This window comes from Hemiscyllium ocellatum, unplaced genomic scaffold, assembly GCF_020745735.1.
Source record: "Hemiscyllium ocellatum isolate sHemOce1 unplaced genomic scaffold, sHemOce1.pat.X.cur. scaffold_169_pat_ctg1, whole genome shotgun sequence".
NCBI lineage: Eukaryota > Metazoa > Chordata > Chondrichthyes > Orectolobiformes > Hemiscylliidae > Hemiscyllium > Hemiscyllium ocellatum.
The window spans coordinates 1,394,090-1,454,762 of NW_026867852.1; the positions used below are offsets into that span (position 1 = coordinate 1,394,090).

Sequence of the window (60,673 nt, forward strand, 5' to 3'; positions counted from 1 at the left end):
ATATATTTTTGATAGAGCTGTATAAGATTATAACAGACCTAGATATAGCAGACAAAAATATCTGTATTCGATAGGCGATGGTACAAGAATTAAGATCAGATGTAAGGTTTTGAGACAGAGGGACATGAACAAGTGTTTCTGCTGTCTGTATTGGCTAGAAATATGCAGAACATTACCTATTATGGTGGTGCAGGCAGAGGAGAAGATGAATGATTGATAAAAACAATTATATCAGATCTGAGGGAAATAAACTTGCAAAGTTTGTGGGACATATGAGGAGGGAGAATATGGGATTCTGCTACAGAGAGCCAGCTTGGATTTGATGGGCCTCTCTCTGTGCAATAATGCATTTTATTTGGACTTGCTTAACTTGCTGTGGTCACCGATTAAGTTGTCATTTAGGTAAATCTGTTCAGTGTTCCTACTCAGACCAATACAGTCTGTCCTTCCACAGCAGGAGATAATGTTTACTGCTTTATACTGGGTTCTGTGTGTGTGTGTGTGTGTGTGTGTGTATATATATATATATATGGAGGGGGTGGTGAGGGTGTGTATAGCAGTCTGCCAGCATTTATCTGAAATGGCAAAACACTAGTGCAGCCACACTAGGGACAGACTCTGGAAATGTGGGGAATGTCAAAAGGGAATTCTTTGCCTATCCCACCTGGAAACTGGCCAAACCAGTCAGACGGGGGAGAAGCTGTTCACCTGCTCTGTGTGTGTGTGTGGGGGGGGGGGGGGGGGGGGGGGGAAGGGATTCACTCAGGCATCCATCCTGCTGAGATACCAGTCAATTTACTCATAACCACAGTTGGATGATTTTTTTTCTCTTTTTCACACCAAGTAATGAGCAACGGTTTTGGCAGTTCATAAAGTTTTGCATATCGAGAACTTCGTTTTGGAAATGTTCACAACATTTCTGAACTGTCGACCACATTGCTGTGGGTCTGAAGTCACAATGTAGGCCAGACCAGGTAAGGATGGCAGCTTCCTTCCTGAACGGGCATTAGTGATCCAGATGGGCTTTTCTGGCAATCGATTAATGGTCATCATTAGATTCTTAAATTTTCAAGTTTTTTAAAAATTAATTCAAATTCCCCCATCTGCTGCAGTAGGCTTTGAACTCAGGTCTCCAGAACTTTATCTGGGGCTTTGGATTAACTGTCCAGCGACAATATCACTCGGCCAATACTTCCCCACATCACTGTCCATCTGCACCGAGTAAACAGCGATTTTCTGGTACATCAGGACTGACATCAGGACTGGTTAATCACACATACATTTGCTGAATAATTGCAGGAGTTGGATGTTGATGGGCTATTGACATTCATCTATGAACCATGTATTCTGAGGTTTGTTTCTGATCATGATTGTAAACACCATCAGTCTTGTTATCTTTTGGGGATAAGAACAGTTTCAATTACCTTTCTGTTAAATACCTAGCAATCAAGTCGATCCCATAACTCTCAGGCAGATTAGTTTCCTTTGAAGAGCTCCTCATCTCCCCAACCTCCTCCATCCTCACCTCCAACAGGACAATAATCTCACAGAGTCTCTTTGTGACTATGAATGAGACAATCTGATCAGCTGCTTCTTTCCCTACTCCTATGTCAAGTTGGATCTTAATCTCCCCTTGCTGCAGTTGTGATCCTGCATCATTGTACAGCGTTGCTCGTACTTCATCTCTTGGCCTATCAGTGTTCAGGATACTGCATGTAGCTTCTTGTACATCGGGTTTACAGTGCAAGAGTTTAGCTCTTGCCTTCCAACAACAGTAGAGTCGTACTCCAACAAAGCTTACAGAATCACGGCCCAGCATATTCCCCAACCTCCCTCCTTCCATCAAACCAGAGGATCAGCCCTCATTCAACTGAGAGAATTCAGGAGGGCATGTCAGTAATAGCAGCATGAATACCTAAAAATGAGGTGTTCACCTGATGAAGTTACCAAACAGCATAAGCAGCAAGTGATAGACAGAGCGAAACAATCCAGTAAACAACGGAACAGATCTAAGATCTGCAGTCCACCACAACCAGTTGTGATTGAAGTCAGAGCACAGCTGGAGTTCTGAGGACAGTTCTCTCCAAGATATTAATCAACAAGAATGTCAGACTGGATGAATCATCATAAAACTGAAGTCCATTTGATATTAATATGTTTACAATCAGTGTTCAATTCGCCACATGTAGCTGAAGGTAAAGATAATCTTCAAGTGATTGTACCAGTGAAGACACCGGAATACTTATTCAGCAAATTAAAACCTGTTGTGTTAGTAATAATTTTAAAGAGATATTAAAAGTAAGGTGACTTGAGTATAATGGACGAAATTTATTGGTGGGTATCTGAAATGTGAAGTTAATTTAGGATTAGTTAACAAACAAACACATGGTAGGGAATCCCAGCCCCATGTAGTGCACATTCAGTTCCATGTGGGAAAACCAGGACACTTCTTGTATCAGCAACAACCACAAGAACACGGAGGTGACACTGGAACACTAGTTTGACCACGGCTAAAGTACTGCACTCACTCTTAGTCCCCACATTCCAGGATTGATGTGATCACACCAGAGAGGGGACAGAGAAGATTGATCAGAATGTTTCTCTGATTGGAGAATTTCTGCTCTGAGGAAAGATTGGATAGGTTGGGGGGGGGGGGGGGGGTTCCCAAGGAAGATGAACTGAGATTTAATTGATGTGATGAAATGCTGAGGAATCCAGGTAGAATGGATAGGAAGCAGCTATTCATTAACAGAGCCATCAGGAACTAGAGGTTTTAGATTGAAGATAATTCTCAGAAAAAAAGAGGAAAGGAGAATTTATTTCCCTCAGAGATGGTGGAGAGCAGGATCTCACTGATGGGGTGACAGAGGCAGTTACCAGCATTACATTTGAATAAAAGTACGTGGATGGAACTGAAATGTTGGAACGTGCAGGGCAATGGACTAAGTTCTGCAGAATGGGATAAATGTGATTTATTTGACATTTCTCCAGAATATTAAACTCCAGTCCAATTTGAGAAGTTAAACATCATTAGACTTGAGCTCCAAATGTCAGAATAAAATTATCAGAAAGTTACAGCACAGATCAAAGCCACTTGGCCCATCCTCCATGTGTTGGCTGTGATAGAATGACTCAGGCTTTACAGCGTTCTGTACTCACCAATGAGAGCAACAATTTCAGACTGTAGACGCTGTCCTCTATGTTGTTATAACCTATTTTCTCAAAGTATTTCTTTGGCAGCTGCATATCTTGTTTCCTTGTTTCTTTCCCAGCCCTAAATCTATTCCCCTTGGCCTTGAGGGACTACCATTTCTGCTGTTTAATCTCTCCTGCCTTCGCCTATGTGACAGACTGCCTTTCTGTCCTTGTCTGACACCTACCTACTCACAACCTGTTACATTTCTGATAGTTCCCTGACCACTGTAACTTTCACTCCCCCCCGGGTCAATGGCACAAATTTTGAATTCTGTTCCTCCAGAGATAATGGGAAATCTTTCTGGCTGCAGTTTCCCCCAGATTTTATTTTGGAAACAGAGAATTTGCGTCAGTCAAGTATTTGTGAGCTTTCATCCACAATTCCGAGCATTTGGATGTAATTTGTGACCCTCCCACAGATGTGCAGGTTTGCTTTATTGGCCGTGCTAACATGGCCTGGAGAGTGCAGGTTTGGCGCGTTGGGTTGGCCATGGTAAATGTGGGGTTACGGGGATAGGGTAGGAGAGCAGGTAATTACCGACTTGATGGGCCGAATAGCCTCTGTCTACACCTGCAGAATTATGCGATTATAAATGGTTGCGATTGCTGTCACATTTTCCTAATGCTTGGTTCGTTCAGCTCAGGTACACATGCTGCCTGTGTGTTTCTGTGGGTTCTCACTCACTCCTATCCTTCTGTTTTTACCTCAATTTCACACTGTATGTGAGGGTGAGAACGAATTTGTAAATATCAATATTCCAACTGAAACTCCTCACAGGTCAGGACTGTTTCTGCTGCTGCCATCACTCACAAGGGACAGGAAAACAATAAAGGTTTCATTACAAATCTTACAGGAACATAGAGGTTATAATTACAAGAAAAGGCTGAACGGCTCCAAATGTTTTTCTCAAGAAAACAGGAGGCTGAGAGACAACCTGGTACAAATGGGAAGCTTTGTGTTTGTATTTTCAGAGATTTGAGGTTGAAATCATCAGGTCGGAAGCATGTTTCATTGCCCCAGATCATCAAAGTTGCAATCTAATGTGTATCTTTCATTCTCTCTGTCTGAGTTAACACCAGATGGACAGGTCAGTGTCTGAGTGTTTCCCCAAATCCCTGATTGAATCTGGCTCCCCCACAGTCTTAGGTGTTGCAGCACTCACTGGGTCATGGAGAAACTCTGCCGTTACAATGAGAACTGTCTTTGCTGTCACCTCTCCTCATGCTTCCGCCTAATTCCCATTTCCCTTCATTAAATCCCAGCTGCCTCTAGTCCACCCACATGGGCATGTTGAAGAGCATGACAAGAGAATGGATTGAAACTGAGAGTTCAATAGCCAGAATGAGAGAGGAAGGAGGAAATAAATGGGGTTCGTGGATCCCAGGGGATACAGACTCCAGGCTGAGTCCTTGTGGGCATTCCCGCAGTAATACAAGACAGCATTCCATGATGAGAGTTAAACCCAGGAGGCAGGAGGAGCCACTGAACATTAGCAGGTTTAGTTCAAACACAGGAGGTTTGTTCAGTCAGTAACAGTGTGTTAGACATGGAGGGTGAAGTGAGCAGTGAGGGGAAATGTTACCACAAGCTGCCGATGGATAACTTTCATTGGAACAGAAGGAGGCCATTCAGCCCCACAACCCTTCTCTGCCATTCATGATGATCATAGCTGATGTGTGACCTAACGTACAACTTGCAAAACCCTCTAATTTCATCAATAAACTCCTCTGCAACAGACCAGATGAATATGAAAAACTACACATCTGCAAATGCTGGGAAATCAGAAATAAAAACAGAAATTGCTGGAAAAAGTCAGCAGATCTGGCAGCATCTGTGGAGAGTGAACCTTTGGGTCCAGTGACCGGTCAGGTGACCAGCTGCAGCTGACCATTCTGCTATTTCTGTAACACTCTCTGGAACAGGTTCTGGTGCGAGGGGAATGAGACTGTCAATAACAACTGAGAGACACAGGAGGACGGGCTCAATCAGAATAAAACACATTTTCGTCTTTCTCTTTTAATTCAAAGGCAAACATTATTCATTATCGTTTCAGAAATAAGATAGTAGGCCAGAAATCAACTCTTCATATCATTGGGTCTGGGAGACTGTGTTACTCCTGACCTGGTCCAGCCGACATGTCAATCCAGACCCTGAATAATGGGGTTGACTCTGAACCATTTCTTGTGCAGTCAGAATGGATGACAAATGCTGCCCCAGCAAGTGATGCCGTGATCCCATGAACAAACAAAATAAATCTGATCGCTGTGGTTAGTTGTGAACTCGCCGGTGTTACTGGAAGAGGATGAATGGGAAGGTTTATGGGGTAAAGGGAGAAGAATAGCTTTCCGTGAGGTGATGCTTTGGAGAGCTGATCAGCCAATCAGCCTCCTTTTGTACAGTAACAATTCTGTGAATAATTAATTCTGAGCCCTCTAAGGAAATATCAGAGCAGGGTTTACAAAGAGGTCAGATTGAATGAGTGTCTCGGTGAACACAAGTGAGGCTCAGGTACAGAGAGGCTTTGGGATGGATTAAATTAAATTTTATATATTTGCACAGTCATCAACATTACAGCAGTGAAAAATGGGAGTGATGGAGAGAGCAGCAAATAAATCTTCAACATTTATGCAGCTAAAGGGGATGCTGGGTAAAGATACCGTAGTTAGTGTTTATTTCATTCCAGGCACACCAGCCTAGGAGCACTTCCTTCCTGTATACATTCTCTCGAACTCTTGAAGATTTTTGTTCATTTGAAGTGTTTCATGTTTAGATACTCCAGAGAAGACAGCTTCAAGCTCCTCAATCTCTCCTGCCAGGGCAATGCTGCTGTTAGAATTCAATTCACTGGGGCGTGTTACTGGCTGCTTCATGGACTGGAACTGGCAATTGAGACTGAAAGACTCCTGTATAAAATACATTCAATGGTATTGCCAGACGCGAGTGGTTTTAGGAAAATGACCTTGCCTTACATGCATTGAGTGTCAGTGCACTTCCTGTTGTGGGGCATCCTGTTTAGATACAATCTATTGATAACTATGAGAACTGACAAGCACTGGCTCTGTCAAAGTGGTCAGAGCATTATGGCTGTCATCGAGCTGGTAACAAACTTCCCATGGGTTAAAAATCGTAAATGATAGAGTAGGTACGAGGTCTGATGATACTGTTGGAGTATTGATGTTGTTGTTAATCACATTAACTCGGCAGGAGTTGACTGAATTCATATTGTCTCTTTCTGAATCTCAGGATGTCTCTCTGGGCAATGAGTCTCCACAAACATCAATGAGCAGGGGTCATCTGTTTTGATTTAAATTGCTCTATAGCACTGCTGCTTCACAGCACCAGGTACAAGGTTAGAGTCCAGCCTTGGTCAACAGCCTGTGTGGAGTCTGCACATTCTCCCCAGGATAGTGTGGGTCCACTCCAGGTGATCTGGTTTCCTCCCACAGTCCAAAGATTTGTGGGTTAGGTGGATCAGTCATGCTAAATTGTCCACAGTGTCCAGGATTGTTCAGACTCTGTGGATCAGCCATATGAAATGCAGTGTTACAGGGGTGGAATGCTCCAGATGGGATGCTCTTTGGATAGTTGGTGGGATTTGATGGGCCAATGCTCTCCTTCCACACTGTCGGGATTCCATTCTATGATTGAGGATAAAGGCGATACAACAGGGTGTCCTTGGAGAAGGAGCACGTAGTTTTTATCAATTCTCCCGCTGCCTTTAGATAGAGATGGGTACCGCAGTGGATACAGTGCTTTATCTCCATCGCTGCCTCCTCACTCCCAACTCTACTTTGATTTGATCCCTTCCCACTTTGTCATTTATAATGGTTTGCTTTGCCTGTAAGGGGCGTTGTTTATAAATATTCAATTGGATACATGGGTGGTTTACTGCTGGTGATTATATGTGAACCAAAATGGGGTAATAGGGGGTGATGATGTTGATGGTGGGAAGGTTGATCAGCTGTGTGAGATACCACGTCCGGGTCAGAGAAATGGGGAATAAAGAACACTTCACAGCTCACAGAACCAGAACTGAAAAACAGTTAAATCAAACCAAAGGTTCAGACAGGGAGGGAATATTTCCCTGGAGCTTGAGTAACTGGAAACTGATGGTGTCCGGGAGTAGACAGGATTTGTTTTACAGGGCGTTTGAAATTTTAAAAACTGGTATATTAAGATAGTTTCATTTATTTTCTTTTAGTTTTATTTATTGTGGAATAAATAGCTACAATATTTTAAAACCAAATTCACAAACCTTGTGTTAAAGACAAATGTTAAATAAAATCCATCAAACCATCCCTCACTGAAACTGGGTGTGGAAGTGCATTCGCCTGGAGAATCCCTGCCCTGCCTACTTCTTCCTAGCCGGGCTCCATGGCTATATACATACAGGAGAGATAGTAGAAGGAGGCCATTCGGCCTTTCGATCCCGCTCCACCATTCAATGGGAAACAGCTGACCATCCAGCTCAGTCTCCTGTTCCTGCTGTGTTCCAATCCCCTTTCATGACTTTACCTCGAAGAACTATATCTAAGTCCTCCTTTGGCTTCACTGCCTTTTGTTCCAGTGACGTTGCGGTGTTACTGTGTGGGTGTAGGCAGGGGTAATGTGATGGTGCTGCCTCCTGGAGGATGCACTCAGCATCCCTCACCATCCTGCAGTAACATCAACCGGGTTTCAGCAACTAGAAATAGAAACCATTTCCAGGATATGGGCATCACTGGCTCAGCCAGCATTTATTCCCCATCTCTAGTTACCCTTGAGAAGATGGTAGTGAGCTGCTGTCTTGAAACATTCACAGTCCATTTGGCGCAGAGAGACCGACAATGCTGGGAAGGAGAGTGTACAGGATTTTGGCCAAGTTATTCTCCATCTTTGGTTCTTCAAATGCTGGTTAACTTAATCACGATCTGCACATGAGTTTGAGATTTCAGTCTGCAAATCTTCACCATTAAGCACCCTGAATAAACAAATATGTACAGGTTAGAAATTCAGAGCAGACAATTCTAGCTTCTCTGGAAATCTTCTTTCCCTTTCTTCTGCAAAAGCTGTAACCCTCCAGCCCACTTACTCTCTCCCACCATTCTGCCTCTGCTGTCCCTAATGTACCCGCCCCCATTCTCATGGAGTTACTGATAAACAGATCCATGCCACCACTTCCCGTCCCTGGTTAGACTCTGCACCCTTTCTGGGTTCACTTCCTTTCCCTTCAGTTGCTGCAAGTCAATAATGTAACAGCAGAATGAAACAAAAGGAAACAGAAAGGGAGGTGGCAGATCCTGGACAGAAGAGGAACCTTCAGTCTGGGAGAATGGGTCAGATCCTTCTTTGTTTCCCATTGGTCGATTCCCAGCATTATGACAAGTTGGGGATGGAACTTGGGCCCATGTGGGTGTGGTGACCCTTTGACCCCCCCAACCCGTTAATCCTACAAGCTGATTGGTTCCTCCTCCAGCCAATCACAGTGTCAAATGCTTTCCGCTAATTACCCCAAAGCACATGCTCCAAAATCCGCCCATATTCTGTACATGTGCAGTTCTGGGCTTCCCCGCACATGTGTGGTCCCTGCCTCAGGGATTGTGGGAGTTGTAGCCCCCATGAAGCCACTGGAGACATGTTTCTGGATAGTGAATGAAAGGTGTGGGCTGGAGGGTGTTGTGTATAGGATCCCCATTCAGACACACAGGACATGTGGGCTGTCACGGGATTTTACTGAGACATCTGCTTCCACAACCTGATTTCTGACGTAAGGAACATAGATTGCGGGGTGGGGAGGTTAATAAAGGGTAGCAGATTTTAAGCAGATGTAGCTGAGTGGTGAGCACCACTGCCTCACAGCGTCAGGAACCCGGGTTTTATTTCAGCCAGAGGCGACTGTGAGGAGTTTACACGGTCTCACCATGTCTGCGTGAGTTTCCTAGGGTGCTCGAGCTTCCTCCCACAGTCCAAAGATGTGTAGGTTATGTGAATTGCCCATGCTAAATTTCCCACAGTGTCCATGTATGTGCCGGTTAGGCCATTAGCCAAGGGAAATGCAGGGTTACAGGGACAGGGTGGGTCTGAATGGGATGCTCATCATAGGCTGGTGTGGACTCGATGGATGAATACCCTGTTTCTGCACAATAGGGACTCTATTCTCATGAAGAAGAATGTACCTATCTCAATGTGTTGCAAATCTGTGGCATTCCCTCTTCAAAATGTGGTGGATGCCAGGACAATGAGCAGATTTAATGAAGAGATACAGATGTTGAATTTACAATGAGATGAAGGGTGAGAGAGAGCAGGTGGGAAAACCCAGCTGAGACCGAGGTGAGCTCAATCATCACCGTATTAAATGGTGGGGCTGGTTCGAAGGGCTGCATTGCCTCTCCTGTGCCCAGTGCTTATCTTCTTACGGTAATAACTGGAAAGCTGAATCCAAAACTCACCACCTTCACCAAAGGAGATTTTGGAAAAAGCAGGATAGTCAGGTGGATTAGCGTTCCAAACTTAGATAGTGAGGAAGCGTGTAGGAGATAATGATTTTGCAATTTTAAACTGAGGGGAGACAGTGATTTATGGTTTTAGACTGTGAGGACATTCACACCGTCCAGAATACTCTGTTGTGAATATCTATCCTATACTTTGTCAAAGACCTTGGCTTTGTATTAATGAAACGCAAAACACCCAGGAAACTTCGCCTCACCTCGTAATCTGATAAAAGACTTCTGATAAATCTGGTTGAACTTAGAACACAGCTGGAAAGCGGGAAGATTAGATCCAATCCAAGATCCAATGCTTAAACAAAGGAGACTACAATAGGATGAGGCAGGAGTTGGCTAATGTAAACTGGAAGCAAAGACTTTACCGTGGGAAAGTTGACGGACAACAGGGGAATATTTCAAAGTGCTCAGCAAAAGTATATATCAGGGAAAAGGAAGGACTGTAGGAAAAGGAGTAATCTGCCATGAGTGGCTCAGGAAATAAGGGAGTCTATCAAATTTAAATAGAAGGCATACAAATTGGCAAAGACCACGGAGAAACTAGGAGATTAGAGAAACTTTAAAGATCAACAGAAAGCTAGATGGGATTGGGAGAGAAAAGTGATGAGTAGCTGTCCCCAGGGCCGGAATAGCAGTTTACACTGCTCAAGGGGAAATATATGGTCTCTGTAATTGTTGAAGCACTTAACTGTTACCATAGAGATAATCCTGATCAAGTTAAAAAATCACAGCACACTCCAAAAGCTTGTACTTCCAAATAAACCTGTTGGACTATAACCTGGTGTTGTGTGATTCATAGGTTTGCCCACCCCACCCCAACACCGGCTCCTCCATATCAGAATCCTGATAGACAGCCCCACTGAAACTGAAGTGCCTGTCAGATACTTGAGGGAGCCACAGGGGTGTATGTTTTAACCACAAAGTGCGAAACTGAAGTAGACTTTCTAACTGACCGTTGTCATGGAGATAATACTGAGAGAGAGTCTCTATTCAAAGTACCAAACCACAAAAGGTATAAGAATGGGAGCTTTACATTGGACAGGTGGGGCTTTACCTGATATTGCCTGGAGGTGTTTTGCATGTACACTATCCAGGTAACTGCCATGTCTCATCAATAAAGACTCAAAGAAGACCTCTCAGAGTTCTGCTAATGTAGTTGTTGCTATCCAGCATGGTTTAGGAATATGAGTACACAGCAGTCAGTCTTCACAGTGGAGGATACGAAGAACATGCCAGTAATTGATAAGGAGACTGAGGAAGGTGAGGAACTAGAAACAACCATTATCACGAAAGAGGTAGAGCTGGGCAAGCTAATGGAGCTAAAGATAGATAAGTCTCTTTGCCCTGATGGAATACATCCCAGGATATCAACAGAGTTAGTGGGAGAAATAGCAGATGCACTTAGAGTTATAACATCCTGCAGCAGAGACAGGCCCTTTGGCCCAAACTGGCCCATGCCGACCAGAATGTCCATCCACACTAACCCCATTTCCCTGCACTTGGCCCATCTGCTTCTGACCCTTTCCTATCCATGTATTTGTCCAAATGTCTTTTACCTGTTGTGAGAGTGTACCCACCTCAACCACTTCCACTGGCAGCTCATTCCATATACATACCACCCTCTGTGTAAAACAGTTGCCCCTCAACTTCCCTTTTATTCTTTCCCCTCTAACCTTCAACTGATGCCCTCCAGTCCTTGATTTCCTGGGAAAAAGACTGAATGCATTCACCTTATCCATGCCCCTCATGGTCTTACACACTTCTAGAACAGTACCCACTCAGTTTCCTCTGCTCTAAACAAAAAAAAATCCTCGCTTGTCCAACCTCTCCCTATAACTCAGACCCCTGAGCCCTGACAACATCCTTGTAAATTGTTCTGCACTTTTTACAGTTTAATAACTGAAACCTACACTGCATTCATCATATTTCCAGTGTTTCCCCACGGCGCTGGAACCAACGTGACAACGCCAATGGATTACAGTCCATGATCGAGAATGAACTCCTTTACAACAATCCCGTTTTCATAGTATTTCCCAAGGTGCAGGTATCCTTGTGTCTTTCTGGTTGTATGGTTAATTAAAGACTTGTCCTTCTACAAAGCAAAGCTGTGGCTTAATTGTTCCTGGGAAACATGCCATGATTTTTCAGACTTTCAAAAACAAACGAACTCTCTCTCCACAGTCACCACGCTAACATGGACTTGGCTGTACCTCAGTATTTTTTCCAGTCACACAGATTTGAAATATTCGCCCACGGACAGAATACACACCTTTCCTTCCACATGAAAAGGCCAATGAATATTCAGATCGGCACGGATCAAGTAACTATCAAATCTGAAAATGAAGTTCAATTTGAATTTCTCATCCACAAATCCACCCTTTCGGTACCCTACAACTGAGAAAACAACTCACCATATTAATACAGGATGGATCTTTATAAGATAATTATAGTATTAAATTGTAGTTTCATGTTTCCCAAAGTTTTAACTCTCAGTCTAGCAATCTCTTTCTTCTGTGAACTGAAATCCAAACCAATCTCCTCACTCCTTCCCTCCACACCCAGTTCTCTCACTCTCTCTCCTCACTTTGAATTCAGTTTCCTAGCTCTTGTCTGCGGACTAAGAACCAAATTAATGAGTCTGACTCTGAGTCCAGCAGGGGGGTGGGGGGGGGAGGGGGGGGGGGGTGATGGGCGCGGGGCGTTGTTGGTGAATCCTCTGATGACAACCATCCTGCATGCACTGCTTCCTGCACACTCTGGCCAAAACCTGTCTTACTAAAATGAACCAAATTAGAACTCGAATTGCAGGCCCATCCTTGTCATTTTCCATAAAAACCCTGAATCTTCACAAAAGAGTTCTGATAACTCCCTGCAAAATGCTGCCCCACTGATAGTCTGATCACATGTCAGGGTACCAGGAAATAGGCCATTCCCCTGGGTCCTGCTCCCAGAGGGAGGAAGATGCCAATAACAGATTAATCCCTCACAACCACAGCCTCCTTCCCAGGCACTGTGCATACTCCCACAATAGGCCAGCACTGTGCCCATACACTGGTCTCCCCTCCTACAGCACGTGCTCCCGATCATACAGGAGTCCGGGAGATTGACAGCAGCTGCTGCCCAATATATCAGAATCCCTACAGTATGGAAACAGGCCCTTCGGCCAAACAAGTCCATACCGACCCTCCAAACAGTAACTTGCACAGACCCATTCCCCTACCCTATATTTACCCCTGACTAATGTAACTAATACTATGGGCAATTTAGAATGGCCAATTCACCTGTCCTGCCCATCTTTGGATTGTGGGAGGAAACTGGAACACCCGGAGGAAACCCGCTCAGACATGGGGAGAATGCACAAACTCTGGGTTTGGCTGGAATCAAAACCAGGTACCTGGTGCTGTGAGGCAGCAGTGCTAATCATTGAGCCGTCTCTATGGGCTGGAGAACTGGGGTAATGGATTGTAAACAATGAATGAATGTGGAGGACACTGGGGGATGGACAGGTCAGTGAGCGACAGGAGCAGTGCAGCAACAGGAGGGAATCCTGGACAAACTGAGCAATGGGAGAGTCTGACAGGAGAGAAACTACAGGAAGGTTCTGTTTAGAGGCTGAGGCAGGGACAGCTGGGAACAGTATGGCCTGGTGGCTTGGGCAGGTTTTCTAATCATCCTCTTCAAAGATGCTGTTCCTCAACTCTGAGCCTGATCCTCCTGGTCCAGAGGTAAGGACACTGCCACCATTTCCTGGTGGGCAAGGGATACGGGGACTGCCTTTCAAAAGGTTTCAAAAACCGGTGTTGGTGACATTAACAAGACTCAATACACAGTCACTGACAAAATGCTGGTGTACTTGAACTTCATCCAGAATATTAACACCTATAACTGGGTAACGCAGACCCTGATGTACAGAGTTAAATCCTGGATATTAATAACAGCTTTGTGCATGGGAAATCATGTCTCATGAATCTGACTCAGTTTTTTTGAACAAATAACAAAGAGGATTGCTGAGGTCAGAGCATGGACATGATCTACATGGACTTCAGTAAGGCGTTCCTCATGGGAGACTGGTCAGCAAGGTTAGATCGTATGGAGTACAGAACTGGCCCGAAGGTAGAAGGCAGAGGGTGCTTTTCAGGCTGGAGGCCTGTGACCAGTGGAGTGTCACAAGGATCGGTGCTGGATCCACGTTTCATCATTTATATCCATGATTTGGATGTGAACATAAGAGATCTTATAAATAAGTTTGCGGATGACACCAAAATGGGAGGTGTGGTAGACAGGGAAAAAGATCAGAGTACAAGGGGATCTGGATCAGATGGGTGATGGGCTGAGGAGTTCAGTTTAGAAAAATGCGAACTGCTGCATTTTGGAAAAGCAAACTTTAGCAGGACGTATACAGTTAATATAAGTTCCAGGGGAGTGCTGCTTAACAAAGAGTCCTTGGAGTGCAGCTTCATAGTTCCTTAACAGTAGAATAGCAAGGAAATTAGGATAGTGAAGGTGGCAGTTGGTCTGCTTGTCTTTATTGGTCAGAGCATTTAGTATAGGGGTTGGGAGGTCATATTGCGGCTGTACAGGACATTGATTCGGCAACTTTTGTAATATTCCATGCAATTCTGGTCTCCTTCCTGTCAGATGGATGTTCTCAAAATTGAAAGGGGTCAGAAAAGAATTATAGGATGTTGCCAGGGTTGGATAGGCTGTTTTCTCTGGAGCGTCAGAGGCTGAACGGTGACCTGAAGGAGACTTTTAAAATCAGGCCGGGCATGGATAGGGTAAATAGACAAGATATTTTCCCAGCCGGGGGTGGCGGGGGGGGGGGGGGAAGGGAGTACAGAACTAGGGGACTGGGAGGGGAGGGTACACAGAGAGGGTGGGTGGATCAAGAGGGTTGGGACAGAAATGGGTGGGGACAGAGAGGGGAGGCACAGAAATGGATGGGGCCAGAAAACAGGATTAGAGAGGAGGGGAACAGACTGGGGGGGGGGGGACAGAGGGGGCGACCGACAAAGAGTGGGAACAGACTGAGGTCGGGGGGGGGCAACCGACAGAGGGGGGAAAAGAGACGGGTGTGCGACCAACAAGGGGGCGACTGACAGAGGGTGTGACAGATTGTGGGACAGATCAAAGGGGGGGGGATGCACGACCGACGATGTGGGGGGGCTGACAAAGGACTGACCGACAAAGGAGGGGGGGTAAAAGAGAGTGGGGGGAGACGGGGGGGAACACAGAGGGGGAAGATGGAGAGTTATTTTATAGATCTACTACTCAACCCTGTTTGTGTTTTCTCCTCCTCACCTTAATTCCCTCTGAAGGGCTCAGAACAACTGCATAGTTCCTGGAAAGTGGGGTTTCAGGGAGATCAGGTGCTGAATGTGGCATTTGGGACACTGACATTTAATGGAATGCGCTGGTCAATAAATGGACTCTGGTTCGACTCCACTGTCTGTGTGGTGTTTGCACATTCTCCCTGTGTGTCTGCGTGGGCTTCCTCTGGGTGCTCTTAATTTCCTCCCACAAATCCAAAGCCATGCAGGTTAGCTGGATTAGCTTTGGGTAATGGTAGGTTACAGAGTTAGGGTGGAATGCTGTTCCGATGGTTGGTATGGTCTCATGGGCCGAAAGGCCTGCTTCCACACTGTGGGGATTCTGTCACTGAGTATAGGGGTTAGGAGGTCACGTTGTGGCTGAGTAGGGCATTGGTCAGGCCAGTGTTAGAATACTGCATTCAATTGTAGTCTCCCTGATTTCAGAAAGATGTTACCAGTATATGACTCAACCTCTTAATGGCAAGTTCTTGGGAAGTATTGACAAACAAACAGACCGTGCAGTGTAGGTTAATAGTTCCTTGAAAGTGTAGTTGAAGGTAGACAGGTCAGTGAAGGTGGTGTGCGGTATGCTAGCTGTTATTGGGCAGTGCATTGAGTACAGGAGCTGGGAGATCATGTTTCGGTTGTACAGTTTATTGGCTTGGCCACTTTTGGAATGCCCGCTGCTTTCAATTCCAGTCTCCCTGCTATAGGAAAGATGTTGGGAAACTTGAAAGAGTTCAGAAAAGATTTACAAGGGTGTTGCCAGATTGGAACATTTGAACCATAGGGAGAGTGTGAATAAGCTGAGGCTATTTCCCTGCAGCACTGGACACGTTAGGTGGCTTTAATCGAACTTGATCAAATTATGAGGATCAATGATAGGGTGACTAGTCATGGTTTCTTTTTTCCCAGGGTAGGGGAATCCAAACGAAAATGTAAATCTTTTTTCCAAGGTGGAAATGACAAATTCTAGAGCCACACATTTAAGAGAGGGAGCAAGTTTAAAGGAGATGAAAACCGGAACAACTGCAGATGTTGTAAACCAGGAAGAGAAACAGAAGCTTCTGGAAACGCTCAGCAGGTCTAGCAGCATCTGTGAAGAGAAATCAGCGATAACGTTTCTGAGGGTGACCAGACCTGAAACTTTAACTGATTTTTTTCACAGATGCTGCATGACCTGCTGAGCATTTCCAACAATATCTGTGCAAGTTTAAAGGGAGTTGTGTCAGACAAGTGTCTTGTGCAGAAGGTGGTCAGTGACTAGAATGTATTCTCTTGGGAGATGGGAAAAGCAGAAACAATCACAGTTTAAGAGGCATTCGGACAGACACATAAGCAGGCATAGGTTATCAGGGATATGGATCATGTTACAAGCAGATGGAATTAGTTTGGGATGGCATTATGATCTGCACAGACACGATGGGCTGATTACTCTGGTGCTGTAACTGTTATGTTTTCCAGGGGTTAGAATGTTTTTTGAAGTAACAAAAATGATTGATGAGGGCAGACTGGTCGACATGATCAACGTGGACTTTAGTAAGGCATTCGGCAAGCTTTCTCATGGAGACTGGTTAGCAAGGTTAGGTCTCATGGAATAAAGCAGAAACCAGCTATTTGAGTACAGAACTGGCTCAAAAGTAGAAGACAGAGAGTGGTGGCGGAGGGATGCTTTTCAGACAGGAGGCCTGTGGAGTGTCACAAGGATTGGTGCTGTATCTATTATTTTCCGTCATTTATATCAATGATTTGGATGTAAACACAGGAGGTATTAGTAATTTTGCAGATGACGCCAAAATTGGAGGTTTAGTGGACAGCGAAAAAGATGACCAAGGCTGCAATGTTTCCTGCAGGTGTCACCATTTCAGACGCCGCCCGACCTGCTGGGGATCTCCAGCACTTCTTGGGTTTGTTGCAGATTCCCACCATTTTGCTGAAGCACTGGAGACAGAGAGCTGTACAGCTCCAGATTTTGTTGACTCTGATTCCTGGGATGTCAGGACTGATGGATGAAGAGGGACTCAATCCTCGTTTAATCCTCCTTTCCTTTGGTTTTCGGAGCCGCTGACTACATCACTAATATTCTACCTCCCACTCTCTGTCCTGAATCTGACCCATCTAACCTGACACTTTAGCTCCCACCCCCCTGCCAGACTAGTTAATACCTCACCAATGGAACTGGCAATAGCCCCCCACCCCTCCCCAGGAGATTTGACCCAGCTCTGCCCAGGGGTAACCGGTCAGGCTGGTACAGTTCCCACCTAACCCAGAAACGCTCCCAATGCCTGAAGAATCTAAACCCTTCCATGGTACACCATTTCTCCAGCCACATATCCAGCTGATCTACCCTCTTATTCCTGCTCTCACTAGCACATGGCACTGGGAGCAAGTCTGACATCATTTCATTTCAGGAGCTGCATTATAATGTGTCCCTGCTCTCCCAATATCCAGCTTTCAAACACTCATCCCTTTGTTTCATGCTGTCGTTGGTATTGATGTGTTCTCCAACCACGGGCTGTTTACCCTCCAGCTCCAGAATGTCCTGTAGCTGCACCATGATATCGCGGATCCTATCACCAGGGAGATAACATACCATCCTGGATTCATGGCTGTGGCCATAGAAGTGCCTGTCTGTATTACTGACTATTGAATCCCCTGTCACTCTCTTTCTTCCCGTTCTGGGCAGCAGAGCTATCTACGGTGTCATGAACCTGGCTGTTGCTGATTGCCTCTGAGACCAACACATACGCACACACCCACACGAATCCCAAGCGGTATACAGTATCTGTTTGGGAAGGGAATAACCACTGGGAACTCCTGCACTTCCTTCCTGAGCCTTTTACTTGATCTGATGGTCCCCCATTCCCTTTCTGCCTGTGTAACCCTCACCTGCAGTGTGACTAACTCACTGAACATGCTGTCCATAACATTCTCAGTATTGCAGATGCTCCACAGTGAGTCCACTCACAGCTCCAGGTCTGAAAAGCAGTTTCCCAGTAGCTGCTGATGGGCACATTTCCTGCACACATAGCCCGTCAGGGACACTGGAAACATCCCTAATTTTCCCACATTGTACAAGAGGAGCACACCATGGGTCTGAGGTCTCCTGTCACACAGGCTCTCTAGATTCAGCTAGTTACTCCCATTTAGAGAATTTAAATGAGCGAGCAATCTTCCTACCCTTCAAACATTGTAATCAAAATCCCGTATTCTTTACTTAAGTTGATACGTTATACCTTAAAAACTGTTACAAAATTTCCACAGGTATCGCTTACAAACTGGCTGTTACCTTTGGGACCATGTGAATTTCTGAATGGGCTGAAACAAAACGGAGTTTCAGCTTCACATTCTCCCTGTCCCACCTCGCTCTGTTTACACCCAACTCCAAAATACTCATTGAGCCAAGCAGCCCTCACAGTGCAGCCCTGTCATTTTCATTGTCTGCTCACCCCTACACTGCCCTCAGCCTCCTGTACTGTTCCAATACATCTCAATGGGAGCTCAGGAAAGCATCTCATCTTTCAATTCAATCCTTTGTAGCCCCAGAGTCAACATGGACCTCAGCAGTTTCTGGGTGAACAGACAGTTGTTAGAATCTGGAACATTCCACCTAAAACGGTACTGGAATTTGTGTTTATAAGGAGCTGCAGGGAATTGAAAATAAGGAGTTTACAGGTTAGCATCATGAAGTGGGTGATTGGGACTAAATCTGACAGTCCCGACAAAGAGACGAAGTGCAATCTGGACAAATCTATGCTCCCCCTCAGACCAAAACAGACCTGAGCTTCCAGTTGCCTGCCACTTTAACACACGAGCCTGTTCCCTGGCCAACATCTGTCTCATTCTTAATGCAGTGTTCCAGGGAAGCTTGATGCAGAACACTCCAGAACATACCAAATGGCCCTGTATTTCAAGGACTGCAATTTCCCCTCCCATGTGGTCAACAATACCCTTCAGTGTATCTCCACCACTTCCTGCACCTCTGCTCTTGAACCCCACCCCTCCAACCGCAGCAAGGATAGAACCCCCAAGTCCTCGCTTTTCAGCCAGATACAACACATCATCCTCTGCCATTTCCACCACCGACAATCAGACCCCACCAACAGAGATATCTTTCCCTCCACACCCCTTTCAGCATTCCTCAGAGACCATTCCCTGTGACTTCCGCATTAGATCCATGCTCCCCACCAACCCATCCTCCACTCCCAACACCTTTGCCTGCCATTGCAAGAGGTGTGAAACCTGTGCCCACACCTTCCCCTCACCTCCATCCAAGACACCAGAGGTCCCTTCCACATCCAGCAGAGATTTTCCTGTACATTGAATAACCTCATCTATTGTGTTCATTGCTCTCTACAATGGGGAGACAGGACGCCAACTTGCAGAATGTTTCAGGGAACCTTTCTGGGAGACGTGCACCAATCAATCCCACTGTCCTGTGGTCAACCATTTCTACAACCCACCCTCTCACTCTGCCAAGGACATGCATGTCCTGGGCCACCTCCACCACAAAATCCTAGCTACATGACTCCTGGAGCAAGAATACCTCATCTTCTACCTTGGGACCCTTTAAGTACAGAATCAATGTTTCATCATTTCCCCTCCCCCCACCATATCCCAGATCCAGCCCTCCAACTCAGCACCACCCTCTTGAACAGTCCCACCTGTCCATCTTCCTTCTTAATTACCCACTCCACCCTCTCACCATTACCCTCCACCAGCATCTTCCTATCGCCTTCCCAACTACCTTCTCGCCAGCCCCACACACACATCCTATTATCTGTCAACCCTCTTCCCCACTCAGAATCCTGCTGAAGGGCTCAGGCCCAATATGTCAATTCTCCTGCTCCTTGGATACTGTCTGACCGGCTGTACTTCTCCTGCGCCAAACTTTAACGTAAGCTGGAAGAACAAACCTCATTTTGTACTTGGGGGACCCTTCAGGCCTCTGACCTTAAAACGGAATTCATTAATTTTAGGTCCTAAGTCTCCCACGTCCTTGCGCCCTAGTGCCCCACCCCACACACCAGGCCTTGTTATTACATAGCCTGCCATTACACATTACCTATGGTTAGTCACTAACAGTCTCCATTAACATCTATTCACTCTCCCCCAGCCAGATCATTATTCATTCCTTTGTCCAATTGCTGCTATATCTCTTTTGGACTATATCACCACCTATCATTTACTCCTTAACCCCTACCTTCTGCATATAAACTGACATTTTTTCTCAGTGACATCAGTTCTGAGGAAGGGTCAGCGGATCCAAAATGTTAACTCTGATTTCTCTTCACAGGTGCTGCCAGACCTGCTGAGCTTTTCCAGTACCTTCTGGTTGTTGTTTCTGATTTAAGCATCCACAGTTCTTTTGGTTTTCATTTACTGGGAGTTTCTAATTCAGGTCTAGCAGCCTACATCATGAGTTTATAAACCCTCCCAGTCCACACTAACTCCATTTCTCTCCCACTCCCTTCACACTCACTGGGTCTCTTCCCAACCCCTGCCCAGTGACACTGCACGTGCACAGCTCATGGTCACATGCTGGCCTGTTGGCAACACCCCTCATTCACTCCCATTGGCTGGAGGATTACATCTAGTCTCCTATTGGTCTGAAGCTGCCGTCAATCAGCCAGGCCCCATTGTGACATGAGTGGTGGGATCCTCCCAGGAGTGTGGGAGGCTGAGGGGTAACCTCATAGAGAGGTTTATAAAATCATGGGAGGCATTGATGAGATAAATAGACAAGGTCTTTTCCCTGGGGTGGGGGAGTCCAGAACTAGAGAGCATAGGTTTAAGGTGAGAGGGGAAAGATATAAAAGGGACGCAAGAGACTACTTTTTTCATGTAGAGATGGTGCGTGTATGGAAGCTACTGTCAGGGGAAGTGGTGGCAGCTAGTACAGTTATACCATTTGAAAGGCATCTGGATGTGTATGAATAGGAAGGGTGTAGAGGCATATGAGCCAACTGCTGCCATATCGTACTAGATTAGGATAGGATATCTGGTCGGCACGGACAAGTTCGACTGAAGGGTCTGTTTCCGTGCTGTATATGTCTGTGGCTCTGCCCTGGGATGAGCTTCATCATTCACAGTGAATGGGGCAGTATCACAGAGCACAGGGGTTGGGGGCTATTCAGCCCATTGCGGCTATACTCTCTCCCTCTGGACATGCTGCCAATCTGCCCTTCCTCCCCTCCCATTTACCCGTAGCACTCCAAATTTGTCCTCAAATAGTTAAATTCCGAGATGTACAGCACAGAAACAGACCATTCAATCCAACTCATCCATGCCACCCATTTATCCCAAATTAATCTTGTCCCATTTGCCAGCACTTTGCCCATATCCTTCTAAACCTTTCTTAATCACGTACCCAGTCAGATGCCTTTCAAATGTTGTAATTGTACCAGCCTCCACACTTCCTCTGGCAGCTCATTCCATATTCAGCTTGAAAACATTGCCCCTAAGATCCCTTTAAAATCTCTTGCCTCACACCTTAGGCTTGTGCCCTCTAGTTTTGTACTCACTTAACCTTGGGAAAAGACCCTGGTTGTTCACCCTATCCATGTCCTTCACGATTTTATGTACCTCGAAGGTCATCTCTCAGCATCCGATGCTCCAGGGAAAACAGCCCCAGCCTATTCAGCCTCTCCCTATAGCTCAAATCCTCAACCCTGGCAACACTTTTGCACATCTTTTCAGAATCCTTTCATATTCTGTAATATCACTCCTACAGCAGGGAGACCAGGACTGAAAGCAGAATTCCAGATGTGGCTGAATCAATGTCTTGTAGAGCTGCAAAACAATGTCCCAACTCCAATACTCAATGCACTCACCAAGTACACCAAACGCCTCATTCACTACCCTGCCTATCCATGATTCCACTTTCAAAGAACTATCAACCTGCACGACAAGGTCTCTTTGTTCAACAACACTCCCCAGGACCTTCCCATTAAATGTATAAGTCCTGCCCTGATTTGTTTTTTCAAAATGCAGCACCTCACATTTATCTGAATTCACTCCACCTGCCACTCCCCAGCCCATTTGATTGAAGTCCCATTGTACTCTGAGGTCACCTTCTTCCCGATCCACTTCCTCCAGATCCAATTTGGTGTCTATTTAAAGTCACGAACCATAGGAATCATTGATATAAATGATGAAAAGCAGTGAACCCTGCACCGATCCTTACACCATATTGCTCATCACAGGCTTCCAGTCCGAAAGGCAACCCTTCACCACTACCCTCTGTCTCCAACCTTACAGCCAATTTTATATCCAAATAGCTAGTTCTTCCACCCTGAATGTCTTTCTGAAGTCCAAGTTAGTGATTTCCATACACAAAGCCATGCTGACTGTCCCTAATCATTTCTTACCTTTCCAATTACATCTAAATCCTATCCCTGAGAAGCCCTTCCAACAACTTACCTGACTCCAGGCTCACCAGTGTATTGTTCCCTGACTTTTCCTCATCACCTTTCTCAAATAATGGCGCCAGTCTTCCAGCACCTCGGTGATACAAATATCTCAGCGAGGGACCCAACTATCACTTCCCTAGCTTCCCACAAAGTTCTGGGATTCACCTGATCATGTATCAGGGATTTATCAATCTTGATGCATTATACAAGTTCCAGTGCCTCATAACTTATATGGACACTTGTCAAGTTATCCCTATTTATTTCTCCAAACTCTCTCACTTCCATATCCTCCTTCAGTAAAAGCGGACATGAAATACGCAGATAGTATCTCTCCTGCCTCCTGCAGATCCATAGACAATTTTGTTGATCTTTGAGGGTCCCTATTCTCTGCCTGGTTACTCTTTTGTCCTTAGTGTATTTCTAGAATCTCTTTGGATTTTCCCCAAACCCATTTCACAAAGCTCTCTCGTCCCCTTTTTGCCCTCTTAGTTTCCCTCGAGTATACTTCTACTGCCCCTATATACCTCTAGGTATTCACACAAACCCAGCTGTCTGGACTTGCCATATCCCTCCTTCATTTTCTTGACCAGAGCCACAATTCCTCTTGACAGCAGCATTCCTTACACCTCCCAGCCTCGGCCTTAACAGGAACATACTGTCTATATACTCATTGTCGCAGGCCTATGGGGGCAATGGCAGATGAAGACAGAGAAACAATCAATCATTCTCAGTAAAGAGGCAGTGCTGGGAAAGATACCAGCCGAAAGGTAGATGGGTCTCCTGGCCGTGATGGAATGCATCCCCGGGGACTGTAAGGAATGGCAGTGGGTAAATAGCAAATACACTCGTGATAATTCACTAAAATTTGCTGACTCTGGGACGGTTCTAACAGATTGGAAAGCTGCAAATGTGATGCCAATATTTTAAAATGGACGTGTCAGCATAACTTCTGTAGTGGGGGAAATGTCTGATCTCTCAAGAAAGAAATAGTGAGCTATGTGGATAGAAATTGTCTCATCGAGCAGACACAGCATGGATTCATGAAAAGTGGACGACACTAAGATGAGTGGTAGAGCAATGTGTGCAGAGGCCACTGTCAGTCTGCACAGGGATACAGAGAGGTTAATTGAGTGGTTAAGGGTCTGGCAGATGGAGGACAATGTTGGGATATGTGAGGTCATCCATTTTGGTCGGACTAACAGCAAACTGGATGATGAAATGGTGAAAACATGCAGCAGGCTGCTGTACAGAGGGAGCTGGGTGTCCTTGTGCATGAATCACAGGAAGCTGGTTTGCAGGTACAGCAGGTAATTAAGGCAGTGAAGGGAATATTGTCCTTCATTGCTAGAGGGATGGTTATGCTGCAGCTGTACAGGGGGCTGGGGAGGCCACACCTGGAGTACTGTGTACAGGTTTTCGTCCCCTACTTCAGGAAGGATGTAATGGCGCTGGAGGGGGTGCAGAGCAGGGTCACTAGTTTGAGTCTGGAGTTGAAAGGGTTGCCTTCTGAGCAGAGATTGCCAAAACTGGCATGATCCTCATTGGAATTTAGAATAATGGGAGATTGTATAGGAAAAATATAAAATTATGAAAGGAGTAGATAAGATAGAAGCAGGGAGGTCATTTCCACTGTGGACTGGACAAACTATGGTGCATAGCGACAAAATAAGGGGGTATCAGATTTAGGACTGAGTTCAGGAGAAACTTCTTCAGCTAAAGGGTTGTGAATCTGTGGAATTCCCAGCTGATTGAAACAGTTGAGACTTTCATCTTGAATGTCTTTAGGTCAAAATGTAGATTTACGAACAGGAAAGGAATTAAAGGTTATGGGAGAGAGCAGTAAAGTGGAGCTGAGATCAGCCCTGATCTTATTGAATGGCAGAGCAGGCTGGAGGGGCCAGATGGCCTCCTCCTGCTCCTATTCCTTATGTTACGTTCCCACTTTTCAGCCGTCCCTTTACCTGGGAATAGCAAAGAAGTATTGAAAGATTTTATCTTGTTCAATCACAATGCACCTTTATCCAATTTAGAACAGCAACTTTTAGATCTGGTCTATTCTTTTTTGGAACTATTTTAAAACTATTATAATTATCAGAGAATCCAGACAGTGGGGAAGCAGGTCATTCAGCCCATCACATCCGCACTGACCCTCAGAGACTCCCACCCTACCCATGTAATGCTGCCTTTCCCATGGATAATCCACCCAACCTGCACATCCCTGAACACTGTGGGTAATTCAGCCTGGATAATCCACCCAACCTGCACATCCCTGAACACTGTGGGTAATTCAGCCTGGATAATCCACCTAACCTGCACATCTTTACATAGTGGGAGGAAACCAGAGCAATCAGATGAAACACACGCAGATATTAACAATAAGGTGATCAATCCTTTCTTATTTCCCAGTTCCGTCCAAATAATTTCACTGAACTTACTCCCATGAATATCGTCCCCAAGCACAACTCTAATGCTATCCCTAACCAAAAACACCACTCGTCCTCCTCTCTTGTCCCCCTTTCTATCCTTCCTATAGCATCTATACCCTGGAACATACAGCTGCCAGTCACATCCATCCCTGAGTCATATTTCTATAATACCGATGATATCCCAGTCCCACGTTCAAACCATAACCTGAGCTCATCTGCCTTCCCTGTCAGGCCTCTTGCATTGAAGTAAATGCAGTGTAACTGCTCGGTTCTACCGCGTTCTGCCTTGACTGTTTGATTTCTGAACTGTACCAGCCTCAGACTTACCTCCTTTCTCACTATCTCTTTAGGTTTACCCCCACTCCCTCACTGGTTTAATGCCTCCCGAGTAGTACTAGCAAATCTCCCTGCCTGGATATTAGTCACCTTCCAATTCAGGGACAATCCATCCTTCTTATTCAAGTCACTTCTACTCCAGAGGAGAATTCAATGACCAAAAGATGTGAATCCTTCTGCCCTACACCAGATCTTTAGCCAATCATTCATCTCCTCCATCCTGCTATTCCTACTCTCACTAGCATGTAGCATTGGGAGTAATTCAGATATTACGACCGAGTATCTACTTTTTTATATTCCAGGCTAATTTGCTATCTTCTCTCATCAGGACCTATCTTTTTCTCTTCCTGTGTCATTGGTACCAATGTCCAATGACCTCCCACTGGTTATTCTACCCTTTAAAGAATATTCTGCCACCAATCTTTTCTGAACCTTTCAAGTTCCACAACATCCTTCTGATAGGTGGAAAACAGAATTGCACTCAATATTGTAAGAGTGGCCAAACCAATGTCCTGTACAGCCACAACATGACCGCTCAACTCCTGTACTCACTGCTCGGACCAATAATGTAAATCATACCAATCACCTTCACTATCCTATCCACCTGCGACTCTACTTTCAAGGAATTAGGAACCTGCACTGTAAGGAAACTTTGCTCAGTAACACTCCCTCGGACCTGACCATTAAGTCTATCAGTCCTGCTAGGCTTTGCTTTTCCAAAAAGCAGCACCTCACATTTATCTAAATTAAATTCCATCTGCCACGCCTCAGCCCATTTCCCCATCTGATCAAGATCCCATTGAAACCTGAGGTACCCTTCTTCACTGCCCACTACACCTCCAATTTTGGTGTCACCTGGAAACTTACTAACAATACCTCCTATGTTCACATCCAAATCATTTATGTAAATGATGAGAAGTAGTGGACCCAGCACCGACCCTTGTGGCACTCCAGTGGTCACAGTCCTCCAGTCCGAAAAACAACCTTCTACCACCACCCTCTGTCTTCTACCTTTGAGGCAGTTCTATATTCCAAATGGCTAGTTCTCCTGGTATGGTGAGATCTCATCTTGCTAACTAGTCTTCCATGGCGAACCTTGTCGAACGCCTTACTGAAGTCCATATAGATCCCATCTACCGCTCTGCCCTCAAAAATCCACTTTCTTACTTCTTCATAAAACAGCTCAGTCAAGTAAGTGACATGATTTCCCGCACACAAAGCCATGCTGACTATCCCTAATCAGTCCTTGCTTTTCCAAATACATGCAAATCCAGTCCCTCAGGGTTCCCTCCAACAACTTGTCTGGCACCAACATCAGGCTCACAGGTCTGTAGTTCCCGGGCTTGTCCAAACCGCCTTCATTAAACAGTATCATCATATTAACCAACCCCCAGTCTTCTGGCACCTCAGCTGTGACTATCGCTGATATAAAAATCTCAGCAAGGGGCCCAGCAATCACTTCCCTAGCTTCCTACAGAATTTTAGGACACACCTGATGAAATCCTGGGCATTTATCCACCTTTCTGCGTTCCAAGACATCCAGTACCACCTTCGCTGTAATATGGACATTTTTCAAGGTGTCACCATCGATTTCCAACATTCTATATCTTCCATATCCTTCTCCACAGTAAATGCTGATGCAAAATACTTGTTTAGTATCCCCTCCCCACCCCATCGCCTGCAGATCCACACACAGGCTGCCTTGCTGATCCTTGAGGAGCCCTATTCTGTCTCTAGTAACCCATTTGCTCTTAATGTATTTATAAAAACCCTTTGGATTGTCCTCACCCTATTGGCCAATACTGTGTCCTGTCCCCTTTTTGCCTTACTGATTTTCCTCTTAAGTATACTTCTATTGCCTTTATACTAGAAGGATGTTCTGGATTGGAATAAATGCCAAATATTTCATCTTGATAAAAGGGCAGGACTTAACACTGATTAAAAGTCGGGCCTTGCATAGTGATATAGAACAAAGAGACCTCGGGGTTCAGATCTTTGCAGTTTATGTCACATGTAGACAGGGTTGTTCAGAAGATGTATAGCACACTTGCCTTCATTGCTCACACCTTTGAGTATAGGAGTTGGGACATTACATTGAGGTTGTACAGGATGTTGGTGAGGCCTCTTCTGGAATACTGTGCTCAGTTCAGGTTGTGCTGTTATAGGACAGATGTTATTAAGTCGGAGCGGGTTCAGAAGAGATTTACCAGGATGTTGATGGGAATGGATGCTTTCGGCTATAAGGAGAGGCTAGGTAGGCTGGGACTTCTTTCACTGGGGTGTAGGAGGCGGAGGGGTGACCTTATTGGAGGTTTATAAAATCCTGAAGAGTATAGGTAATGTGAACAGCAGGTGCCCTTTCCAGGAGGGGGCGCGATTCAAGAGTGGGTGAGAAAAGGAAGACTCTAAAAAGACGTTCCGGATTTTACTTTTGTTTTTGTACAGAGAGTGATTCACATGTGGAATAAACTAGCAGAGGACGTGGTAGCTGTGAATACAATTACAATTTAAGGGTGGCACAGTGGCTCAATGGTTAGCACTGCTGCCAGGGACACAGGTTCAATTCCTGCATTGGGTGGCTGTCCATGCGGAGTTTGGATATGCTTCCCCATGTCAGCGTGAGTTCCTCCAGGTGCTCCCGTTTCTTCCCACAAGCCACAGATGTACAGGGTAGGTGAACTGGCAGTCCTCAATTGCCCATAGTGTTCAGGGATGATTGGGTTTAGTGAATTAGTAAGGGGTAAATGTAGAGTAAAACGGTAGGGGAATGGGATTCTAAGAGGAAAAAGCATTTGGACCTGTATATCGATAGGGAATGCTTGGATGGATTTGGACTAAGTGGAGGTAGATGCGATTAGTTCAGTTCGAATTTATGGTTGACACGGACTGGTTGGAACACAGGGTGTGTGTCAGTGCTGTATAACGTTCTGACTCTATCGCTCGTTGTCTCTGTAAATTCCTCTATGCTCGGAACTCTCCGTCAATGCCACCTCATCCAGTCTTACAACTCTTCCTTATCTCGATAATTCCTCTCCAGCCTCAAAACTCAAAAAAGTCTATCAGAAATATCTCTATCTCTGTAACATCCTCAATCCTCAGAATCCTCTCCAACTTTCATCTCCTCCAGCTTCATTACTCTCCCTATCTCTAATCCCCTCCAGTCTCTCAAAGCTCTGCTATATGTGCCTTTTTTATTTCCAGCCTTCAGGATTCCCAATGTTTATTTCTCACTTGATGACGGCCCTTTCCGATTCTGTGCTGAGCTTCTGAATTCTTCCTTAAACCTCTCAATCTCCTTTTCCTCCCAAAACATCGGCCAATCATCTGTCATCTACTCTAGTATCACCCTTTCTGACCCGAAGTCCAATGGAGCCTGTCATATTCCTATAATAAACATCTTAGCGGTCTACAGAACAGAAAAAGGCTCTGGTAGCACATCGGGTCTGTGACAAAGAAAACTACCACCTACCTGTCCTCATCTATTTTCCAATAATTGTGGAAAAGTCTCATCTATCATGGCATTGCAAGTGCACACTAAATACATCTCAAATGCTACCGGGATTTCTGTGTCTCCCACCCTTACAGACAGTGAGGTTCAATGCAACTGTTGCTCGATGATGACATCGCCCACAGGAACACAGAGCAGCTGGGTCTGTGCAAACCAGAGATCCCCCACACATTGGGAAGGATGGCAGAGTCCCTGAGAGGGGGCACAGGAGATTTACCAGGATGGTTCAAGGAATGGGGGATTTTAGTTGCAGAGACATGGGTGTTGTTAATAAATATCAAGAATATCCATCTACAATAGATGGACTCTTGTTCTCAACCTCTCCCCTTGCCTGGGCTGTGGTAACCTTCAGGTTAAACCCACCACCAGACATTTCTCCCTAATGAGACAGCAGCCCTATGGTCTGGTCAGACAATGCTGCCTATCCCTTTTACACAGTGATGCCACTGTACCCTGGGGATGGGGAGAGGGAACGCTGAAGGTGGTGGATGGGACACCACTCAGGCACAGTGCTTTGTCCTGGAGGATGTTCACTTTAATATTGTTGGTGTCTGCACTGATGCAGGCAAGTGGAGAATGTTCCAACACAATCCTGATGTGTGCCTTATAGGGAGCAAACAGACATTGGGGAATCAGGGGTTTGGGGAAACAGATTGTTCTCCTTGTAGCAGAGGAAATTGCGGGTGCACTGTGACAGAGGGGTTTACAGATTTAGAATAATCCACCTTACACTCATGAGTTCATCAGAAAAGGATTACAGGACACATATTGAAGACTTGGGGGAGATCTACTGAGAGTGTGGGGTGATTCAAAAGAGGACATTTATGCAGCAAATGGGAATGAGCTGGAATACAATACTCACACACAATGTGAATATCCAGCTCCTGATGAATTGAGTAATTTTGTCACAGTTTGGCGTTACAATTACTGAGATTACCATCTGAATGTCCACCTGTAATACACGTTTATAAAACTGTCACTGTCAGTTCATTTAAGAAACTCTCACCACCCCCTCCTCCTGGCCCAGGATGACTGGACACATTACCCCTTGTGGGGGTCAGCAGTTAGTTCAGGGGGAAATCTGTATGGGTTTCTGTGAGTTTCCACACTGGGTCTTCATGTGACTGAACAGGGCAGATCTTTGACACATGGGACACAATGTTTCAAGAGTCAGTGCGATGTGGAGAGCAGGATGTGCTTCCTTTTCTTTCCTTCCGTGCTGCCGCTGTGCCTCATCAATTAGACAGGGGGGGTGAAAGGCTCATGCAGCTCGATGGGCAAGTTGTCTCCATTCTGACCCATGAGCAGCAAGCTCCTCCCAGTCATTCCAAAGAGTCTCTCTGAAAGGGTAACAACTGCTTCCCACTGCCCAGTGCTCCCAGGAAATGTTTAGAAGAATGAGCGGGGAAATCTCTGAGAAAAGGCAGAACGGTAAAGTTCCAAAAGGATTATAAACAGTTTACAGAGAGGGATTCATTGGAGAAGTGGGCAACAAGTTAGCAAATGGAGCATAATTTGGGAAATTGTGAAGTTGCTCATTTTGGAGGAGATAATAAAAGAACAGAGTGCTATGTAAATGGTGGAAACTGTCGAAAGCTGCACCACAAAGGGACCAGGGGTAATTGCGTAGGAAACACAGTTATAACAGGGAATCAGGATGGGGAATGGAACGTTGTTTCTTATTACAAGGAGTTTTCAGTGTAAGTGTTTGGAGTATATACCTGAGAGTAACTTTACAAAGTGCGAGTGAGACCACATCTGGAGTAATGACAGAAGTTTTGGTCCCTTTATTTAAGGGAATACATAATGACATCCGAGGCATTTCAGAAAAGATTAACTGGGATGATCACTGGCTTGTAGGGATTATCTTTTAAGAAAAGGCTGAAAATGTTGGGACTCTACTCACTGGATTTGGGAAGAATGAGAGGTGATCTCATTGTAACATGCAGGATTCTTAAGGAGTTTGACAGGGTAAATACTGAGAGGATGTTTCCCATCATGAGGGATCTGGAATCAGATACTCGGATAGTCACGGAATCAAGGGTTCTGTTTTAGATTCGTCAAGTTTAAGGCAACATCAACACGGGTCAGGGGTTTCAGTAGCAATGGAGCTGGGGTGAAGGGGGGGGGGGGAAGCAACGTTTTAGAGATTGGAATTCCTGGTGTTTGTGATTGTGTAGATACCTGATCAGAAGGTCACCTTGGGGTTACAGATATGAGAGCAATATTGTGAAGAGTGTAGTTCTGCCTCAGACAGTTCCCAGGGAGAGGGGGAGGCTCAGCAGTAAGGGAAAGGAATTTGTAATAGCAACTGAAGGCAATGGGTTTAACCATTTCAATGTTCCATTGCAGGAAATTGCAGCCAATCGCGTAGTGGGAGTGTGATGAGCAGTTTGATAACTGAGTAATGGAGAGGGATGATGGGGAGGGAGAGCTAGGCATTGTCAGTGTACATGTGAACCCTCAGACGGTGCTTTTGGACGATGTCACCTCCTGACAGTATGTGGGTGAGAAACAGGAGGGACCAAGAATCGATCCTTGAGGGACACCACATACAAGGAATTTAGAAAGGAATGGGAGAGTGGGGATGAAGTAGGTTTTTCCAACAACGGTGAGGTCAAAATATTACTTCGTAGCAGAATGGGAGAGAAGGACATAACCAGAAAAGACAGACAGACAGAACAAGGAACAATACCTGTGATTTGGTGAGGGGAGGGAGGTGGGGGTGATGTGGAGGAAGAGCCCAACTCCAAAAACACACTTTCTTCATTGGTGACATCACCCAACTCCACCCTAGTCTCAGCTCATTTACTGAATGCAGGGATGGACGAGTATTTATCTCCAGACTTAATTATCCAAACACTCTTGGCCAGCCTCCCACATTCAACTTACATGTAATCTCAAGAGTATCTTAAAGCCTCCTGCCCAAGTGCTCACTTGTACCAAAACTAGTTGATCCATCAAAAGGCTCCTATTTACAGGCAACAATTTAAAATTCTCACCCTGTGAACATCCCTGTCTCCCTGCACCACACACCCTGCAAGACCTTGACAACTCATTTGTATTTATTCATTGCTTCACCTGTCTGGCTGTTTCTACTGTTGCCAAGGCAACACTGTCTGGAATTCCCACCTGAACCCTCTCAGACCTGCTTTCCTCTTTTCAGATGTTCTCGAAAACCTGGTCATTTGGCAATGCTTTTGATCACTTGACCTAGTATCTCAATCTGTGGCCTTATGCCAGAATTTTTCAATAGTATTTCTGTGAAATTATAACCATGATTAAAAAAACAAACTGCTGCTGATTTGCACATACATTGTCAACTCTTCAATATTGCTGAGTGAATAATCTATAACAGCACTTACCCAACCACATTGTGGGAGCACCTTCACCACATGAACTGCAGCTGGACAGGGAAATCAAACATCACCCTCTCCACAGGCAATGGGGCTTTGGCACTGATCACTGGGATCTGTGGAGGGAGAAACACAGTTGCTATTTCAGGGAGTGCAAAATGCATTATAAGGAGGGAAAATGGGGCAGAATTTGGGATTTTCAAATTTGTGATTCACAATGTGCACTAAGTTCTGTAAAACCTCTCATCCCATACCATGAACATTTCCTTCTCTTTCTGGTCTATGTCTTTCCTTTCCCCTGCCCTGCACCTTCACACATTTCCAATGCCTTGGCCACAACAACACTGTGCTGCCAGTGAAGTTTATCACGTGGTTGAGTATTGTCTCGCCCCTCATTCACTCCGATTGGTTGAAGGAACAACTGGCACATCCTGGTCCTCCAGCCTCGTTCCCCCCACTCTTATTGGTCCTGCGCTGACATCAATAATCCGAGGCCCATTGTGGGCTGGAGCATGCTCAGTGCTTCCTGCTTTGGCTGTTGTTCATCAGGTGAGAGAGAGAGAGGGCTCATCCCTGTTTCTCCTGATGTCAGACAATAACAGCAACTACCTGCATTGTATGGAGCCTTTCACATTGACAAATCTCCTAAAATGCTTCACGGATGATGGAAACGTTGATTAAAGAGAACGATTTTTAGATACATCTTTAAGGCGGACAGAGGGGGTTAGGGAGGATATTCCAAAGGTTTGTGTCCTCAGCAGCTCCAATCGTGGAGTGATATAGGTGGGCAACAGCTTACAATGGAGACAGTTCGTGGCTAACCACAGGTTAACAACCTCATGTCGTAGCCACCTCATGTCACAGCCTGTCATTACACACTACCTATGGTTAGCCACTAATAGTCTCCATTAACAGCTAGTCACCCTCCCCCAGTCAGATCGTTATCCACTCCTTTATCCAACCGCTCTTCTCACTCTATCCCCACCTTTACTCCTTTTATCTTGCCCCCATCCCCCCACACTATCTTCTGCACATAAACGGACTTTTTTTTCTCAGTAACATCTGTTCTGTGGAAGGGACACCAGATCCGAAACGTTAACTCTGATTTCTCATCACAGATGCTGCCAGACCTGCTGAGCTTTTCCAGACCCTCCTGGTTGTTGTTTCTGATTTACAGCATCTGCAGTTCTTTTGGATTTAATTTACCGGGAGTTTGTAATTCAGGTCCAACAGCCTCTGTCCCAGTCTCTGCTGTCTCTCCCACCCCCACCCAGTGACACTGCACCTGCACAGCTCATGGACAGGTGTCGTTTGCTGGCCACACCCCTCATTCACTCCCATTGGCTGCAGGACCACACAGACTCTCCTCCTATTGGTCTGGAGCTGCCGTTAATCAAGCCGGCGCCGATTGAGAGGTGAGCTCCTCCCTCTCTCTGCCCTGGGATGAGCTTCATCATTCACAGTGAATGGGGCAGTATCACAGAGCACTGGGGCTGGGGGCTATTCAGCCCATTGGAGCTGTCCTCTCTCCCTCTGTAGATGGTGCAAATCTGTCCCAACTACCCCCAAATCTTTCCTTAAAAAGTAAAATTCCAAGTCTGTTTCAAAATACCTGCTGAATCTGTGTCGTTCAGACTGTTCCAGATGCTCAGAACTTACTGAGTAAAATAGTGTTCACATTTTCACCTTGTATTATTTGCCAATTACTTGAACGTAGTTACTAAAAATTGTGACAGGGTTAACAATTCCTCTCTCTCTTTGCAAATTCAAGACCTTGGAACAAAATCGGCACCAGGTCAAAATCACTGCTTCACCTTCTCAGCTCCAAGGATAATTATCTGTGCTTCAGCTAGCTCTGCACAAAAGAGAGGAATGCATCTTAATTTATTAAGATCAAAGAAACAGACCTCCGGTCCAATTCGTCTGTGCCAACAAGGAATCCTAAACTAATGGATTCCCATTTACCATCTATTGGCCTGTATCCATCAAAACCCTTCCTATTCATGTACCCAATTGGAAGCCTTTTAAATTTTGTGATTTTTCAGCCTCCACTACTTCATCTGGTAGCCTCTCCAATACACACACCACACTCAGCTTGAAAATGTTGCCAGTTCGATCCCTTTTAAATCTTTGCCCTCTCAACTTAAACCCATGTGCTCTAGTTTTGGACCCACCTAACCTGAGGAAAAAGGATGCCAGCTGCTCACCTTATCCACGCGCCTCGTGATTTTATAAATCTCAATGAAGTCACCTCTCAGCCCCAGCCTATTCAGCCCCTCCCTGTAGCCCAAATCCTCCAATCCTGGTAACGTTTTTGTAAATCTTGTCCAAACCTTTTCAAATTTCACAACATCCTTCCCAGAACAGGGAAATTCAAACTGAAAACAGAATTCCAGAAGTGGCTTAATCAACGTCCTGTCCAGCCACAATATGACGTCCCAGCTTCTGTATTCAATGCATTGACCATTAACGGAGAGCGTTAATGGAGTCCCATTTGCCAGCGGTTCACCCTTATCCCTCTAAAACCTCCCTCTTCATGTACCCAGTCAGATGCCTTTTAAATGCTGCAATTGTACTAGCCTCCACCCCTTCCTCTGGCAGCTCATTCCATACTTGCAATGCCCTCAACATGAACACGATGCCCCTTAAATCCCCTTTAAATCTTTTCCCTCTCACCTTAAGCCTGTACCCTCTCGTTCTGGAGCCACCGAACTTGGGAAAAAGTCCCTGACTGCTCACCTTATCCATGCCCTTCATGACTTTATAAGATCACCTCTCAGCCTCCAAATCTCCAGGGAAAATAGTCCCAGCCTATTCAGCCTTTCCCAATAGCTCAAATCGTCCAACCCCAGGAAAGTCCTTGCAAATGTTTTCTGAACCCTTTCAAGTTTCTCAACATTATTCCAAGAACAGGGAGATTGGAACTGACAACAGAATTCCAGAAGGGCCTTCATCAGTGCCCTGTCCAGCCACAATATGACATCACAACAGCTGCATTCAATGCATTGACCAATAACGGGGAGCGTACCAAATGCTGCATTCACTCCCCTGCCTACCTGTGACTCTACTTTCAGGGAACTATGAACCTGCACTCCAAGGTTCCATTGTTCAGCAATGTTCCCCAGGACTTTAACATTAAGTGCATAAGTCCTGCCCTGATTTGCCTTTCCAAAATATAACAGCTCACATTTATCTAATTTGAACTCAGTCTGCAATTCCTTGCTCCAATGGCCCATCTGATCAAGATCCTGTTGTATTCTGAACTAACCTTCTTCACTGTCCACTACACCTCCAATTTTGGTGTCTTCTGTAAACCTACTGACCATATCTCATATATTCACATACAAGTCATTTATTTAAGGGCCCAATATCCATCCCTGCAGCACACTGCTGCTCACAGGCCTCCAGTCCGCAAAGCAAACCTCAATCATCATCCTCTGTCTCCTACATTCAAGGTAGTTTTGTAATGGCTTGCTCTCCCTGCATTCCATGTGATCTAACCCTGCTAACCAGTCTGCTTTGTGGAACCTTGTTGAATGTCCATATAAACAACATTCACCGCCTGGCTTAATCAATTTTCTTTGTCACTTCAAAACACTCACTCAAGTTAGTGAAACACAATTGTGCATGTACAAAGCCACAGTGACTCTCCCTGATCATTCCTTACCTTTCCAAATAGATGGATATCCTGTCCTTCAGAATCCCTTCCACCAACTTGACTGCCTGACTTCAGGCTCACTGTTCTCTTGTTCCATGGCCCCTCCTTACCACCTTTTTAAAAATAATGGCACCTCACCTGTCACTATCAACGATACAAATACCTCAGGAGAGGCTCAACAATCAGTTCCCTAGATTTCCAGAAAGTTCCAGGATACACCTGATCAGGTTCCAGGGCTTTATCCACCTTGATGTGATTTAAGACATCCAGTCCCACTTCCCCTGTAACATGGACACTTTCAAAGTTATCATTGTTTATTTCTCCAAACTCTCGAGCTTCCATATACTTCTCCAGTAAAAATGACGTGAAATATTTGCATATATTTCACACCCTCTGTGATTCCATAGACAGCCTTGTTGACCTTTAAGCGGTCCTATTCTCTGGTCCAGTTAATCTTTTGTCTGTGATATATTCGTTTAATCTCTTTGGATTCTATTCCAGGACATCCCAGAAAGGCCTACTTCAAGGACCGTAACTTTCCTCCGACTTGATCAACAATGCCCTCCAACACATACCCTCCACTTCCCGCACCTCCACCTTTACCCCACCCCTCCAGCCACAATAAAGAATACAGCCCTGCGGTCTTCATCTTCCACCCCACTAATCTCCAGATACAGCGCATTAACCTCTTATTTCTGCTACCTAAAGTCAGACCCCACCATAGACATATTTCCCTCCCCACCGCTATCTGCGTTCCACAGAGACCATTCCCTCTGCACCTCCCTTGTTAGGTCCACACCCTCCCACCAACACATGCTCCACACCTTTGACCTTCCCTTACCGCCACGGGAAATGTAAAACGTTCAGCCACACCTCACTGAGCTCTGTCCAGGACCTCAAAACGATCTTTTCACATCAGGCAGAGATTTGCCTGCACATCCCAAAACCTCATATACTGCATCTGGACACTATGGGAAATTTAACATGGTTCATCCAACTAACCTACACATCTTTGGACTGTAGGAGTAAATTTGAATATCCGAAGGAAACCCTCACAAACACTGGGGAGAATGTGCCAACTCCAACACAGACAGTTGCCTGAGGCTGGTATCAAACCCAGGTCTCTGTTGCTGAGGAAGCAGCGCTAACCACTGAGCCACAATACTGTGGGATCTTTGGTGCTGATGTGCTGCCCCACTGATAACCCAGTCACTCACCCTGCCTCATTTCCTAAGAGGCAGTGATGATTGAGTGAAATTATCACTAGACAGTTAATCCAGAGACCCAGATAACGTTCTGGGGACCTGGGTTTGAATCCCATCACGGCAGATTTTGGAAAGTGAATTCAATACATATCTGGAAAAAATAATCTAGTGACGACAAGGAATCCATTGTCAATTGTTGAAAAAACCCATGTGGTTCACTCATGACCTTTAGGGAAGGAAAATGCCATCCTTACCTGGTCTGGTCTGCATGGGACTCCAGACCTATAGCAACGTGGTTGATTCTTAACTGCCCTCTGGGTAAACGCAGCAATAAATGCTGGCCGAGCCAGTGATAGCCTCATCCTGTGAATGAATAAAGGAAACAGGTCAGGTTTTGTTCCTTCTCTAGTAGGTACATCCTACAAACTCAATCAGAAATGTTCTCGTACACACTGAACAAATACATTTCCATCCAAGCCCTTAACACTACAGCACTCCGAGGCCATGTTGGTAAAGTTAAAACCCCTTATCATTGCAACTATATTTTTACAGATAACTGAGGTCTGCCGGTAAAATTGTGTCTCAATTCCCCGCTGACTATTGGGAGAGAGTCTATAATACAATCCCAGTAAGATGGTCATCCCTTTCTTATTTCTCAGTACCACCCAAATAACTTGCCTGGATGTACTCCCAGGAATATCCTCCCGAAGCCCAGCCATAATGTTATCCCTAATCAAAAACACCTCTCCCCCTGCTCTGTTGTCCCCTTGCAATAGCATCTATACCCTGGAACATTAAGCTGCTAGTCCTATCCATCCCTGAGTGCTGCCTCTGTAATTGCTGTAATATCCCAGTCACATGTTCAAAACTATACCCTGAGCCCACCTGCCTGACCTGTCAGGTCTCTTGCACTGAAATAAATGCAGTGTAACTGGTCCGTCCCACCTCATTCTGTAGCTTGCTCTTGCCTGCCTTGACAGTCTGATCTGGTGAACAGTACCAGCCTCAGACTCACCTCTTTTCTCACTATCTCTTTAGGATTACCCCGACTCCCTCACTGGTTTAATGCCTCCCGAGTGGCACTAGCAAATCTCCCTGCTCCTCAGGACCCCATGCTTTCCCCTTCCTATGTCATTGGTACCAATGTACAATGTCCTCCCACTGGTTATTTTCCCCTTTGAGAATGTTCTGCTCCCTCTGAGAGATATCCTTGACACTGGCACCAGGGCAGCACCACCCCATTCTGATCTCTCACTGTCAGCTGCAGAAACGGCAGACTGCGCCCCTGACGAGAGAGTCCCCTATCACCATCGATCGTGTGGAACTGGATACACCTCACATTATGTTAGAAGCCAGTCTCAGTACCAGTAACTTGGCTGTCAGTGCTACTTTCCCCTGAAAGTCTATTACCACCTACATTTTCCAAAACAGTACACTTGTCGGAGATGGGGATAGCCACAGGAGACTCCTGCAGTACCTACCTACCCCTCCTAGCTTTTCTGGAGGTAACCCACCTACCTGACTGTATCTGCAGTATCCTGAGACTGCCGCCTATCACACTCCCCGGCTCCTGTCAATTCCTCACTGCCTTTAATCACTCCTCCACCAATCCATGTGATCCAATAGGATTTGCAATCACACTTCTTGCAGACAAATCATCAGGTTCATTGAAACTCTCCCTAATCTTCCGCACCCGACAGGAACAGCACGCCACTCTACAACAGGCCATCTCTCCGCCTTAACAACCTACAGACCAAGACAAAGGCACAGTCTTACTGCTCGAAAAATACTGCCCGAGAATAACTTATTGCTTACGTTTTATATCTTAAACATTTAATCAAGAGACCGTAAGACATTAAAAAGAAATCCTCACCTGACTCATGATTGTAGATTTAATAAAATAAAACTGACTAAGATTGATGTTTGAAGAGACTGAAACTCACTGAGCTGATCCCTGGCTCTGAGTACTTCCAAGGGTGAGGTCTCTCTGAGGGCAGCTGTGAAATGTCACTGTTTCTCTTCTCTGTCCACTCCATTTCCAGAGAGGTTTTTAACTTCACAGCAAGTCAGCTCAGAGAGGTCACTGCTTGGTTTTATTCACTGGAGGGTGCCTTTGCTGCCCAGACCAGTATTTATTGGCCACCTTTACTTGTCTTGGAGAAAGTGGTGGTTAACCGCCTCCCTGAAATGCTGCAGTCCATGTACACCACAGTGATGTTTGGACAACAATCCCCCTCCGGCCCCACAACCCTCCCTGTCTCTGTAATCCCCCTCCGGCTTCACCACCCTCCCTGTCTCTGTAATCCCCCTCCGGCTTCACCACCCTCCCTGTCTCTGTAATCCCCCTCCGGCTTCACCACCCTCCCTGTCTCTGTCATCCCCCTCCGTCCCCACAACCCTCCCTGTCTCTGTAATCCCCCTCCGTCCCCACAACCCTCCCTGTCTCTGTAATCCCCCTCCGTCCCCACCACCCTCCCTGTCTCTGTAATCCCCCTCCGGCTTCAGAAATTACATGTCCGTGGCATAAGATTTTTATTTGGATTCGTTTTTGTTTAATAAACCACCTCCCCCCTCCACAAAAAAGTGACATATTTCACCACCAAACAAATTTCTGTTGATTGACCTTTTGGAGAGGCCGACACATGGACACCGCAGTATTTTATCTCACATTGTACACGTAGAATGATGGAACTTGCTTTTAAATATTGCTAAAAAAGGAAGGCAATGGCTTAATGGTATTCCTGCCAGATGATTGAAATGTACAGTGTTCCGAGGATTAGGGTTAGAATCCCAACATGGCTGATGGCAGCATCGGAATCCAATACAATCGAGAATGAAAAGGCGAATGATGACCATGAAACTATTGTCAATTGTTAGAAAACCCAACTGGTTCACTCATGTCCTGTCGGGAAGGAAACTGTCATCCTCACCTGGTCTGGCCTACATGTGACTCCAGACCCACAGCAATGTGGTTAACTCTCAACTGCCCTCAGGAAAAATACATTAAAAACTGTTAACAAATACCCCGCAGGTATCACTTAAAAACTGGCTGTTCCCATTGGGACCATGTGAATTTCTGAACGGCCTGAACTAAAACGGAGTTTCAGCTTCACCTTCTCCCCGTCTCCCCTCACTCTGTTTACACCCAACTCCAGAACACTCTCATTGAGCCAAGCAGCCCTCACAGTGCAGCCCTGTCATTTTCATTGCCTGCTCACACCTACACTGCCCTCAGCCTCCTGTACTGTTCCAGTGTATCTCAATGGGAGCTCAGGGACAGCATCTCATCTTTCAGTTCAGCCCTTTGTAACCCCAGAGTCAACATGGACCTCAGCAGTTTCTGAATGAACAGACAGTTGTCAGAAGCTGAAACATCCCACCTGAAAAGGTACTGGAATTTGAGTCTAAAAGGAGTTTTAATGGGAAGTTTGCAGGTAATTGAAAATATGAAGTTTACAGGTTAACATCATGAAGTGGGTGATTGGGTCTAAATCTGAGAGTTCTTACAAAGAGACGAGGTGAAATTTGGATAAATCTGTGCTCCCTCTCAGGCCAATATCTCCTTCCTCAGCTGCATGGCCCAGAACAGAGCACACACCCAAAGGGTGATCCAAACATGAATTTGTACATCTTTCTGCTTAACAAAAATATTGGAGATATTTTCCCACAAACAGAACTGACAAACCTTTCTCCTTCCACAGTTAAATGCCAATGATATTCAGATCCTGATGACTCCATTGACTGTAAAAACTTACTTTTGAGATCCCAACCTCAATTATTCTGATTTACTATCCTATGAAATAAATTGACAAAACAAAACAGAATATAAAGACATACCTTTCTCTTGGTTTGTGCTTGATGTGTAAATGCCTCTCCTAAAATCACATGCCCCCCCCCTCCCTCTCCCCCATCCGAGGAAGAGGACATGTCCATGCCCCTCACTGTATCTTGCCCCCAATAAAGATGGCGGCCATATCCCAGGACCTATCACCGCCTGAGGGCCGCAGCCATTTTCCCATCTGCTGCAAACGCGGGATTAAGAGTTTCTAATTCAGACTAACGACCCGTACAGAGTGTAATTAAAACTTCCCAGTCTGAAGTGACTCATTACCTCTGTCTCTGAGGCCACTCTCCCCTTCCCTGTTTGCCTCTCCCACATTCACCAACGGCCGAGTCACGTGACACTGCACAGGCGGAGTTACTGGTGACGTGTCATCCCACTGGCCACGCCCCTCATTCACTCCCATTGTTTGGATGACCAGCTGGTTCCACTTCGTCCACCAGTCCCACCTCCTTTTCCTATTGGTGGAAAGCTGCCATTAATCAGCTGGACCCCATTGTGAGGTCAGTGGTGGGATCCTCCCCCTGCCTGAATCAAACCCGGAAGGTGGATGGATGGGGTCAATCAGGAACAACAAGCAGGAGGTGCTGGGAAAGCTCAGCAGGTCTGGCAGCATCTGGGAACAGGAATCTGTCCAGTGGCCCTTCCTCAAAACCGATGGGAGCTGGGAAAATTAGGATCCTGACAGTGTGGAAACAGGCTATTCGGCCCTAAAAGTCCACAGCGTCCCTCCGAATGGTATCCCACCCAGACCCATTCCCCTACCCTATTACTGTATATTCCTCCTGACTAATGCACCTAACCTACACATCCCTGAGCATTATGGGAAATTTAGCTTGGCCAATTCAACTAACCTGCAGATCTTTGTACTGCAGGAGATAGGGGTTAAAGAGTAAATAATAGGCAGGGACAGAACCCAGAGAGAGACCGGAACATTTGGAAAGACAAAGGAGTGGATTATGATCTGGCTGGGAGGGTGCATAGCTGTTAATGGAGGGGACAGGAACCTGTGTCTGGCAGCATCTCAGTGGAGGTGGCGGAAATGGCGACTGATGATCGACGTTCTGCTGCAAAACAGACCCCGAGCTTCCAGCTGCCTGTCACTATAACACACCTGGCCAACACCTCTGTCTCATGCTTACTGCAGTGTTCCAGTGAAGCCAGAACATACCAAAATACCAAATATTTCAAGGACTGCAATTTCCCCTCCCATGTGGTCAATACCATCCAATGTATCTCCTCCACTTCCTGCACCTCGGCCTTTGAAACCCACACCTCCAACTGCAACAAGGATAGAACACCCCGCAAGCACCCCCCACCCACCCAAAGTCCTTACCTTCCACCCAGATACAACACATCAGCTTCTGCCATTCCCACAAGCTACAATCAGACCGCACCACCAGATTCTGAAGGGGTTTGACAGAATAAATACTGATGTGTCTGAGGGTAAATACTGAGGGGGGAGTTTGAAACCAGATTCTGAGCCAGTCACAGAATCAAGGGTTCTGTTTCGGATTCATAACGTTTAAGGCAACACAGACACGGGTAAGGGGTTTCAGTAGCAATGGAGCTGGGGTGAGGAGGGGACAAACAACGTTTAAGAGATTGGAATTCCTGGTGTTTGGGATTGTGTAAACGTCTAATCAGAAGGTCAGCTTCGCGTCAGAAACAACTGCAATATTGTGAAGAGTGAACTGCAATATTGTGAAGAGTGTAGTTCTGCTGTATAGTTCTCAGTGAGAGGGAGGGGCTCAGCAGTAAGGGAAAGGAATTGGTCAGGCAACGGGTTTAACCATGACAATGTTTCATTGGAGGAAACTGCACCTAATCGAGTAGTGGGAATGTGGTTAGCAGCTTGATAACTGAGAAACAGTGGAGTAATGGAGAGGGATGACGGGGAGGGAGAGCTGGGCATTGTCAGTGTACATGTGAAACCCAACATGGTGCTTTTGCACAATGTCACCTCCTGTCAGTATGTAGAGGAGATACAAGAGGGGCCAAGGATAGATCCATGAGGGACACCAAATGCAAGGAATTCAGAAAGGAAAGGGAGAGTGGAGATGGAGCAGGATTTTTCAACAACCATGAGGTCAAATATTAGTTTTTCACAGAATGGGAGAGAAGGACATAACCAGAAAAGACAGAACAAGGAACAATATCTGTGAATCGGTGACGGAGACTGATGAGGAGGGGGAGAAAAGAGAGTTGGAAACTCTATGGTTTACTGAGATGAGGGTAAAAGGGTCAAGATGAGCTCTGATAAGGCTTGACCGGGATTGGAGAAAGTTTGGACAAAATCCGGGAACACCACGTGAGGCAGTTTGACTCAGTGGGAGGGAGGGAAGCAGCAGATCGGATTGTCTCAGTCTTAGTGACAGAGAAACTCCATGTGCTCCAAACTCTTGTTGTTGGAGAGAAGGATGGAGGAGACAGGATGATGGACAGTGTTTCACAAAGAAACAAAACCTGGGTAAGTGATATTTAAAGTGAGTGAACAAACCTAATGTATTTAACTTTTACCCAAAATATTAAAACCAATGACAGAAGTCCTGGTTCGAATCCCAACTTGGCAGATGGTGGAATCTGAATTCAAGAAAAAATAACTGGAATTAGGAATCTCCTAATCTCCATGGAACCATTGTCAATGGTGGAAAAATATCCTGCCAACCCGACAGTGGCCCAGCCAGCTACTCACTGTATTAATCACTGCAAAGTCTCAACAAAGGAATGAAACTGGATGGACCACTCAGCATCTGACAAGGCACCAGAAAATACAACCACAGAATCAGCCCTCTCGATGGTGCAACGTCCTCCAGACTAACATCTGGAGTTTGGTGTCAAAATGTGCAGAGCTGTCTCACAGACCAATCAAGGAACAGCCTGACATACTCATACTCATGGAATCAACTCTTACAGACAATGTTGAAAATGTGTTGCTGGAAAAGCGCAGCAGGTCAGACAGCATCAAAGGAGCAGGAGAATCGACGTTTCGGGCATGAGCCCTTCTTCAGGAGCCCTTTTACAGACAATGACCAGATACCACCATCACCATCCCTAGATATCGAGAGTGTGGTGATGGAAAAGCACAACAGGTCAGGCAGCATCCGAGGAGCAGGAGAATCGACGTTTCGAGCCTAAGCCCTTCATCAGCCTGACCTGCTGTGCTTTTCCAGCACCACACTCTCGACTCTGATCTCCAGCATCTGCAGTCTTCACTTTCTCCTGAAATGTCTGGATATGTCCTGTCCCACCAGCAGGACAGACCAGGCAGAGGTGGTGGCACAGACAGGGAGGATTTGCCCTCTGAGTACTCAGCATTGACTCCGGACACCAGGAAGTCTCATGGCTCCTGCTGATTACCACGCTCCGTCCTCCCTTGGCTGATGAATCACTTCTCCTTCATGTTGAACAACATTTGGAGGAAGCACTGAGGAAGTAAAATGGTGTCAAACGTACTCTGGGTACAGGATTTCAATGTCCACAATCGAGACTAGCTCTGCAACAGAATTACTGACTGAGCTGGTCAGGTCCTAAAGGATATAGCTGCTCAACTGAGTCTGCAGTGGGTGGTGAGGGAACCAACAACAGGGAAAAACATACTTGATCTCATTGTTATGAACTGACCAGCTACAGATACATCTGTCCATGACAGTATCGGTACGAGCGACCATTGCACATTCTTTTTGGAGACACAAGTCTTGGCTTAAAGTTGAGAAAAACTTCCATTGTGTTGAGTGACACTATCACCGTTCTAAATGGGACAGACTTTGATGAGATGTAGGAACGTAAATTGGATCTCCCTGAGGCACTGTGGGACATCAACAACAGCAGAACTGTACTCCAGCACAATCTGTAATCTCATGGGTTTGTAAATCCTGCTCTCACCCATCACAACGGACAGGAAAGGAGGGCATGCCCAGAGCAGCACCAGGCATAACTAAAAATGAAGTGCCAACCTGGTGAAGCTACCAAACAGAACCATCTGCATATCAAACAGCATCAGCACCAAGCAACAGAGCTAAGTGATCCCACAACCAATGGATCAGATCAGAGCTCTGCAGTTCTGCCACACCCAGTTGTAAACGGTGATGGACAATAAAACAACTCACTGCAGGAAGCATCACAGATATCCCCACCCTTACTGATGGATGGGCCTCACACATCCATGCACCAGATAAGTCAACAGCATTTGCAGCCAGAAGTGGGATGCTCCATCTCAGCCTTCTCCAGTGGTTTCCAACATCACAGATGTGAGTTTTAAGCCAGTTTCATTCAGTTTGAATAACATCAAGAAGTGGTTAAGTAGTGCAAAGGCTACCGGCCCTGCCAATATCCTGGCAATAATACTAATGGCTTGTGCTCCAGAACTTGCCACCCGCCAAGCCAAGTACCGCTCCAGCACTGGCATCTACTGACATTGTGGAACATTGCCCAGGCATGTTCAACAGAAAACACAGGGCAATCCAACCAAGCCAATTTCCCTCCGTCAGTCCACACTCGATCAGCAGTAAAGTGATGGAAGATGTCACCAACAGGGCTACCAAGCAGCAGCTGCTCAGCAACAGCCAGCTGAGTGACACTCATTTCAGGCTCCACCATGGCCACTCAGCTCCCGATTGTGTTACCGCCTGATTCACAACCTGACAACCAGCTGAATCCCAGAGGTGTGGTGAGGTGAGGGGGACAAGACCACTATTTCGAGCTGATTCTAACATTGTATTAGCTCATATACTCTCATCCACCTTGTGTTATCTCCAGACTTCCTTATACAAACACACTCCTGGCCAACTTCCCACATTCAACCTCCCTGTTATCTCAAGAAAAACCAGATCTCTGCCCAAGTACTTCCTCGTACCAAAACTTGTTGATCCATCAAAAGGCTGCTATTCATAATCAACAACATAGAGCCACAGAGATGTACAGCATGGAAACAGACATTTCGACCCAACCTGTCCATGCCGAACAGATATCCCAACCCAATCTAGTCTCACCTGCCAGCATCCGGCCCACATCCCTCAATTTAAAATTCTCACCCTTGATATAATTCCTGGTTGTGACCATCCCTAGCTCGCTGTATCACACACCCTTTGAGACCTCGACAACCCATTCTGTTCGAGACTCCCAATGATCTGTTAATTCATTACCTCACCTGTGTGGCTGCTTTTACAGTTGCCAAAGCAACAAGGTCTGAAATTCACAGCCAAAACCTCACAGGTCTGCTTTCCTCCTTTAAGACATTCCTCAAAACCTACTTCTCTGGCCTTGTCTAAAGTTTCCAATAATATTTTTGTGAAATTATAAGCATGATAATAAAACTACAAACTGTTCCTGATTTGGACATTATCTTCAAATCATCACTGTTGCTGTAATGAATAATCTGTAATGTCTCTTACCCAACCACATTGTGGGAGCACCTTCACCACACAAACTGCAGCTGTACAAGAAAGTCAAACATCACCCTCTCCCCAGGCAACAGGGCTTTGGCATTAATCACTGGGATCTGTGGAAGGAGAAACACAGTTGATGTTTCAGGGAGTGCAAAACGGATTACAGGGAACGAAAATGATGCAGAATTTATAGTCAGAAACGGAAGGAAAATACACTTGCTCATCGGAAAAAAAGAATTCTTGACTGTCAAAAATTTTCCAGAAAAAAAATTAATAAGCAGCACACGGTCAGGGGCTGGGCGGCAGTGAAAAATTAACGTATAAAAATGTCTGTAAAAGTAATAGTAAAATACACCCATTGTTCGAGACTGAGGAAGCTAGACATTAACAAAGTGGTCATGAGGGAGCCCAGAGATGAAGCAGAACAGTATAAGCTGTTATGATCCCACAGTCATAGAGATGTATAGCGCCGACACAGACTCTTCGGTCTAACTCATCCATGACAACCAGGTATCCGAACCTAATCTATTCCCATTTGCCAGCACTTGGCCCATATCCCTGTAAACGCTTACTCATCATATCATGTGTCTATTTAGACGCCTTTAACAAGTTTTATCTGTACTAGCCTCCACCACTTCCTCTGGCAGCTCATTCCACCCACTGCATGAGAGTTGTCCTTTAGGCCCCTTTGAAATTTTATCCGTTCATCCTGAAGCAATGCCTCTACTTCTGGACACCATCACTCCAAGGAAAACACCTTGTTCATTTACTCCATTCATGCCCCTCTTGATAGTATAAACCTCCATAACATCACAGCTCAGCCTATTGCACTCCAGGGAAAACAGCCCAGCCTCCAACCTCAAATCCTCCAACACTAACAACATTCTTGGAAGTCTTTTTTGAAACCTTTCAAGTTTCACAGCACCCTTCTGATAGGAGGCAGGCCAGAACTGCACACAATATTCCAAACGTGGCCTAACGAATGCCCTGTACAGCAACATGACCTCCCACATCCTGTACTCAATGCTCGAACCAATAAAGGAATATAAACTGAACACCTTCTTCACCATCCTATCTGCCTGCAACTTGACTTGCAAGAAACTATGAACCTGCAGTCCAAGGTCTCTTTGTTCCGCAAACGTCTCCAGGGCCTGGCCATTCAGTGTATAAGTCCTGCACTGATTTGCTTTTCCAAAATGCAGCACCTCACATTTATCTAAATTAAACCCCATCTGATCAATATCTCATTGTAATCTGAGGTAACCTTCTTCATTATCCACAATACCTCCAATTTTGTATGACCTGCAAACTCATTTCCGATACCAAATCATTTAAATGAATGACAAAACAAATCCAGAAATAAACATCCATTTCTCTGAGTTTGAATGTGCTCTGTGTAAATCCTGCCCAATGACTCTGTACCACAGAAAGGCTGCACATGCGCCTGGCAGCGCCTTGCCCCCTACAAAGCTGGCAGTTCCGCATGTATCCAGTGAATTCTTGCCCCGAATAAAGATGGTGACGCGTACACATACCTGCAGCCACACTGAGGCAATTCCCCATTTACTGAAAACACGAGACTGGGACGTTACAAAATATATGTGTTTTCCGATGCGCACATTGTGTTTGTAAAACCTCTCCACTCACACAGAACCTCTCTCACCTCCTGCGGTTCCACAGACAGCCTTGATTTTTGCAGGTACCTATTCTCTGCCTGGTTACTCGTTTGTCCTTAGTGTGTTTGTACAATCACTTTGGATTCTCCTTAAACCTATTTCCGAAAGCTGTCTCATGTCCCCTTTTTGCCCTCCTGGTTTACCTCGAGTATACTCCTACTGCCCCTATACTCCTCTAGGGATTCTCACAAACACAGCTCTCTGTCCCTGCCAAATGCCTCCTTCATTTTCCTGACCAGGCCCTCAATTTCTTTCGACAGGCAGCATTCCCTACACCTACCAGCCTTGGCCTTAACAGGAACATACTGTCTATATACTCTCATTGTGGCAGGCCTGTGGAGGCAATAGCAGATGAGGACAGAGAAACAATCATTCCCAGTAAAGAGGCAATGTTGGGAAAGATAACCGCCTCAAGGTAGCTGGGTCTCCTGGCCCTGATGGAATGCATTCGAGGGACTAAAGGAGATGGGGGTGGGGGGGGGGGGGGGGAAGAATAACAAACTCGTGATAATTCACTAAAATTTGTTGGATTCTGGGATGGTTTTGACAGACTGGAAGCTGCAAATTGGTGCCACTATTTTTCAAAAAGGACCTGTTAGCTTAACTTCTGCAGTGGAGAAAATGCTTGAATCTCTCAAGGAAGTAGTGGTGAGATATCTGGGTAGAAATTGTCTCATTTCGCAGACACAGCATGAATTCATGAAAGGCAGGTCACGTTTAATGGATTTACTGGAATTATTTGAGGATACAATGAGCGCGTTGGACAAGGGGGAACCGGTGGATGTGGTGTACCTGGATTTCCAGAAGGTATTCGATACGTTGCCACACAAAAGGCTGCTGTATCAGGTAAAGATGCACAGCATTATGGGTAATTATCATTGATACAGGATCGGTTCACCAACATAATAAATAATGGGGATAAATGGGTGTTTGGATTAGTGTTGACACTACAACTGTTTGCAATTTACACAAATGTTTTGGAATTGAGGACCAAGTGTACGGTGTCAGAGTTCACATTTGATACAAAGATGAGTAAAGCAATGTCTGCAGAGTCCATTGCAAGTCTGCACAGAGATACAGATCAATTAAGTGAGTGGGTAAGGATCTGGCAAATGGAGGACAATGTTGGAATATGTGAGGTCATCCATTTGGGTCGGACTAACAGCAAACTGGATGATGAATGATGAAAACATGCAGCAGGCTGCTGTGCAGAGGGAGCTGGGTGTCCTTGTGCATGAATCACAGGAAGCTGGTTTGCAGGTACAGCAGGTAATTAAGGCAGTGAAGGGAATATTGTCCTTCATTGCCAGAGGGATGGTTATGCTGCAGCTGTACAGGGGGCTGGGGAGGCCACACCTGGAGTACTGTGTACAGGTTTGATCCCCTTACATTAGCAAGGATGTACTGGCACTAGAGGGAGTGCAGAGGAGGGTCACTAGTTTGAGTTGGGAGTTGAGAGGGTTGGTGTATGTGGAGAGATTGAGAAAACATGTTCTATACTCATTGTAATTTAGAAGAATGGGACGTTGGATAGGAAACAAATAAAATTATGAGGGGAGGAGATAAGACAGAAGCAGGGAGGCTATTTCCACTGGGGACGGGTCCAACTCCAGAGCCTCAAAATAAGGGGGAGCAGATTTAGGACTGAGATCAGGAGGAGCTTCTTCAGCTAAAGGGTTGTGAATCTGTGGCGTTCCCTGCTGACTGCAGCATTTGAATGCCTTTCAGGCAAAATGTAGATTTGTGAACAGGAAAGGAATTAAGGGTTATGGTGGGAGATCGGGAACGTGGAGCTGAGGCCATGAAAAGATCAGCCCTGATCTTATTGAATGGTAGAGCAGGCTGGAGGGGCCAGGTGAAAGTTCTTGCCTCGTGCCATCAAAATCAGCCTTTGTCCAATTCAGAACCTTAACATGTAGATCTGGTCTATTATTTTCTGTAACTATTTTAAAACTAGTAGAATTATCAGAGAATCCCAACAGTGTGGAAGCAGGTCATTCAGCCCATCACACTGATACTGACCCTGAGAGCCTCCTCACCTCCCCCAGTAACATTGCATTTCCCAGGGCCACCCAACCTACACATGCCTGAACATTACGGACAATTCAGCCTGGACAATCCACCCAACCTGCACATCCCTGAACACTGTGGACAATTCAGCTGGATAATCCAACCTATCCTGCACATCTTTGGACTGTGGGAGGAAACCAGAGAACCCAGACAAAATCCATGCAGAATACCCCAATAAGGTGGTCATCCCTTTCTTATTTCCCAGTTCCAACGAAATAACTTCAATGGGCGTACTCCCAGCAATATCTTCCCTAAGCAAAAACATAATGCTATCCTGAATCAAAAATGCTACTCCCCCTCCTCTCTTGTCCCCCTTTCTATTCTTCCTATAGCATCTATACCCTGGAACATTAAGCTGCCAGTCCTATCCATCCCTGAGTGATACCTCTGTAGTTGCTATAATATCCCAGTGCCATGTTCAAAACCATACCCTGAGCTCATCTGCCTTCCCTGTCAGGCCTCTTCTATTGAAGTAAATGCAGTGCAACTGCTCAGTCCGACTTCATTCTGTGCCTTGCCCTTGCCTGCCTTGACTATTTGACTTCTGAACTGTACCAGTCTCAGACATACTCTTTCCTCACTATCTTATTGGGTTTACACCCACTCCCTCACTGGTTTAATGCCTCCCGAGTATCACTAATATCTCCCTGTCTGGATGTTAACACCTTCCAATTCAGGTACAATCCATCCTTCTTATGCAGGTCAACTCTACTCCAGAGGAGATCACAATGATCCAAAAAAATGTGAATCCTTTTCCCCTGCACCAGCTCCTTAGCCACTCATCCAGCATCTCCTCCTCCTCTGTAATATGGACATTTTTCAGGATGTCACCATTTATTTCCCCACATTCTATATCTCCCATGTACTTCTTCACAGTAAACACTGATGCAAAACACTGGTTTCCTATCTCGCCCATCGCCTGCAGCTCCACACAATGGCTGCCTTGCTGATCTTGGAGGGTCTCTATTTTCTCCCTAGTTAGCCTTTTTTTCTTCATGTATTTATAGAAGCCCTTCGGATTATTCTTAAACCTATTCACCAAAGCTATCTCACGTCCCTTTTTTGCCTCCTGATCTCCCTCTTAATTATACCCCTACTGCCTTTATACTCAATTTTTTGGATTGGAATAAATGCAAAATATAACAACCTGACAAAACAGACGAGGGCAGGACTTACTCTCAATAAAAGTAGGGCCTTGAGTAGTGATATGGGAACAGAGAGATCGAGGGCTTCACGTCTTTGAAGTTTGTGTTACATGTAGACAGGGTGGTTAATAAGGTGCTAAGCACACTTACCTTGATTGTTCAGACCTTGGAGTACAGGAGTTGGGACGTTATGTTGAGGATGTACAAGATGTTGGGGAGGCCTCTTCTGGAATACTCTGTCCAGCTCTGGTTGTGCTGTTATAGGAAGGAGATTATTAAATTGGAGCAGGTTCAGAAGAGATTTACCAGCATGTTGCCATGAATGGAGGGATTGTGTTCTAAGGAGAGGCTGGATAGGCTGGGAATTTTTTCACTGGCGTGCACGAGGTTGAGGCGTGAGCTTATTAGAGGTTTATAAAATTAGAAAGAGTGTAGACAGGGTGAATAGCCGGGGGAGAGGGGGATTCAAAACTCGGGTGCATTCATTTTGAGAAGAAATGAGAAAGATTTGAGAAAATACATGAAGGTTTTAATAAAAAAGATACACGTGTGGAATGAACTTCCAGAGGAAGTGGTAGCTGTGAATACAATTACAATATTTAAAAGACATTCAGATAAGTACATAAATAGGAAATATTTGGATGGATGTGGACCAAGCGGAGGCAGGTACAATTAGTTCAGTTTGGAATTATGGTCGGCATGGACTGGTTGGACCACAGGGCCTGTTTCCTTGCTGTATAACATTATGACTCTAATCCTCACGATCCCTAAATTCCTCCATCCTCAACTCGCCTGATCAATGTCACCTAAACCATCCTCACAACTCTTCCTTATTTATATAATTCCTCACTAGCCACAGAACGCTCCCTATCTCACGTCCTCCAGTTTCTCAAATCTCTGCGATATGTGCCTTTCTTTAGTTCCAACCTTGAGGATGCCCTCATTCACTCCGATTGGTTGGAGGACAAACTCGTACGACCTGGTCCTCCAGTACTGCCCTCTGGCCCTATTGGCCTGCGCTGACATCACTCACCTCACAATGGGCCCCGGATGATTGGTGGGATCCTCCCTCTCTCTGCTCTGGGATGAGCTTCAACATTCACAGTGAATGGGGCAGTATCACAGAGCACAGGGGCTGGGGGCTATTCAGCCCATTGGGGCTGTACTCTCTCCCTCTAGAGATGCTGCAAATCTGTCCCAATTCCCTTCCCATTTGCCCATAGCACCCCAAATCTTCCCTTAAAAGTAAAATTCCAAATCTGCTTATGAATAATTGCTGAGTCTGTCCAGCTGCCGTTCAGACTATTCCAGATGCTCAGAACTTACTGAAGAACATAATGTTCACATATTCACTTATTATTTGCCAATTACCTGAAAATAGTTACTAAAATTGTGACATTGTTAACAATTCCCCTCTCTCTGAAAATTAAATATCTTAGAAACAAATTTGCCGCTGATCAAAATCACTGCTTAACCTTCTCAGCTCCAAGAACAATTATCTGTGCTTCTGCTAGCTCTCCACAAAAGAGGAACACATCTTATTTTCATTTATTAGTGTCATAGAGATGTACAGCACAGAAACAGACCTTTGGTCCAATTTGTCCATGCCAACTAGGAATCCTCAACAACTGGAGCCCCATTTGCCAGCGATTGGTCCGTATCACTTGAAACCCTTCCTGTCCATGTACCCAATCAGATGCCTTTCAAATGTTGTAATTGTATCAGCCTCCACTACTTCATCTGGCAGCTCATTCCACACACACACCACTCACAGCTTGAAAACTTTGCCCCTTAGATCCGTTTTAAATCTTTGCCCTCTCAACTTAAGCCCATGCGATTGTTTTGAACTCACCTAACTGGGGGGAAAAGACCCTGGCTGTTCACCGTATCCATGCCCCTCATGATTTTATAAATCCCCATGAAGTCACCTCTCAGTCTTTGACTCTCCAGGGAAATTAACCCTGGCCTATTCAGCCTCTCCCTGTAGCCCAAATCCTCCAATCCTAGCAAAGTCTTTGTAAATCTTGTCTGAACTCTTTCAAGATTCACAACATCCTTCCCAGAACAGGGGATTTCGAACTTAAAACATAATTCCTGAAATGGCTTAATCAATGTCCTGTCCAGCCACAATTTGACATCCCAGCTTCTGTACTCAATGCATTGACCAATCAATATAAGCATACCAAACCCCACCTTCACTAGCCTGCCTATCTATGACTCTACTTACAAGAAACAATGAACCTGCACTCCATGGTCTCTATGTTCAGCAACATTCCCAAGGACTTTACCATTAAGTGTATAAGTCCTGCCCTGATTTGCCTTTCCAAAATCCAACAGCTTACATTTGTCTAAATTGAACCCAGTCTGCCATTCCTCGCCCCAATGGCCCATCTGGTCAAGATCCTGTTGTATTCTGAACTAACCTTCTTCACTGTCCACTACACCTCCAATTTTGGTGTCTTCTGTAAACCTACTGACCATATCTCATATTCACATCCAAGTCAATTATTTAAGGACCCAATATCCATTCCTGCAACACGCTGCTGCTCACAGGCCTCCAGTCCACAAATCAACCCTCTGCACCACCCTCTGCCTCCTACCTTCAAGCCAGTTTTGTATCCAAATGGCTAGTTCTCTCAACATTTCATGTTATCTAACCTTGCTAACCAGTCTGCTTTGTGGAACATCGTTCAGTGTCCATATAGACAACATTCACAATCTGCCTTCATCAATCATCTTTGTCACATCTTCAAAAAAAAACTCAATCAAGTTAGAGAGAGAATTTCCCACACACAAAGCCATGCTATCTATCCCTAACCATTCCTCGTCTTTCCAAATACATGTAAATCCTGTCCCTCAGAATCCATTCCAACAACTTGCCTGCCACTGACTTCAGGCTCACTGTTTTCTTGTTCCCTGGCCTTTCCTTACCACCTTTTTAAATAATGGCACATGTCTTCCAGCACCTCACCTGTCACCAATGACAATATAAATATCTCAGGGAGGGGCACTGCTATCACATTCCTAGCTTTCCACAAATGTCTGGGATACACCTTAACAGGTCCCAGAGATTTATCCACCTCGATATGATTCAACACATCCAGTACTACCTCCTCTGTAATATGGTCAGGAGCCGGGCAGCAGTGGACAATTCATTTACTGAAAGGTCTGTGAACATAATAGTAAAATACTAAACAGAGCAAAATTACACTCAGAGACTGAGGAAGCTAGATAGTGAACAAGTGGACATCAAGGTGCTCAGAGGCGAATCGGAGCAGTTTTATGATCCCACAGTCAGAGATGTCTAGCACCGAAACAGACTCTTCAGTACAACCCATCTATGCCAACCAAATATTCGAACCTAATCTATTCCCATTTGCCAGCACTTGGCCGGCATCCCTCTGAACCCTTCCTATTCAACTGCCTTTGAAATGTTACAATTTTTGTTGCCCTTTAGGTCCCTGTTGAATTTTCCCCTCTCACCCTTAACCTATATCCTCTAGTTCTGGGCTCCACCACCCCAGGGTAAACACCTTGTCTATTTACGCTATCCAAGCCCCTCACGATTATATAAATCTCTTCAAAATTACACCTCAGCCTATGACACTCCAGGGAAAATGGCCCCAGTCCCTATTATGCCTCTCCCTGCAACTCAAATCCTCCAACCCTGGCAACATCCTTGAAAATCAATTCTCAAACCTTTCAAGTTTCAGTGCCTCCTTCTGATAATAGGGAGACCAGAATTGCACACAATATTCCAAAAGTGGCCTAACCAATGTCCTGTCCAGCTCCTGTACTCAACGCTCTGACCAACAAAGGGAAGCATACCAAATGCCTTCTTCACTGTCTTATCGACCTGTGACTCTACTTTCAAGGAACTGTGAACCTGCATTCCAAGGTCTCTTTGTTCAGCAAGACTCTCCAAGACCTTACAATTCAGTGTGTGAGTCCTGCTCGGATTTGCTTTTCTAAAATGCAGCACCTCACATTTATCTAAATTAAACCCTATCTGCCACTCCCCAGCCCATTGGCCCATCTGATCAATATCCCATTGTATTCTGAGACAACCTTTATCACTGACCACAATACCAACAATTTTGGTGTCACCAGCAATCTTACTAACGGTACCGCCTCTATTCACATCCAAATCATTTAAACGAATGACGAAACAAATCCAGAGAAAAAATATCCATTTCTCTGGGTGTGAATGTGCTCTGTGTAAATCCTGCCCCATGACTCTCTATCAGGGAGAGCTGCACATACTCCCCTCTGAACTTTGCCCCCTACAAAGATGGCGGCTGCACGTGTCCAGTGAATCGTTGCCCCGAATAAAGATGGCGGCACTGACTCGAGTCAATCGCGAAATGAGGCATTTTCCGGTTTACTGCAAAAACGAGACTGTAAATTTCAAATTTGTCTTTTCCGATGTGCACCAAATGTTCGCAAACCTTTCAGCCCAGACCGTCACCGTTTCCCTCCCGCTTGCTGCTGTTTATTTCTTTCCTTACCGACAGCTCTCCGCCCGCACAGCCGCGCTGTCCGCGAGGATGATCACGTGGTATAATCAAGTCCCGCCTCTCATTCACTCTGATTGGTCGGAGGGCCAACGGCCTCGCCAGGTCCTCCAGCCCCGCCCCTGTACTTCCATTGGTCCACCGCTGACATCAATCATCCTGTGACCATTGTTGGCTGGAGCATGCGCACTGCTTCGTGGCTTTTGTTGTTCTGCATAAGTTACAAGAGTGAGGGACAAAGTTAAAAACACACAACCACCTGATGCAGCAGCAGCAGCGCTAGTGCTTCCAAATAAACCTGTTGGACTATAACCTGGTGTTCTGTGAATTTTAATTTTGTCCATCCCAATCCAACACCAGCACCTCCAAGTCACGAGTGAGGGAGGAATGTATAACATAAGAACTAGGAACAGGAGAAGGCCATCCTGCCCTTTGAGCTTGCTCTGCCATTCAATAAGATCATGGCTGATCATTTCGTGGACACAGAACCATTTACCCAAGTTCTCACCGTATTCTTTAATTAATTATTTCTGTTTTGAAAAAAAGCTACCTTAGCTTTAAAAACGTTTACTGAACAAACATCAACTACTTCCCTGGGCAATGAATTCCATTGAGGTTAAGAAGTTCCTTCTCAATTCAGTCCTAATTTGCTGCCTCTAATCTTGTGGTGATGCCATCTTGTCCTAGATTCACCTGCCAGTGGGAACATCCTCTCTACTTCTATTTTATCCATTTCATTCATTATTTTATATGTTTCCATTCTTCTGAATTCCAATGAATATAATCCCAATCTACTCCGTCTCTGTTAAGCCAACCCCCTCAACTCTGGAATCAACCTAGTTAATCTCCTCTGCACCCCCTCTCGTGCCAGTACATCCTTTCTCAACTAAGGAGATAACAACTACATGGAGTACTCCAGGTGTGGCCTCACCAGCACCCAATACAGCTGGAACATAACATCTGCTTTTAAGCACAATCCCTTCAGCATAGAAGGACAAAATTGCATTTGCCTTCAGAATTGATTGTTATACCTGGTGACCAACCTCATGCAGTAGGATACTCAGGTGCCTCTGCTTAGCAAAAATGCAACTTTTTAAAATTCAATTAATAATCTCTTTTTAATGTTACTCCAACCAAACAGTATGACATTACATTTATGAACATTATATTCCATATGACCGACCATTGCCCACTCACTCAATGTATCTATGTTCCTCTGCAAAGTTCCACAGTCCTGCGCACACTTTGTCCTGCTACTCATCATCGTGTCATAAGCAAACTTTAACACCCTAAATGTGGTCCCCAACTCCAAATCATCTGTATCAATTCTAAATAATCGCAGTCCCAACACTGATCCCTGAGGCACACAACTAGTCACTGATTGCCAGCCAGGATAATATGCATTTATCCCCACACTTTGCTTCCTGTTAGTCAACCAATCTTCTATCCATGCTAATACTATACCCCTAATGCCATATACCTTTATATTATGCAACAGCCTCTTGCACAGCACCTTTTGAAGGCCTTTTGGAAATCCAGGTACACTGCATCCACTGGGTCCACATTGTCCAACTTGCTTGAAATGTCTTCATAGAATTCAAAAGATTTTTCAAGCATGACCTGCCCTTCATGAACCCATGCTGTATCTGTCCAATGGGACAATTTCTATCAAGTCCCTGCTATTTCTTCCTTGATAATAGATCAAAGCATCATTCCCACTATAGAGAAGAAGCTGTCTGGGGTATAATTACCCATCTTTTGTCCACCTCCTTTTTAAAACAGTGGCGTCACTTTTGCTGCTTTCCAAACTGCTGAGACTGCCATGAAGTCCAGTGAATTTTGGAAAATTACTGTCAGTGCATTTGCTATTTCTCCTGGGATACATTCTGTCAGGGAAAAAAGAATTTTCTATTATTAGCTCAATTACCTCCAACAGTCCAAAACTAGGTGTTCTGTAATAATGATAGCTTCCATATCCTCACCTACCTTTGTGTCTTTGTTAATTACTGGCAAGATATTAGTATCCCCACTGTGATGTCCCGTAACTAAATGCTCCTCTTTTTCCAAAAGACCAACGTTTACTTTTGCCACTCTTTTCTCATTATTTATGTTTATAGAAACATTTGCTATCTGTCTTTATAGTCTGTGCTAGTTTATTTTTCTCATGTTCGAGCTTACATTTCTTTGTAACTCTTCTGTGGCTTTCTGTTGACCTTTAAAGTTTTCCCAGTTCTAGTTTCATGCTGGTTTTGGCCACTTTGTATGCCTTTCAATTTGATCACTTTCCTTAGATACCCATCGTAGAGAACACCTTTTCTTACAGTCCTTCCATTTCACTGGAATATACCTTTGCTGAGGACTTTGGAAAATGTCTTTGAAAATCTTCCACTGCTCATCAACTGTCCCACCATAAAATCTTTGTTTCCAGTCTACGTTATCAGGTTCTCCCTCATTCTATTGTAGTTCCTCATGTCCAAGCACAGGACCCAGGTATTAGATTTTATCTTCACACTCTCCATATGTATTAAATTCAACCATACAGTGATCACTTCTTCCGAGAGGATCCCTAACTCTGAGGTCACTAATTATTCCTGTCTCATTGCAGAGGGTCAGATCTTGGATAGCTTGCTCCCTTGTAGATCCATTTCATACTGTTCAAGTAAAATATCACAGATACACTTAATGAACTCCTCATAGCTACCCTGACTAAGCTGGTTTGACCAAAATACATGTACATTAAAATCACCCATGATAATAACCGTACCATTTTTACAGGCATTAGTTATTTCTTTGTTTATTGCCCATCCCAATATGATGTTATTATTTGGTGGCCTATACACTGCACCTATCAGTGACTTTCTTGGTAGAATTTTGAATGCATCATTCCTGTTTCTCCTAATGTATGGCAAAAACAACAACTACTCATATTGTATGGAATCTTTCACAATGGCAAATCTCCTAAGGTACTTCATGGATGATCAAAACATTGATTAAGCAGAATGATTTCCAAAAAAATCTTAAAGGAGGATAGAATAGGTTAGGGAGACGATTTGACAGACTTCTGCCCTTGACACTTCCAATTGTGGAGTGATGCAGATGGGGCAGGTTGGAAAGGGAACATGCAAAGGGGAAATGGAGGAGTGCAGGCAGTGTATAAGGTCTTAAGGACAGAGGAGGTTCCAGACTGAGTCTGTCTGTGATAGAGAGTATGGCTGCCTCATGGAGTTTGAAGCTCTGCAATGGGTGCATGCAAGTCATGTTAGTCGAGGATAGTATAATGGTGGCTGAGATAGCTTTTCATGAGGACTTGTCTCCTGAGGTAGTGTGGGCTGAGGTTAGAAACAGAAGGGGAGAGGTCACACTGCTTGGAGTTTTTTTATAGGCCTCCACAGAGTTCTAGGGAAGTGGAAGAGAGGATTAGCAAAATTATTCTGGGGAAGAGCAAAAGTCCAGGGTGGGCATTGTCTATAAACCTCAGGCACATGCGCAGTTTGGTTCCATGCAGAGCATGCGCAGTGTCACATTGATCAGGACAGAGATAGACATGGAGCTGCTTTCTCCGGCAGCGGCTGCGATCGGCTTCAGAGAGCGGCGCTCAGAGCCGGGGTGTGGGAGCCTCGCTGGGAGAAAGGAGCGGAGAGAATTCACAAGTGCGGGATACAGGTTAAAAAACAACAAAAAAAGCCCCTCCAGGCCCGGGGAAGGAGGTGGCGGTCTCTGATCAGGGAAGCGGCTCAGGGTCACGGCCGCCATTTGTTTGAGGGAAGAGGGAGCGCGGACCCAAGCGCCGCCATTTGAGAAGGTCAAGGTGCAGGAGGGCGGGGCTATCGGGGTCTGTAGAACAGTCAGAGGAAAGGGAAGCCCCATTGTTCCTGATGAATTCCATGAACACAGCGTCACTGGGCGGTCCCGCAGGAATCTCCTCTCTCAGTCCCTGCTGTGATGTTTCACCCCAATCACAACCAGCAGCTCTCCTCCTCTCTCAGCTCCCCTCTGTCCTTCCTGCAGCATCTGTCCCCTGGGGCATTGAGCTGCCTGTCCTGTCCCTCCCTCAGCTGTTGTTCTGTAATCCCTGTGATATCCCAGTCCCATCTTAGATTACTTCACTAAAGACAGGGATGCACCCTGATGGATTTCTCTTACATCAGCAATTGTTTAATACTCACTTACAGGTTTTTAATTATATCTTTTTTGAAGTATTAATTCACATTCAATCATTTGCATGGTGGGATTTGAACCGGTGTCCAGAGAAAATTTGTTGAGTTTTTGGATAAATTGCCTCACAATAATACCACTAGGCTCTCACTTCGCCTGCTCACAGGTTGCACATCCCAGTGCAACATGAATCGAAACCCTATCTTTTTGCACAATTGTTTGATCCTGAACCCTGGTGATATCACTCAGTATCCCTCCATGTGGGGCCCTCACCGTGTGGGTCTAATTGCTGCCTCTATCAACGTCTCTTACTCTTGCAGCTACTCCAGATCCTGAGCCAACAGAATTTTCCACTCCAGAGAGATGAGGCAGTACAGGCCGGAATGGAGACTGGGATTTTCCAGATCTCTGTGGGCTCAGTGCCATTCTACTTGTGTAACCCTTACAAGTATCAGTCTAATTTCCCATTCTGTCTATTTGTGTGTCTTCTACAGATACTCAGGGAGTTCCTGACTCCGTAGACTTGCAACTGCTGGTTGGGACGATGGTTGGTCAGCCAGAGAGTGACAAAGGTCAGGGAGTTCAGGAGCCTTCAATAAATCCTGCCGCCAGGTAAGATCATTCACAGTGCACAGAGCAGAGAGCAGTGACAGGGCTCCAAACATCAGCTAACAGGACATGACATAGATACAGTGCTGGAGGGGAGCACAGTACAGACATACCTCAGGCTTCAATCACCACCCCTACTTTAAGTTTTATTGTACTGAGACAGCATCGGGAGTTCCCAGTTTTCAATCCAGGCGTGTGCTGTCTTGGTGAGCACCAGGACAACAGAGGGAAAGCAGGCCTCCAAGAGATGGTGGGAATGCTTCCTGGGATCTTTCTGTTCCCTAATCCCTCTCCAACACTGTATCGATGTCTCATCTTTGGACCAGTGTCTTCAATCATTCTAACACCTATAACAGTTCCTATCTCTGTCATGTCCTCTCCTCTC

General features: G+C 45.4%; 1 long non-coding RNA gene across 4 annotated transcripts; it reads right to left on the minus strand.

The window, feature by feature from the left end:
* Positions 1 to 1,356: 1,356 nt before the first annotated feature.
* LOC132810388 (uncharacterized) lies at positions 1,357 to 55,597 on the minus strand. Of its 4 annotated transcripts, none has more exons than XR_009642806.1 (6): positions 55,519 to 55,597; positions 51,161 to 51,265; positions 46,126 to 46,232; positions 37,146 to 37,254; positions 32,038 to 32,144; positions 1,357 to 1,395 (listed from the first exon to the last, which is right to left on the minus strand). It is a non-coding gene; the product is annotated as an uncharacterized LOC132810388 (long non-coding RNA). The 4 variants fall into 4 exon arrangements; XR_009642805.1 differs by lacking the exon at positions 1,357 to 1,395 and adding an exon at positions 29,548 to 29,624; XR_009642807.1 differs by lacking the exons at positions 1,357 to 1,395; positions 51,161 to 51,265 and adding an exon at positions 29,548 to 29,624 and having other exon boundaries at positions 55,519 to 55,590.
* Between the last annotated feature and the right edge of the window lie 5,076 nt (positions 55,598 to 60,673).